Source organism: Rattus norvegicus, chromosome 10 (genome assembly GCF_036323735.1).
Source record: "Rattus norvegicus strain BN/NHsdMcwi chromosome 10, GRCr8, whole genome shotgun sequence".
Lineage (NCBI taxonomy): Eukaryota > Metazoa > Chordata > Mammalia > Rodentia > Muridae > Rattus > Rattus norvegicus.
The window spans coordinates 74,268,206-74,329,153 of NC_086028.1; the positions used below are offsets into that span (position 1 = coordinate 74,268,206).

Genomic DNA, 60,948 nt, shown 5'->3' on the forward strand with positions numbered 1-60,948 from the left:
TGTGTGTGTGTTGTCCTCTAAGACACTGAAGGAGCATGTTGGTTGCCAGAGCAATTGGTGAGCCATTCTGATGCAGGGAAGAAGAATGATGCTGACCATGAGCTTGCTGGGTGCCCTGACAATGGAGACTGGGAAGCTGTATTGGGCCTGTGTTCCTGACCCACCTTTGCTTGCCTATATCCCAGCCTGGCCAAGCAGCCTTGCCTCAAGCTTTTAGACCTTGTGGGACAGAGAACATGGAGACTGTGGAAACTACCTTGGAAAATTAATCAAATAGAGAAGTCACAGAGACCCTTCTCTTTCTTTAATGGGACCATTTACTCTAATTCATTCATGGGTTGGTCTGGAAATCCCTCTAATATTAGAAGAAAGGTAAAGATCATGGGCTGGTGGTGGACATTTTCAGACACAGACTTGAAATTTGAGAGCTGCCTATTATAATATTACATTAGCGGTAGATAAAATTGGGACTGGATCTGAATTTCAAACAAGTGTCAGTGCTCTTTCAAGGACACAGGTTTGATTCCCTGCACCCACAGGGTGATGGCTCATAACCATGTGCCCCAGAAAAAGGTCCTTTCACCTATGTCTGCTTCAGGAAAATGTCCTCTCACCTGTGTGCCTAAGCAAACCATCATTTGACATAACTGACATTCCTAAGACACCAGAAGTTTCCACTTCACAACATTATTCCTGCTGCCTTCCCCACACACTGGAAGGTATGTTTAGATTCATGTTATGGGTGTTAATCTGTGAGTGTGTGAATGTGTGTGTACAGCATGTCTGTCTGGCACAGGTGTTAGGATACATGACGAGACCTCGTGCAAGGATTTGGCAACACCATTTGCTTGTTTTGGAAGGCCAGAGAGTGAACATGGGGCTTCTTACAGACCAGACAAGCACCACACCACTGAGAGGCATCCCGCTGCCGCCTGGCTACTTTATTAAGAAACAGATAAAGGAGGCCCTAGGTTTGGTCCCCAGCTCCGGAAAAAAAAAAAAAAAAAAAAAAAAAAAAAACCAAACAAACAGATAAAGTGAAAGTGGATGTTGAGGAATGAGGTACCAAGGCTGAACAGAGGATGAGTGCCCGCCCACTCGAAGGATAAGGAGGGCAGATCCCGCGTAATTGGGGCTGGTGGGAGAAGTGCCTTGCTCTCACAGGATATCTGTTCCCATTGTGAGCTCTGAGATAGCCAGTTGAAAAACCCTGTCTCTCCCTGTGGCTCAGCTCTAACACACACCTTCAATCCAAGGGCTAAAGAAAGTCAACCCTAGGTCAAGAGGAGGAGCAAGCTATCAGCTTACAGGGCGGGAACTTAAGAGAAAGGAGGGTCTTTGAATTGAAGGGTATTTAAGACAGCATGGGGAAGCAGAAGGAGCTGTTTACTTCTGAGGAGTGGAGTAAGAAGGTCACCTGGGTGCTTCTTCTCCCTCTCTGAGCTAGCAGGCTTTCACCCCAGCATCTGGTTCCTGAATCTTCACTGGCAAAATCTGAACGCTGGGCATTTTGGCTTTAAACATCTGGACTTCCAACTTCTGCCAAGGACCCAGGGACAGTGAGACCACTTCCTTTGAGCAGAACCTGAGAAGCCATTGGGTTTGGTAAGTCACCCTTGATGTCCTCATGGAGGGAGTTAAGGATGGGAAGTAACATGAACGTAGGCTTTAGGACCTGTACTGTGCTACTCCAGATGCCTTGAAAATAGCAGCAGAGGGTAAGAAGCTAAATCCTCGAATCTGGTTGGATCAAAACAGCTGACTATTATGGTGTTGGTATTTCTATACAGTGTTCTTAGTAGTCATAGTGGTCTTATGCCTCCTCGCAAACAATGGGTGATAAGATACAAGTTGTAAAAGAAAAGGACTCAAAAGGAGAATAGGAAAAATATTAGGGGCTGGAGAGATGGTTCAGCGGTTAAGAGCACTGATTGCTCTTCCAGAGGTCCTGAGTTTAAATCCCAGCAACCACATGGTGGCTCACAACCATATGTAATGTGATCTGATGCCCTCTTCTGGTGTGTCTGAAGACAGTGACAGTGTACTCATCATATATAAAATGAATAAATAAAATCTTTTAAATAAAAAGAGAAAAATATTAGGACACAGACAAAGAAATTTAGACAAGCCTTAGAAGGACCTAGGAAAAAGTCAGTGACAGATACAGATTTTAGGCAAGAGCCTGCCATGCTGCCAGACACATCATGGAACTGAAAGGAGCTGGCCCAAGGTCATTAGAAACCAATTTTAGTTTTGTAGTTACTATATAGAATGCATACCAGGAGACAGCTGGAACCCCCAAGGTTATGAAAAATATGAATTTGAATATTGTTTGCATTCAGCCAGGTCAGGCAGATAATAAATTCATAGACAAGTCAGAACAGAAATGTCCGCCAAGACTGGAAAGACTGGAAACCCCAATGTTGGAAGGTGGCTGTCATTTACACTGGTGAACACTGTTGAAAGAGGAAGGTAGGGGCCATAGGACGACAGAATCAGGCTAGAGGCATGGATGTATTGTAGATGGCTTGCTGGGGGAAGCTCAAAATGCTACATGACAAAAGCAGCTTGGATTTGATGCTGATACCTTGGTGCCATGTCATTTAGCAGCTTTAAATGCTTGAGATGAGGGTGAAGACCCAAGAAAGGTCTGAGTCATTTACTAAAACCACACAAGGCCCCAAAGCAGCCTTCCCTGATTTCTATGCAAAGATTGACTTCAACTGTAAACAGAATTATATCAGATTCAGAAGTCTGAAATATTAATTGAAACATTGAACCTAACTGTAAATAGAATCATCAGATTCAGAAGTCAGAAAAAGTTATTGATCCTTGGTTTTTGAAAATGCTAATTCAGAATGCAAAAGGGTGATCAGACCTTTAAAGGCACCATCTGGAAGAATAGAGGAATGGATTAGAGATATTGGATCTCATACTTGATGCTGTTAACCAGATGGAAGTAATTTCTAAAGGTCTTAAGAAAAAGCAAACTGTCAGAAGTCTTAACTGTGGTGGCAAGGTCATTTGAAAAGGGATTTTAGGCGAGGCACTCCTGGAAACAATGTTTTTCTAGATATCCAAAAGAAAGCTCAGCCTTTGCGGTATGCATAAGGTGTGGCAAAGTCCAGGAGTAGGCTAATGAATTCAGATTGACACCCTGAGGGGCCTCCTGCAGGCCCTGGTATCAATTGAATTTAATCAATCCCAGTCAGGGTCAGAGATCCTCCACCCAAAAGCAATTAAGATTCACTGCCTGTTCTCACTGCTCAGGTCTGGTGCATCAAGCCAGAAGCAGCCGCAGGGATGGAAGTGTTTCTCAAGATCGAACACAGGAAGACCAGCTTCTTCACTGAGGTTAAGGAGTCGACCACAGTGTTAGAGCTGAAGCGCATTGTCCAGGGCATCGTGAACAGGCCTCCTAAGGATCAGCTGCTGTTCAAGGACGACCAGCTCCTTGAAGAGAGGAAAACTCTGCGTGACTGTGGCTTCACCAGCGAGGTAGCAAAGGCACAGGACCCAGCCATCGTGACCTTGGCCTTCAGAGAAGATGCCTTTCTACTCCTGCATGCCAGCCCTTTTTCTTGTCCACTAATTGGAGGTGTGCTGAAAAATGGTCTAGACTTCGAGAGAGATTTGGAACATGTTATGCAGTGAGGGCCCCAAACCCACTCCTAGGAATTCATTTCCTGATAAAGATGTGACTGTCTTTCTACATTAAAAAATAAATAAATAAACTTAACACACTGATGTCATACTGCATTCTGCTTCTTTTGGATGTGTCCAGCAGCCACCACCATGCCAGCTCTGAGCAGGCATTACAAAAGGCCAGAACAGGAGGCTGGGGATTTAGCTCAGCGGTAGAGCACTTGCCTAGTAAGCCCAAGGCTCTGGGTTCGGTCCCCAGCCCCCCCAAAAAAAGAATTTAAAAAAAAAAAAGGCCAGAACAGGGAGCCCACAGTGGATGTTTCCCTTCTGGATGTCAGGCCCTGATCCCGACAGAAGTCGAAGGAGTGTTGGAGAGGGGTCTGGATTGAGTGTTGTGGTTCTCAATCTTCCTCTCCGGGAACCCAGGTTAAACCTATCTGGATGCCCTATTAGCATGGAGAACTCCCATGCTGTGCTACAGATGGGTACCCCTCCGGGTCCTCTGGGTTGGGTGTCCTGGTTTGTGGTCCAGAGCAGGGTCAGAGACAATAGAAAGTGGCCCTGCTCTTGCAGTTCTCAAATCAGATTCCCAGGGTCTGAGCTCACTCAGCCTTACCAGTCCTCATGCCTGTCTGGTAGCACAGCCCCACATTCTCTATGCTCAATGTGTTCAAGGTCAGAACAGCTTCAGTACATAAACCGACAATTCCAAATTCAGGAGAGACTAGGTAATGAATGTTTGGGCAAACTGCTATAAAGGATCAGAGATCTTACTGAGCAGAAAGTACAAATCAATGATATAGAAATGGAGGGTTTAAGAGCTACAGGAGCGGGGTTGGGGATTTAGCTCAGTGGTAGAGCGCTTGCCTAGCAAGCGCAAGGCCCTGGGTTCGGTCCCCAGCTCTGAAAAAAAGAAAAGGGGAAAAAAAAAAGTCAGCTGAGTCAGAGGCTCCTGTTCAACTCAGTTTCTTTCCCCCTGAGGAGGACTCTCAGCATTAAAAAAAAAAGAGCTACAGGAGCAGATGTCACAATTTCACCAAAGTCTTCGCATCTAGATTGGCCTCTTAAGGAAGTAGAAATTAGGTTCTAGGGACTGCAACTATGCCAGCTAAAGTAAAGGGCCAAATGGGTCAGGTGTAAGGGGCTAGAAGGGGAAATAGGTAACTTAAAGCCATGTGTGGCTAATAGAGCCATGAATCTATGGTCATGTGATTTGTGGCATCAGTGGGAAAGAGATGAACATTCCTCCAATCTCAGAAACCACTTAAGTAGAAAGTTATAGGTCCTTTGAGAAGTTATGTCAAATGTTTTTCTGGGGACACAGGTAAAAGGATGCCTTGCTGGACCTGATACATGACAGGACCCATGATGGAGCATAAATATGACCTCCCAGTCAGTGGGAGATGAGCACAGAGCATTGGTTTGATTTGCTAGGTATTCTTTGCAAATGACAGGCATGTACTGGTTTGCCTTTCATGGACTTGTTGAGCTCAACTTGTAACTCTGCTGTTGAGAGAATCTGGCTGCAGATCTGCTCCTATGATCCTACAACAGCTGGTCATTTCTCTGGAAACCTGGCCATCTCTTTGTGTGTCCCTTCTGAGAGGCCTGGACTGTGTCTGCCAGTTTGTGTGTGGTTTCTGCGTGCCTAGTGGGCCATCACATTTGGTGTTTAATATGGGACTAAATTGCTGAGAGAGAAGTTTTAGTTTGCTCCCAAAAGACTATTGCTGAACAGGTTCCCTTCCCCCATATCCTAATAACCTCTCCTTGAGGACCTCTGCTGGGGACCGGCAGAGAGGACAGGTTGAAACCTTATTAACTGTAATTTTCAAAACCTACAAACCATAGTACAAATAAGGTTTCTGAAGAAAATATGAAAAACTATTATCAAGAACACTAGCAGACTGTCCAGGTTGTCCCTAAGCGGGACAGGACAGGACAGATGTCAATGGCACCATCAGCTGCTCTACCTTTAACATAGTTAATTATCCTGTTGGACACCACCCTTTGAATTTTCTTACAATGGATGTAGTAAAACACAGGGAAGAGATTTACAATGTTTGAAGTAAATTCAAGGGTTACTATAGTTGAAGCTTGTTTTCAAAATCTCTGAGAGCTGAAGTGATTTGGAGCTAAGAGAAAATATTTGAGCAGGGCTGTGGTAGGCCATGCCTCTAATCCCACCAGAGACAGGCAGATCTCAAGTTAGTTGGTATCTAGACTCTAGAATCACAGTGGACAAGGTGGTGGTGGTTCACACCCTTAATCCCAGCACTTGGGAGGCAGAGGCAGGAACATAGGAATTACAAGGAGTGAAATTTAACCCTTGCCTACAAAAGCAAAAGTCATGCTGAAATTCAAAGCGAATGTCTTTTTTTGTTCTAAAAATACATACACATAACCCTTGAAAAAATATATCCTCTAAGGTATATTTAGTTTCAAAATTTTGAAAGAACTTTAAATTTGAATTAATACATAATATTTTTTCCATCCTTCCCCAACTCCCCTCTAACAACAACAACAAAAAAAAAAAAAAAAAAAAAAAAAAAAAAAAAAAAGATTGCCCTAGGAAAGAAACAACCAGTCTGGGTAGGGTTTTGTTTTGATCTTTCCTTGAGAATGAGGCCTCCAAGTAAGGAGTCCTGAAACTACTGGACAAGTTAAACTCCTGAAGAAGGATGCATCATGAAGAGAGCTTGTCCCTAAATGCTTCCCAAGAATAAATTGGCTAAATTGTTTCCAAGAGGATGACGGGGCGGGAAACCAGGATGAATCCACATGTACTTTAGTAAGGGTACCTACCACTGAGATAAACTGCCCTGTGCCTCTTCTGCTGCTGTAGTGCCATGGAAATGTTAGTGATCCCCTAAAAACAGACAGTAACACATCCTATGCAACTCATAGCAGAGTCTTTATTCTATTCCATCTCCCTCGCCCCCTCCCCCAACGCACCAACACCAGGACAGTTTTGGTGGTGGGTGAGCCTCGGTTGTCTATGGGGCGAGGCTTTATAGTAAGCAGTAAGAAAGGAGTCAGTGTGCAAGCCTCTCATTGGAAAGCTGCTGTGGCCTTTCACATAGTTGGCTGATGCTGGGAGTCACATCATAAACTTAACTTCTGCTCCCCTCTGCAGTGGTGGTCGTTAGGCAGGGGATGGGCTTGTAACGTGGGGTCCAGGTTTGTGTTTGTGGGGGAATAACCTGGAGACAGTGGTCTTGTGGAGGGTGTAACCTGGAAACTTTGGTCTTGTTGGGGTTTAGCCTAGAGACTAGAGCTAGGCTCAGGCTTTGTTGGGGGACAACTTGGAAAGTAATGCTCGGTACCAGCCTGTTAGTTACCTGAGTTCAAACTTTGGTCAGGTTCTCTAAAATGGAGTCTGAAGTTAAAAGATTTGGCATAGGGGTTGGGGATTTAGCTCAGTGGTAGAGGGCTTGCCTAGGAAGCGCAAGGTCCTGGGTTCGGTCCCCAGCTCCGAAAAAAAGAACCGAAAAAGAAAAAAAAAAAAAAGATTTGGCATCTCACAGCCAGGTTCTGCACTAACAGTAGACACCTCTGGGGTGACTGCAATGTTCTACCTAGCCAGCATTTTCTCTGAGCTGACAAAGACCACTCAAAGCTCAGCTCTGGACTACAAGCTACTCAGGGCATTGCTAAGTTCCTATGAGACTGAAAAGACCATTCTACAGAACTTTGAACTCAAAAATACTTAATCCTAAGACTGCCAAATACAGCTAAGCTGGACATTGTGGAACAGTTGTCAGAAATAGCTTCATCATTGTAATTAGTTCTACTGGGAAAGGGAGAGGATAGATAGGAATACTAGGGAAACAGGGAAGTTATTGAATCTACTCCTATAGATCCTTGTATATTGATGCATAATTAAGATTATGTTTGGTTGGGGTTGGGGATTTAGCTCCTAGGCAAGCACAAGCCCCTGTGTTGGGTCCCCAGCCCCGGAAAAAAAAAAAAAGAAAAGAAAAGAAAAGGAAAAAAGATTATGTTTGGTTACATTGGCACAGATTTCTGTATATTGATACAAAATTAAGGTTATTTTGGTTACAACATACTATGTGACTGTTATGGTCTGACCTCCACCCCCAAACACACCAGCATAGCTGTAGCCATTTTGTTCCGTGTGGGACTGGTTTTTCCTATTGTTGCTGTAACATGCCTGCTATTCATTGGCACAGAGAAATGACTTGGCTCAAAGGCATACTGACATATAGCCTGTTTGGTCTGGATGTTCTGAGTAGGCTATATGAGGTTAGCTAATCTTTTTTTCTTTTTTCTTTTTTCTTTTTTTTTTTTTTTTTTTTTGGTTCTTTTTTTCGGAGCTGGGGACCGAACCCAGGGCCTTGTGCTTCCTAGGTAAGCGCTCTACCACTGAGCTAAATCCCCAGCCCCTAATCTTTTTTTCTTAAGAGATTAATTTATTCATTTAATGTATGTGAGTACACTGTGTCTGTCTTCAGATACACCAGAAGAGGTCATCAGATCCCATTACAGATGGTTGGTAACCACCATATGGTTGCTGAGAATTGAACTCAGGACCTGTGGCAGAGCAGTCTGTGCTCTTAACCTATGGGCCATCCTCTCTCCAGCCCGAAGCTTGCTAATTTTACGAAACTCCACAAAGCCTTATGTAGGTCCCATCAAATCAAAGGTCAATATGAACTGCTATGTCTAAAATGGCAGAGCTGACCACCAGGAAGCCCTCTCTGCACCTATGTATGAGTTCACTGTGGTGTTTTATGGTTGACACTGAAGAATGCTACTAATAAGCCAAAATGTTATGATACTCATGCTGTTTGCTTCTGAGAAGTGAGTGGAGTTGGATGATCAGCTGGGTGCTTTCTCTGCCTCTCTGAGCTAGCTACTTTCACCCCAGTGTCTGGCTTCTGAGTCTTCATTGGTAAAAATCTGACAGCTGGGATTTTTGGTTTTAAAACAACATTTGGGGCTAGAGAGATTGCGTGGTGGTTAAGAGCACTGGTTGCTCTTCCAGAGGTCCTGAGTTCAATTTCCAGCAATCACATGTTGGCTGTCTGGGATGAGATATGATGCCCTCTTCTGGTGTGTCTGAAGACAGTAACGGTGTAGTCATATACACTAAATAAAGTCTTAAAAAGTATTTGGACTCTCCAACTTGTACAGAGGCCCCAGGGACACTGAGAGATGACTCCTTCTTAGGACAACTTAAAATCCCATTAGATTTGTAAGTCACCTGGGAAGCCCTCAAGGAGAGTTAAGGATGGGAAGTACCATAAAAGAAGGCTTTAAGGTCTTGCATAGTGCTACCCAAGATAGCTTGACAATACAAGCAGAAGACTGGAGAGATGGCTCAGTGGTTAAGAGCACTGACTGCTCTTCCAGAGGTCCTGAGTACAAATACCAGAAATCACATCAGGTGGCTAATGAGATCTGATGCCCTCTTCCGGTGTGTCTGAAGACAGCTACAGTGTATGTATATATAATAAATAAATACATCTTTTAAAAAAAACACTAGGACACAGACCAAGAAATTTAGACAAGTCTTAGAAAGACCTAGGAAAAAGTCAGACACAGACAGGATTTTAGGCAAGAGCCTGCCATGCTGCCAGTCAGAGAATGGAACCGAAAGGGGCCGGCCCAAGGTCATTAGTAAGCCAACTTCAGTTTTGCAGTTACTATATACAATACACATCAGGAAACAGTAGGCAAACCCAAAGTTATGAAAAATATGAATTTGATTTGAAGAGACTTAAGGAATAGATTGTTTCCTATAGATTGCATTCACCCCATGTGAAGCAGATACTAAATTCATGGGCAAGTTAGAATAGAATTGTCCCCCAAGACTAGAAAGATTGGAAACCCCAATGTTGGAAGTTGGTCCTCAGTTACAGTGGTGAACATGGTAAAAAGAGGAAGCTAGGGGCCATGGAAGAACAAAATCAGGCTAGAGGCATGGATGTATTGTAGATGGCTTGCTAGGGAAAGCTCAAAATGCTAACTGACAAAAGCAGCTTGGATTTGATGCTGATATCTTGGTGCCATGTCATTTAGCAGCTTTAAATGCTTGAGATGAGGGTGAAGACCCAAGAAAGGTTTGAGTCATTTACTAAAACCACACAAGGCCCCAAAGTAGCCTTCCCTGATTTCCTTTGCAAAGACTGACTTCAACTGTAAACAGAATCATATCAGATTCAGAAGTCTGAAAAATAGTAATTGAATCCTAGGCTTTTGAAAATGCTAATTCAGAATGCAAAAGGTTGATCAGACCGTTAAAGGTACCATCAGCACCAGTAGAGGAATGAATTAGAGATATTGGATCTCACACTTATGCTAATCTGATAGAAGTAATTTCTCAGAGTCTTAAGAAAAAGGAAAATGTCAGATGTCATTTGAAAAGGGATTATAGGCGAGGCATTCGTAGGCACAATGTTTTTCGTTGTTGTTGTTTTTCTAGAAGTAATCCAAAAGAAAGCTCAGCCTTCTGCAGTAGGCATAAGGTGTGGCAAAGCCCAGTAGTAGGCTAATGAATTCAGATTAACCCCCTAAGGGGCCTCCTACAGGGCATGTCAAATTGAATTCAACCATTCTGGGTCAGGGTCAGAGAAACTCAGCCCCAGGGCAATTAAAAGTTTTGTTTTGTATTTTTAAACAAGGAAAAAAAATCCAAGTTTTATTGGAAGGACAATAAGTTTTGTCTGCAACAAAATAAAACAAAGTTTCCCACACAGGTTGGAAAAGTTTAATAATCCCTCACAAAATACACAGGACAACCTGAAATGTTAACGGTGAGAATCGAATTATGGTGTGACTGTCTTCACAGCAGATTATTGAGAAAGTTTGTTTCGAAACAACCTGAATCTTAGCCACTTTAGGCTTCAATGTGAAACTGTAGTTGTCTTGTTTTTCTCTGAAATCATCTCCCTCTCCAGGAGATACTAACAGTCCCTGTGTATTTTTTCTTAAAAATAGCCAAGAGTCTGTGAAATTCTTCAACATGCCTGAGGACAGTCTATGACTGAGTGAAGGCAAGTCTGAGGCACACTACGTGCCTTGTAGGTGTAACAGAAACATTAAAGTCAGCATCAAGTGTCCTGGGCTCACCACCAACAAAGCCTCAGTACAGAAGCCCAACTATACGGAAAGTCTTGAACAGTCTCTGTTAGATCTAGAAGAAGGTGATTTTCTTGTGCTTTGAGCTGGGGATTTGCCCCTTGGACTTCAACCTCCGCACGGCCTCCCTCATGTGCTTGGGCTGCAGGGGTGGCATTTCTCCCCATTTCTCACACACATCCAGGGCTTCTTCTACCACCTCCCCGACAAAAACTTTAGAAATGCCAGACATGGCGATCACAACATTCTGAGACACAGAGGTGCCAGTGATGGACTGGATCAGCCTTTTAATGGCTGCCTTCGGGAAAGCTGACCGGCGATACATTTCATAACGGTTCAGCTGCTCTTCAGAAAAAGAAGAGACCAGGATTTGCATCTTCTGAATCTCATCTTCGTCCACCTTCTGCTTCTTCTCCTTCTTGTCTTTGGTTTCTAGTTTCAGCTTTTTGGCTGCAGGAGTAAGAAATGAGTCTTCCCTCTCAACTGCTGTCAAACCTGAGACATCCTGACTCTTGGTCTCCCTTTCCTCTGCCGCGGCTTCTTTCAAGTCCACGTCTCCATCCCTATCGGTTTCCTCAGGGATTCCCTCAGTGTCTGCCGCTAACGGGTTCCCAGGAGTAGCCCTCGACTCCTCTGACTCCCCGCCTTTGTCCGTGGGCGACTCTCCAAGGTTTTCCATCGCGACAGGAGGGGGTTAGAGGCGAAGGCAGCGCGGCCGGGCGAAGGAGTGAGGGTCAGCGAGTTTTGCCGCGGGACTTATATTATAGCTGAGGCTTATGGCTTGGAGCTGGTCCTTATTGCTTGTGGTCGCGCCGCGATGACGTCACGCCCACGGCTCCTGGGAGGGGTCATTTTCAGAGTCTCGATCGCTCAGGGTCTTCTTGTATACTGACTTTGTTTTAACCAGAAAGAAATGTAAAAGTATAGATCCTCCGCTTTAGGGTAGAAGCGTGTTCGAAAGGGCGTACAATTCGTTTACCGAGAGACTTCTTTTTTTCCTTCCTTCCTGGAAATGTAATGCCAATTAATCCGTTAACTTGAGCGCAAAGTCCGGAACGGGGCGAAAACTCCGTCCGGCTGCTTGTTGCTGCCTTGGACTGAGCAATTTCCGGCAGAGACTCAACCTCGTATTTTCCAAAGAACTGAGATCCGCGGCTTGGGTCCACCAGGGAACTGCTTGGGCTTCTCTTCTGTACCGCAAGCATCTCTAGTGCCAATAGAATATATCCAACGATTTCATTCAATGCTTCAACTATTGGCTACCTGCCTCCCGTCAGAACAGAGCTAGTATCCCGTTCCCACATTTCTTTTGTTTCTACAGTGCCTGGACCAATGAGGATCATTTCCAGTCCCATGAGGTTCCCAAATCTTTGGGAAGGCGAGCACTTCGGGAAGCTCCTACAAGTGTGCCCACTTCGTTCTTCCCCAGCTGTCGAATGGGCGGTTTCGCTGGGCGTGGACCGCGTCTGCGCCAGGTCTGCACTGCACACAATTAAAATATTTAATGCCTGTTGTTGACACTGCTCAGGTCTGGTGCATCAAGTCAGAAGCAGTCAGTCACAGGGATGGAAGTGTTTCTCATGATCCGGCACAAGAAGACCACCAACTTCATTGAGGCCAAGGAGTCGAGCACATGGTTCACTAAACAGGTAGCAAAGCCACAGGCCCTCAGTCACAGTGGACCTGGCTTTCAGAGCAGACGATGCCTTTGAAGGCCTGCAATATTTACACCTTTTCTAGTTCTCCACAACACGAGACGCGATGAAGAATTCTTGGGGGGTTGGGGATTTAGCTCAGTGGTAGAGCGCTTGCCTAGGAAGTGCAAGGCCCTGGGTTCGGTCCCCAGCTCCGAAAAAAAAAGAACCCCCCCCCCAAAAAAAAAAAGAATTCTTGGAACAGGGGTTGGGGATTTAGCTCAGTGGTAGAGCGCTTGCCTAGCAAGCGCAAGGCCCTGGATTCGGTCCCCAGCTCTGAAAAAAAGAAAGAAAGAAAAAAAAAAAGGAATTCTTGGAACAGTGCTAAGGAACAAGATGTGCAACGAGGGCCCCAGGCTCACTTCCTAGGGACCCATTTCCCAATAAAGATTTGGCTGACTTTTTTTAAAATTAATGTGTTTATTTTATGTATATGAATACAGTGTAGCTATCTTCAGACACACCAGAAGAGGGCATCAAATCCTATTACAGATGGCTGTGAGCCACCATGTGGTTGCTAGGAAGAACAGTCAGTGCTCTTAACCACTGAGCCATCTCTCCAGCTCTTGGCTGTCTTTTTAAATAAAAAATAAAGAACTCACATTGCTCTGATGTCATACTGCATTCTGCCTCTGCTGGAGGTGTCTAGCAGCCACCATCATGCCAGCCCTGAGCGGCATAACAAAAGCCAGAACAGGGGGTCCACAGTGAATGTTTCCCTTCTGGATGATGTCAGGCACTGCTACCCACAGAACTAGAATGGGAACAGAGGGGTCTGGGTTGAATGGTGTGGTTCCCAGTTTCCTCTCTGGATACCTAGGCACCGCTGGTGAGGAAGTCAGAGATGGGGTGTCTACATTTGGTTGCTGGGAATTGAACTCAGGACCTCTGGAAGAGCAGTCGGGGCTCTTAACCACTGAGCCATCTCTCCAGCCCGTGACCTTGAGTTTTATGGTTATATATATTATGGTTATATTTTGTCTTGATTGTTGTATTGTGTGCCTCCTTGGATTCCTGGTCTCAAGGACTTTCGGCTGGGTCCAGTCAGGACACATCTGCTCAGCATTTGCTTCATTCTTCCTGCCTCCTACCCCCAAGGATAGCTCAACGCCCATGTACAGCTTGAGGAAGTTATGGAGGAGTCGTCGCCCCAATTCCCTGGACTTTTGGGGGGCTGAAAGCAGTTATTCTAAAGTTGTTTTTATGAGGAACTTAGAAATGGTTGTAATTTAACAGGGAGGAATTAGCTAGATTGAGTTGTAGAGTCATTATCTCATTTGGTAACTAAGCTAAAATCATATCTTTGTTTTGGTATAGAATTTATTTGTCAAAAAAGTTTAAAAGTACAAGGTTTAGAGCCAGTCCTTCTAATTATGTCAATACAAACTTCTGAGTTGATTACATATGTGAGTTAAGGGCCAAATAGCACATTCATGGCTCTGACTTTGTGAGAGCACTTTCAAGATAATATTAAGATATGAAGGGGCTGGGGATTTAGCTCAGTGGTAGAGCGCTTACCTAGGAAGCGCAAGGCCCTGGGTTCGGTCCCCAGCTCCGAAAAAAAAGAACCAAAAAAAAAATATTAAGATATGAAAACAACAGTCCAGATTGTCTTATATAGATGGATGGTCTTCAAAAACGTCAGAAATCCACAAAATTTGAGACTTAAAGTTATTTATCTTTTGTTGAGACGTAGCTGCTCCTAACAGTTCCCCTTTGGCAGATTTAATGAAGAATTTGTTCAGGTAAGGCAATACTTTGTGGCTAGGCAGCCACTACACAAAGCTGCCTGTTTCATCTGCAGACTAATATTGTCCAGAAAAGGACAAATTATGCAGAATAGTTGACTGATAAGCTCTGCCAAGACAGGGTGATCGGCCCTTCAAAAATCTGCATTTCTAGAGTCTGTCAGTTGATTTTGGGCCAGAAGACTGAAGACTTGCACTCACATGTTGCTAACAGAGGACTGTGCTAGTAGAGATTTGCCGCTACAACCTCTCAGTTCTGGAAGCCGTGTTAGACTTCCTATGTGTATAGATATTTGGCATTCAAAGATTTCTGATGGGGTTGAACACAGGTTGTCTTGTAGACAACCCAAGCTGTTTAGCATTGAAAAAGATAATAAATTTGAAAGGGTAGTTTTTCAGATAGCATATAATCTCAAACCAAGATATAAGTCAGGTTTGAAATTATAGTCTTTTAGGATAGATGACAAGGTGCTTTAGGATAAAATTGATGGACTGGGTGTTGAGTGTATGGTATGTTTTATAAATTGTAGAATGATATTTGTATTCAATTTATATGTAAGTGAAAAGGCCTTTTTTTTTTTTTATTGTATGAGTACACTGTAGCTGCCTTCAGACACACCAGAAGAGGGCATCAGATCTCATTACAGATGGTTGTGAGCCACCATGTGGTTGCTGGGATTTGAACTCAGGACCTCTGGAAGAGCAGTCGGTGCTCTTAACCACTGAGCCATCTCTCCAGCCCTGAAAAGGCCTTTTTAACTGGACCAAAAAAGGGGGAAATGTTGTGGTTTGCCCTAGGGTTATCTTTATTTTGATGCTAATTCTGCTGCCTCAAGGATGGCTGCCTAGTCACCTAACTCAGGACTCACATGACTTCACCAGAGCCTTCTCCGCATTTAATTTGTAAAATACAGATGAGGGCAGGTACAGGATAAAAGGAGACCTGTCATTGGATGAGAAGGAAGGATGGGCAGGAGAAGAGCTTGAAGGAAGAGGAGGAGATGGGAGAGAGAGAGTAGCTGGTAGACAACATGCAAGGTGATGTTAAGATTCCTCTCTGTGTATTTACAGGTTGTTATTAATGTTCTTAAGGGATGGATGATACTGGGCTTTGTATGTTTAGGTGGGCAGTTATATCTTATCAATTGGGTCAAAGGTTATTGTATTGTGTGTTCTTTCATGCATAGATTTAAGTGTAATGGAGTGTGGGGTGGCTGGTCTGGGCCACCAAAGAACTAGATAGGTAGAGAGATTGCTGGCTCAGAGAGAGGCCTTCAGCAGTGTGATATGGGATGGAGCAAAGCAGGTGAAGGCTTTGCTGACTGAGAAGATATCCAGCAGATAACTTGGGGCACTGCGGTGCCAGACCTAGAGTGGGATAAAAGACAGCGTTTTATTTTGTATATTTTCACAACAACAGGGAGTGAGTGAGAATACCCAGGAAGGGAAAGTCAGTGGCTGACAGGTTAAACCTATCTGGATGCCCTATTAGCATGGAGAAGAACTCCCATGCTGTGCTACAGATGGGTGCCCCTCCGGGTCCTCTGGGTTGAGTGTCCTGGTTTGTGGTCCAGAGCAGGGACAGAGACAATAGGAAATGGCCCTGCTCTGGCAGTTCTCAAATCTCAGATTCCCAGGGTCTGAGCTCCCTCAGCCTTACCAGTCCTCATGCCTGTCTGGTAGCACAGCCCCACATTCTCTATGCTCAATGTGTTCAAGGTCAGAGCAGCTTCAGTACATAAACCGACAATTCCAAATTCAGGAGAGACTAAGGAATATTTTGGAAAACTGCTATAAATAAAGGATCAGAGACCTGACTGAGCAGAAAATACAAATCAATGAAATTGAAATGGAAGGTTTAATAGTTGCAGGAGCAGATTAACAATAATTTCCCCAGGCTGGAGAGATGGCTCAGTGGTTAAGAGCACCGACTGCTCTTCCAGAGGTCCTGAGTTCAATTCCCAGCAACCACAAGGTGGCTCACAACCATCTGTAATGAGATCTGATGCCCTCTTCTGGTGTGTCTGAAGACAGCTACAGTGTACTCATAATAAATAAATCTTAAAAAAAAGAAAAACCAATAATTTCACCAAAATCTTGGCATCTAGATTGGCCTCTTCAGGAAATAATATTTAGCTCCTAAGGACTGAAACTTGATCTCAGCTAAAATAAAGTGCAAAATGGGTCAGGTGTATGGGGCCAGAAGGGGAACTAGGTAACTTAAAGCCATGTGTGGCTAATAGAGCCATGAATTTATGGGGACGTGATTTGTTGTGGCATCAGTGGAAAAGAGATGAACATTCCTCCAATCTCCATAAACAAACCACTGAAGTGGAAACTTCTAGATCCTTTGAAAAGTTAGTTATGTCAGATGGTGTTTTTCTGGGGACACAGGTGAAAGACTGTTTTCCTGAAGCAGGCATAGGCGAAAGGATGTTTTGCTATAGCTGACTTTTAAAGGACCCGTGATGGAGCATCAATATGATCCCACAGACAGTGGGAGATGAGCGCTGAGCATCTGTCTGGCTTGCTATGTAGTCTTTGCTAATGACAGGCGTGTATTGGTTTGTCTTACATAGAGTTTGCTGAGCTCAACTTCTGGTAACGCAGTCATTGAGAGAAACGGGCCCAAGAACTGCTTTTGAGGGCTGGAGAGATAGATGGCTCAGTGGTTGTGAGTCCTAACTGCTCTTTCAGAGGTCTGAGTTCAATTCCCAGCCGTGACATGTTGGCTCACAAACATCTTTAATGGAATCGGATGCCCTCTTCTGGTGTGACTGAGGACAGGGACAGGCTACTTATCAAAAAGAAATAAATCTGGAAAAAGAAAAAGTGTTCATTGGGTTTGGGGATTTAGCTTAGTGGTAGAGTGCTTGCCTAGCAAGCTCAAGGCCCTGGGTGTTCGGTCCTCAACTCTGGAAAAAAGAAAAAAAAAAAAAAGAAAAGAAAGAAAGAAAAAGTGTTCATGTGGTTCCTTGCAGCAGCTTCAACTTAACGCAGCCTTGCCTCTGGTGTCCCCAGAAAAACACCATCTGACATAACTAACTTTTCAAAGGATCTAGAAGTTTCACATCATTAATCTGGGAGACATCTCCCTGGCCCCAAAGCTCCTTGTTTTCAACAGGAGGAAAGACAAATCTGTGCTTTGGGGTTCTAGGATGCTAAAAACACGTCTCTCTCTCTTTTTTTTTTTTTCTTTTTTTTTCCGGAGCTGGGGACCGAACCCAGGGCCTTGCCCTTGCTAGGTAAGCGCTCTACCACTGAGCTAAATCCCCAACCCCTAAAACACGTCTCTTAAATTCAGTTTTATTCTATGTGCATTAATGTTTTGCCTGCAATTATATCCGTGTGAGGCCGTTGGATTCCCCTAGACCTGGAGTTAGACAGTTGCGAGCTGCCATGTGTGTGCTGGGAAGTGAATCTGCGTCTTCTGGAAGCGAAGCCCCTGCCCTTCACTCCTGAGCCATCTCTGTACCCAACTAAGATGCTTTAAAAACAAATCTATTTGTTTAATAGATAAATCTGTGTCCGTTTCTAGGTTTAATTATCGTATCACTAGTGGATGCCATTTTATATGTTATTTTGAGTAGCTGTGCACCACTAATAAGTGTAACGGTAACAAAGGGCTGGAGTGTAGCTGTGGGGTATTGCATTCTGAACCCAGGACTTTGTGCTTGCTAGGCAAGCACTCTACCATTGAGCTAAATCCCCAACCCCTAACATTAAATTTTTTAAAAAATCCTCTTAATTTATATCTTTGTGGTGGGGTTGGAGCCCAGGGTCAAGTGCATGCTAGGAAATCACTGTCAACTGTGTTATATTCCCACCTCAAGCTTCTTGATTTTTATTGCTTTCAAAGAACAAGCCTCGCTTTTAATCTTTTTTTTTTTAAGCTTCGTATTTATTTAGCTTTTTTATTCTCTACTTGTGCCTTCAACACTTTCAGGATATTGTTCTGCCTCAAGATAAGGAAAACACATGATCTGATCACGGACAAAGCACACACTGAACCCCCTGAAGCCCCAAGGAAGGACGTGTGTGTTTGTTTTAAACAGTCTTATGAGAACGTAAGGTCTTGTAGCACGAGCCTCTCATTTTCTGCCTGGACACACGCATGTGAATTTTGGTGCTTTCCTGACCTTTTTTGGTAGAAAAATAAAAATCCTCTATTACAGGGTTTGGGGTCAGGCTTGTTGCTTACTAATTTTAAAGATTTTTGGTTTGTTTCTGTTTAATTACACGAACCGATGTCCCAGAAGCTATCCTAACAGCCGTTTGCATATATTCAGACCTCATCATCAGTTCTGGGAAAGACTGGGGAGCTCGCACTGGGAGCCTGCAGACCTACTTGCGCCCCTAGGCGGCGCACGCTAGCTGCTGCCGGGGGCGGGCCTGCCCGAGCACGCCGCTTCGTAGCCCCGTGGAACCTCTCGGCTTCCGTTGAGCATGAGCAAGATGGCAGCCTCCGAGACGGTTAGGGTACGACTTCAATTTGACTACCCGCCGCCGGCCACTCCACACTGCACGGTCTTCTGGCTTCTAGTTGACCTGAACAGATGCCGAGTTGTCACAGATCTCATCAGTCTCATCCGCCAGCGCTTTGGCTTCAGTTCCGGGGCGCTCCTGGGCCTCTATCTGGAAGGGGGGCTTCTGCCCCCTTCCGAGAGCGCGCGCCTGGTGAGAGACAACGACTGCCTCAGGTGCGCGGGAGCGCGCGGGGCGGGAGGGGGCGCGGCTCGGGGGCGCGCTTGCTGGACCTTTGGATCAAGGAGCCGGGGTGGCGAGCTAGCTGCAGAAGGGCACGTGCGAGAGAGCCTGAGTGGTCCAGCCAGGGATGGAGCATCCTTCCCCAGGACGCTTCTCATTACAGGGGGACTAGACTTGGAGCAGTTCCGATGCTCAGCCAGGCTCTGCATGCTGTGTGCATGGTGCATGTGCCACAGACCCACCTTCTCTGGGCTGCACTTGGTGTCAGAGGTAGGAAACCAAAGCAGGCAGGAAGACAGAAATGTTTTCTTAGTAATGTATGGAATGTCCCACCTTAGCGCCTTGGCAACGTGTCCACTTCTGGTGGATGTCATTCTGTGTCTCATTCAGGTGTCACTGGGCCCCTTCGAGTTGGTATTGGAATGCATTTCAGTTGTGAATAGGGATACAGAGGCTGAGTGTGTATTTCAGTTGCTTGACTGCTTGCCTATTTCAAAGACTTAGGTTTGATTCCCAGCCGTCTAAATAGGAATCCGAGCACTGAGGAAGTGAAGACAGGCAGCAGGCTCAGAAGTTCAAAGTACCCTTGGCTACACAGGTCAACCTGGCATATGTGAGACCTGTTTAAAAAGGAACAAAAGTAAAAGCGGGGCAGTAGTGGTGCACACCTTTACTCTCAGAAGTCGGAGGCAGAGGCAGGAGGATCTCTGTGAGTTTGAGGCCAGTCTGGTCTGCAGAGTGAGTTCCGGAACAGCCAGGGCTACACAGAGAAACAAATTGGGGGGCAGGGTGAGGATATATACAACACGGTAGCATACACCTTCAATCCTAACTCTCAGGAGGCAGATGGCAGGCAGATCTCTGAATTTGAAGCCAGTCTCGTCTACACATAGTGAGGGCCAGGTAGAGAAACCCTGTCTCAAAACAACAAGAAATTTTAAAAGTTGACACTGAAGTGAGTATCCAGGAGTGGCTGTAGTGTGACTCGTTGGCAAGTGGCTTAGTTATGTCAGATGGCGGGATGATGCCATCAGTCATCCCAGTTGACATTCATACTTGGCTGATTTCATCTATGGCCCCTCCACCCCACCCAATCACTTTAAGCTTCAGCTATGGTGAATCAGATTCAGAATTATAAACCAGTCTGTTTCTTGCTCGTCTTTGTTTAATGTTGCTTTCTGTAGAGAGTGTCACGTTTGCAAGATTCCTTCAGAACATCAGGGAAATAAATAGAAACAATGACCACATCTTTGTATCTCTTAAATCAGGAATACTATGATTTGTTAGTCGTTCTGCTTCAGGTAACAACTTGAAATAGTACAAATTTCAAACCTCTCCTCCCCCCTTCTCTCTTCCCCTCCCCTCTTCTCCCCTCCCCTTCTTTCCCTTCCCTTCCCCTCCTCTCTCCCCTTTCATTTTTTGAGGCAAGTTCTCTCAGTGTAGACCAGGCTGGCCTTGAGCTATAGAGGTCTGCCTGCTTCTATCTCTAGACAGACCAAGGCTCATTTCCCTTTCTACTGACAGAAAGAAATCCATTCTCAGTGTACTTTAATGGCTATTTCAACAAGAGTAAGGGCTGTGTCACCACCTGTTAAGTTTACATCCTGAACAGTTCCCTGCCTAATGACTTAATTAGTTGCTGCTGGCTATAGTTAATGCTTAAATTAATGCATCACCCAGGAATTACATTCTTATAATGTTGCTAATGATGTTTAAAAAAAAAAACGTGAAAGCTGTCTGGAAAGAAGTTACCTCTGTGGGCCTGAGAAGGCCCACAGTAAGTGATGAGTGCTTTCCTAGCTACGGTGCCTAAGGCCCTGGATTCGGTCCAGGGTGATGAAGAGGTGGATTGCATCTAGCCCTGGTGGTAAATGGTGGAGACCATAGGAAAAGACTCCATGGGAAGGATGGTAAGATTGCTCAGTGGTTAAGAACACTGACTGCGGGGTTGGGGATTTAGCTCAGTGGTAGAGCACTTGCCTAGCAAGCACAAGGCCCTGGGTTCGGTCCCCAGCTCCGAAAAAAAAAAAAAAAGAAAAGAAAAAAAAAAAAGAACACTGACTGCTCTTTTGGATGACCCTGGTTCAGAGTTCAGGTCCCTCCTGATAGCTTACTATAGTCCCAGGGGGAATCTGATGCTCTCTTCTGGCCATCATGGGTACTGTACACAGACATACATGCAGTCAAAACAACTGTACCAAGGAAAAGAAATTATTTTAAGAAAATAAAACGAGCAACTAAATGTGAAAGTTTTTTTGATTCCTTTGTTTCTTCCTCCTTATAGTTTGTCCCCCCACCCCCACAGATTCATTGTATGTATATATGTCTACAACTTAAATGTGTGTGTGCACATAGCCTCGGGTGTGCAGGCCTGTGTGTAAATTTATGTGTGGAGGCCAGAGGTTGATGGCTTGTGCCTTTCTCACTCACCTTAGTTTTCTGAGATAGGGTCTCTCACTGAACCTGGAGCTAGGTTAGGCTGGCCTGGCTAGCAAGCTCCAAGGGTCTGTATTGCTGTCTGTCTCTACTTTCCCAGTGCTAGGATTACAGATACACATCAGCACACTAGGGCTCCAAAGCTAGGTTCTCGCGCTTGCCCAGCAAGCACTCTATTGATGGAGGCACTGAGAAAAGCAATACTTAGTTCTGTTTATTTTTAATAGTTGTCAGGGAAGGGTGGGGGCTCATAGACCCTTCTCACATCCCAGTGAACTGTTGAGAGGCCTAGTCCTATGTAGGTCCTCTGCAGATAGCCACTCCCGAAGGCGAGTCCATAAGTGCAGTGGCTGTGTCAGCTCTTGTATTATTCCCTTCCCTCTTCTCTCTGATGTTCCCTGAGCCTGGGAGTGGGCGATGGGTCACGTTTATGTGTCATCCCTGTACAGGAACCACGTGAATCTTCTCGGTGTCACCGTGGTTTTAGCAGACATTTCACCGGATGAGCATGTTAGTTTCCTGAGTCAGAGCTAAGCTCACCTTCTCACCATGCAAGGATGGAGGAGTGAGCATGGTGGACCATGGACCATGGCTAGTGACATATTGAGGAGGAGGCTGAGGTTCAGCAGTCCAGAGCTCTGCCTGTTCTGTAGGGGACTTGAGTTTGGATCCTAGCACCCACACACAGTGATTCACAACCACCTTTATGTTCAGCTCTAGGGGATCCTACAGTCTCTTCTGTTCCCACAGGTGTCTCTCTCTCTCTCTCTCTCTCTCTCACACACACACACACACACACACACACACACACACACCCTTCTTCATTGCTGGCAAAGAAGTAGAGTCATCAGGCAGTGGTGGCACACACCTTTGATCCCAGTACTCAGGAGGCAGAAGCAAGTAAATTTCTGATCTCCAGGCCAACCTGGTCTACATAGTGAGTTCCAGGACAGCCAGGACTACACAGAGAAACCCTGTCTAGAAACAAAACAAAACAAAACACAAAAACATACAAATAAGCAGAGTCATGGGAAGCAGAGTCACAGCAGCCTGGGCGAAGAAGGCTCTCAAAATCAAGTTGCCCTAATTCACTCAGTCTCGGGACCTCAGTGGGAAGCTCACCCGGAAACACTTTAGAAAAGCCAGGGGCACAGCATCTGAACTCAGGGCCCCATAGTCTTGCCAGGTTGACATAATGTAAGCATCACAAACCGTCATGGACCCTATGGGTAGGTGCAACAATTGAGAGCCCGAACAGGAATAGGAAGGCATTTTAGTTTATTATTTTAAGTGCTTTATTAGCATACAGTTATACATATTTGTCAGTACAGTCTGTCATTTCAGGATGGAATGTATCAGATCAGAATTGATTGGCATATCTGTCTCCTCATACTGGTTTTTTATTTGGGGACATTGAAAGCCCTGTCTCAGACTCACCTTTAATCTTAGCACTTGGGTAGCAGACACAGGTAGATCTGTGAGTCAAGCCAGCCAAAGCTACTAGTGTCTTCCAAAGAAGGAAGGAGAAAGAAAGGAAGGAGAAGAGGAAGGAAGGAAGAAAGAAAGAGAGAGAAAACCCTCTCTTGAAGCTCTCTGAGGACAGTTAATTATACTGTCCACCACTGGAGCATTAGAGTCTAGTCTTTCTATCAGAGTGTACAGGAGTGTCTTTCCCCCCACAACCATAGCTTCTGATAACTACTATTCTACTTCCTACTTCTTTGTGATCCTTTATTTTTTTTAAAGATTTATTCATTTATTCTATATAAGTACACTGTAGCTGTCTTCAGACACACCAGAAGAGGGCATCAGATCTCTTTACAGATGGTTGTGAGCCACCATGTGGTTGCTGGGAATTGAACTCAGGACCTCTGGAAGACTAGTCGGGTGCTCTTAACCCCTGAGCCACTTCTCCAGCCCCGTGATCCTTTATTTTTAAGTCTTCATGGAAGTGAACATGTGTGGCATTTGTCTCCCTGTAGCATGCTGCCCTCCAGTTGCCTCCATACTAAGGGAAATTATGTCCCATCTTTACAGCCAAGTAGTATTCCATTATGTATACGTGTAGCACATTTTCCTTACCTAATACTCAGATTCATTGTGTGCTTTTACTCATTCTTTTTTTTTTTTAATTTTTTTTTTATTAACTTGAGTATTTCTTATTTACATTTCGAGTGTTATTCCCTTTCCCGGTTTCCGGGCCAACATCCCCCTAACCCCTCCCCCTCCCCTTCTTTATGAGTGTTCCCCTCCCCATCCTCCCCCCATTGCCGCCCTCCCCACAACAATCACGTTCACTGGGGGCTCAGTCTTAGCAGGACCAAGGGCTTCCCCTTCCACTGGTGCCCTTACTAGGCTATTCATTGCTACCTATGAGGTCAGAGTCCAGGGTCAGTCCATGTATAGTCTTTGGGTAGTGGCTTAGTCCCTGGAAGCTCTGGTTGCTTGGCATTGTTGTTCATATGAGGTCTCGAGCCCCTTCAAGCTCTTCCAGTCCTTTCTCTGATTCCTTCAACGGGGGTCCCGTTCTCAGTTCAGTGATTTAATGATGGCATTCGCCTATGTATTTGCTGTATTCTGGCTGTGTCTCTCAGGAGAGATCTACATCAGGCTCCTGTCGGCCTTCACTTCTTTGCTTCATCCATCTTGTCTAATTGGGTGGCTGTATATGTATGGGCCACATGTGGGGCAGGCTCTGAATGGGTGTTCCTTCTGTCTCTGTTTTAATCTTTGCCTCTCTATTCCCTGCCAAGGGTATTCTTGTTCCCCTTTTAAAGAAGGAGTGAAGCATTCACATTTTGATCATCCGTCTTGAGTTTCTTTTTTTTTTTTGGTTCTTTTTTTTTTTCGGAGCTGGGGATCGAACCCAGGGCCTTGCGCTTCCTAGGCAAACGCTCTACCACTGAGCTAAATCCCCAACCCCCCGTCTTGAGTTTCATGTGTTCTATGCATCTAGGGTAATTCAAGCATTTGGGCTAATAGCCACTTATCAATGAGTGCATACCATGTGTGTTTTTCTGTGATTGGGTTACCTCACTCAGGATGATATTTTCCAGTTCCAACCATTTGCCTGTGAATTTCATAAAGGCATTGTTTTTGATAGCTGAGTAATATTCCATTGTGTAGATGTACCACATTTTCTGTATCCATTCCTCTGTTGAAGGGCATCTGGGTTCTTTCCAGCTTCTGGCTATTATAAATAAGGCTGCTATGAACATAGTGGAGCACGTGTCTTTTTTATATGTTGGGGCATCTTTTGGGTATATGCCCAAGAGAGGTATAACTGGATTCTCGGGTAGTTCAATGTCCAATTTTCTGAGGAACCTCCAGACTGATTTCCAGAATGGTTGTACCAGTCTGCAATCCCACCAACAATGGAGGAGTGTTCCTCTTTCTCCACATCCTCGCCAGCATTTGCTGTCACCTGAGTTTTTGATCTTAGCCATTCTCACTGGTGTGAGGTGAAATCTCAGGGTTGTTTTGATTTGCATTTCCCTTATGACTAAAGATGTTGAACGCTTCTTTAGGTGTTTCTCAGCCATTCAGCATTCCTCAGTTGTGAATTCTTTGTTTAGCTCTGAACCCCCTTTTTTTTTTGGTTCTTTTTTTCGGAGCTGGGGACCGAACCCCAGGGCCTTGCGCTTCCTAGGCAAGCGCTCTACCACTGAGCTAAATCCCCAACCCCTGAACCCCATTTTTTAATAAGGTTGCTTTTACTCATTCTAACACAAGATGGGGTGGTGAATATGTTCACCTTTTAGGATGACTAACACGCATATTAAGACAATTGGGAGTTGGGTTGGGGATTTAGCTCAGTGGTAGAGCCCTTGCCTAGGAAGCGCAAGGCCCTGGGGTTCGGTCCCCAGCTCCAAAAAAAAAGAAAGGAAAAAAAAAAAAAAAGAAGATTGGGAGTTAAGAAAATGGGGCACGAAGTTGGGGGCAGCTGAGAGAAAGGTGGAAGCTGGTGTTTGTATGTGTGATTGAAGTAAACTTTGTATGTATGAAATTCTCAATAATTAAAAAAAATTATATTGTAAAGAAAGATGGTGAGTTGTGAAGTTAGGCAAGCCAAGGTCAGACTATCCTTCCTATCACTTGTCAGCTGCGGGTCTTGGCAAGTTACCTGTTTGAGTCGTATTTTGGGACCTCAGAAATGAAAGATAACCTAGTTTGTTGGTAATGTGTAAGTTAGAGAAAAAAAAATGTGTGGGCCCCACTCACTATCCATTAAGTTTATAAAACTAGCCACAGTGAGCCAGGCATGACGACACACACCTTTAATCCCAGCACTCAGGAAGAAGAGAGGGTGGATGTCTGTGAGTCGGAGGCCAGCCTGGTGTCCATAGTGAGTTCCAGGCCACCTAAGGTGACAATCGCGAGACCCTGTCCCAGAACAACAAAGAGAAAACAAACCAGCCAGGCGGAAGAGGGCTGTGCTGTGCGGGTGGTTTTGTGGGGTCTCATCCTCGGCTGTGCTTGTCAGACCTGTGCTTAGCACTTGCTCATCTGAGGCTTCTCTCCTCTTCCAACAGGGTTAAGTTAGAAGACCAAGGACTCCCTGAGGCTTTGATAGTAAGCAATGGCGGCGACTCTAATTTCCCATGTAGGAAATCAAAGAAGCGGGCTTTTAAGTTGGTGGAGGACGAGGAGACGGACCAGGGTTACAAGTACCCTGACAAGTACTGGAAGAGGCAGGAGGACAGCGGCCCTAATGAGAAGGCCTCAGACCTGGAGACAAAACTCTTCCCAGACGAGGTGCGGCGGACAAAGAACAAGAGAAAAAGCAAAGTGGCAGGCATCCCTGCTGAGGAGGACGAGGAAGAGACCAAAAAGAAGTCTTCAAAAAGAAAGGAGAAATGTGAACAGAAGAAGCAGACCAGGGCCTCCAAGTCTCCCAAACAACAGACACATAAAGAGGGAGGCTCACAGAACTGCAGCTTCCCCAGGGCCTCCTACAGAAGCAGCCTTGCTAAAGCCCGGAGGAGAAGCAGCACAGGGGCAAAAGGTAGTCCAAGCTACCTGTCAGAGTCTGAGTCCTGTCCAGACTCAGTCAGTGATGGCCACTGCAGTGTCACGACGATGCAGGGGGTCACCTTATCAGAGAAACTGTCAGCTGAGCTGTTGAAAGACGGAGCTACAAAAACTGCAGCTGCCAACAGACAGTCCTCAAAGCCTAGCTTCACCTTCAGCTCCGGCAAGGGCAAGGCCTCCAGAGCCTCGTCTTCCAGTTCAGACTCCAGTTCAGAGTCAGAAGACCAGTTCCTGGTGTCCAAGAACATGCTGGAGGGCGCATCTGACTTCTTAAAGACAACAGGCCTCTTTGCAGGGCAAGGGTGTTCCAGTCCAGGGCTGTCTTTGGAGACTCCGGGTATTATGGGATGGAAGCCTTCTGACTCAAACAGAGGCAGACAGGCTCCTGGTCCCAACGTGCCTGTCCCCACCAGTTTGGGAAGAGGATGGGGGCGAGGAGAGGACTTCTTGTTTGGGAAGGGACTGAGGGGCCGGGGTATTCGGGGCCGAGGGCGAGGTCGAGGTCAGACTGTCTCCTGTATCTTAAATAGAAGCTCTGAGAGCCAGAAGCAGAAACAGTTAAATGATATTCTAACCAACTCATCCACGGTGATCCAGGTGAGCGAGCGTTTACTGTTTGTGAGTTGGCCTCCCTTTCCCCATGCAAGTTATCTCAGCCCTGTGGTGTGGTGTGGCGTGGGCCCTCCTTTTCTCACCAGTAATGAAGACACATGTCTTTTGCAGAATCCAGTAGAGACCTCCAAGAAGGACTATAGTCTGTTACCACTCTTAGCAGCTGCCCCTCAAGTCGGAGAAAAGATTGCCTTCAAGGTGTGTGTTAAAAATCACTGACCATAACAAAGACAAGATCACCCCTCCCCCAGCTTCCTTAGTGAATCTCACTTAGGAATGTTTACAAAAACTGTCTGCACTTGTCAGAAGTCCTGGTGGGGGCTCAGGTGGGTGGGCGTGGGCACCTCTGCATGGCCCACGGTCTTGGGGCAGGAAAGAGGAGTCCCAGGAGATGGAGGATGTAAAGGGGGGATTTGTGTACTTGAAGGACTTTTCTTCTTTTTTAGCTTTTGGAACTTACATCCGACTATTCTCCTGATGTCTCTGACTACAAGGTAAGGCTGTTTCTATAAAAACCATGAAGTTAGCCAGTGGTGGGGTGCACCTCTGGTCCAAATCACCCAGTCCTCAGAGGCAGGAAATCATTCACAGCTAGCCTGGACAATATAATGAGCCTCTGTCTCTTAAAAAAAAAAAAAAAAAAAGAGGGTTGAGGATTTAGCTCAGTGGTAGAGAAGGCCCTGGGCTCGGTCCCCAGCTCCAAAAAAAAAAAAAAAAAAAGATTAAAATTAGTGTATCAGAAACTTGTCCGATGAAGCAGCACCCACCTGTGATCCCAGCACTCGGGAGTCTGAGGCAGGGGAGTTTTGGATATGAAGCCTGCTGGGCTAACATAGATCCCTTTTCAATAGCTTTTAAATAAAGTACTGGTGAATTTGCTTGCACGGATGATCTAGACACTCTTGGTTAATAATGTCATAAAGTGAAGCTGTGAAACGTCCTGTGGACGTTTACAAGTGTCACCGTGAAGTCTCCCAGTCTTATGTTGCTGATACTTGAGGAGGAAACTGAGTGAGAATGACGAGCCCCTTGTGGGGTACACGGGACTGCTGTGCTTCTGAGGATCAAACTCTGGGCCTGTCCCAAGAGTAAATACACAGCTACACAAAGACAAAACAAGCAAGAAAATAGAGCACCTCTTGTCTGTGCCCAGAGGGTAAGGATAAGTGCTGAGTGCTGAGAGAAATACCTCAGCTTTAAGGAGTGCTTGCTGCTCTTAGAGAGATCGGAGTTTGGTTCCCAGCATCCGTGTCAAGTGGCTCAAAAACTCTCCAGCTCCAAGGAATCCAGCACCCTCTGCTGGTTACAGGCACCAGCATGCACATGCACACACCAACATACATACATACATACATACATATGTAAAAATAAAATCTTTCTCTGTAAGTCTGAGGACAGCTGGGTCTACCAAAGGAGTTCCAGGCCAGCCAGGGCTTGTACACAGAGAAACTTTGTCTTGAAGTACAACCATGAGAAAGATCTCATCAGTTGGCTTCAGTATATGGCCCCTCAGCTGCCCATTTGTCTTACCATTGTCCGCCATATACACAGGGCAATGGGTCCTCTTTTTAACTTCTTATTATGAGGTTTTTAAAACATTGATGTTTTGCCTGCATGTATGTATGCACAAGTGTCAGATCCCCTAGAGCTGGGGTCATAGATAGTTGTGAGTGCTGGGAGTTGAACCCAGGTCCTCTGGAAGAGTAGACAGTGCACATAATCCTTGAGTCATCTCTCCAGTCCCTCCCCTCGACTTTATAATTTTGAGGGGCAGTGTTTTAACTGTGTAGTCCAAACTGGCCTTGAACTCATAGCTCTTCTGCCTTGCCTCTGCCTTTGGAGTGCTTAGGTTGCAGGTATGCACTGTCTTAGTTAGGGTTTTATTGCTGTGAATAGACACCATGACCAATGCAAGTTTTATAAAGGACATTTTTTTTTTTTTGGTTCTTTTTTTTTCGGAGCTGGGGACCGAACCCAGGGCCTTGTGCTTCCTAGGTAAGCACTCTACCACTGAGCTAAATCCCCAGCCCCAAAGGACAACATTTAATTGGGGCTGGTTCGGTCCGTCATCATCAAGGTAGGAACAGGGCAGCATCCAGGCAGGCATAATGCTGGAGGAGCTGAGAGTTCTACATCTTCATCTGAAGGCTGCTAGTGGAAGACTGACTTCCAGTTAGCTAGGACTAGGGTTTAAAAGCCCACACCCACAGTGACACACCTATTCCGACAAGACCACACCTCCAAATACTGCTACTCCCTGGGCCAAGCATATTCCAATCATGACATGCACCGTCACACCCAGATTCAGTGCATCTCTGTGCATCTGAAAACCAGCTCTGAAACCTGGGAGCCTGAGGTTTGGAGTGGGCCCAGCAGTGCTGGCGAGGAAGCACCACTGCTTATGTGTGGCTCTCCCAGTGAGAGCTGTGCTGCTGCTCCTCACTTGAACACATGGCTTCAGCCTGCCTTCCCTCCACGCCCCATGAGTGATTTTGTCAAGGCCTGTAGGTATCTGCCAGTCTGACTAACGTGTGCCTCTTTGACCTCTAACAGTTATTTTGTATATTCAGGTAGCGTGCCTATAAGTCTGTTGTTTTTTTTTGTTTGTTTGTTTTTGGGTTTTTTTTGGTTCTTTTTTTCGGAGCTGGGGAAAGTCTGTTGTTTTTATTCTTCCCATAGCATGTTGATCTGTGGGGATGAATTTATATTCCATAAAAGTAGCCATTTTAAAGTCTACTTACTTAGTGCCCTTTAGTACATTACAATGTTTTACATAGAGATTTTTTGACGTGGTATTTTATTTTTGGAAGGAAGGAAAAATATTAAGCCACGATCCAGAGACCCAGCAAGTGGATATTGAAGTCCTCTCCTCCCTACCGGGTGAGTCTTTCGGGAGTGAATGTGGAGCATAAGACTCCATAATCACAGTAGCTTCTGCACAGCCTTTCTTTCCCCTGGCCTTCACTCACCTGGGACTCAGTGCCATTCTCCGCTCTGCACTGCCAGCACACTGTAGCCTCGGGGCCCCTGCACCTTCTCCTTGGATGGAGATGTTGGGCTTGCTGCCCTTACCCCATCACTATACACTCTGGCAGAAGGTTTTTACATACAGGTGAATGTGAACCACAAAAGCAATTACTTCTAGGAAAACTAAACTGAATGCACACTCAAGGAGGTTACAAAAAAAACTGCTAAGAAGAACCCACACCTAGATAACCCTGAAAACTGTTACGTTTCCGTGTCTTGTGCTAGGGATCAGAGTCGTGGCTTCTGCCCACTGAACAGGTGGGCCTAGAGCCCAGTGCTTACTGCTCTGCTCCGTTCCCTGTCTTCTCGTATGGGCTTGAAGAGAAGCATAGGCTGTGCTCACTCACCTCTCATCCCAGGCACCTGAGGGGTGGAAGAGGCCGGAGGGTGACCAGCTTAAGGCCAGGCTGAGCTGTCAAGTGAGATGACTGTGAAGCTATAAGGTATAGAGAGAAGACTAGAGATGGAGTGCTATATATCTCCCTCCATCATTTCAGTGAACAAGATCCACTCAGAAGGTTGGCAAATGAACATACTTGGGATATTAAATATACACACACTTCAGAGATTTTATTTTATATATATATATATATATATATATATATATATATATATATATAAGTTTATACGTTTTACTTATATTTTTGTGATGTCGTATCTAAAAGCCCCTTCACTGCTTCCGCCCACACCCCCTTTTAAGCTAGAGTCTCATAGATCCCCGTATGGAACTTGCTGTGTAGCCAGTGATGGCCTTGACTTGATTCTTCTCTCCTGAGTGCTAGAATTACAGATGACCACAACCATGCCTAGTTTTCTGGGGTGCAGAGGACTGAACCCAGGGCTTGCTGCATGCTAAGGAAACAGTCTACCAACTGAGCTGCATCCCTGGCAAGGTTTTCAACGTTTTGATGAATATTTTTAGAATGTTTTTCAAACGGTCATGATTTTGCCCATCGGTTACCAGTTGTTCGAATGGTTTCAGCTTGTGTCAACGTTTTTCTGATCCCAAATTATTGTACAGGCTGAAGCCTGCTCATGTTTCTAAGTTCAGGCATACATGATTTTTGATGACAACGACATTCTGTATCTTCCCTCTGGAATACCTTTTCGGAATACCTCCAGGAGTACCCGTGGTTGCACGTATACTCAGTGTATTTATCAAGCCTGTTTCCTTCTGATGATGCAGTCTCATCTCAGAGAAGTGCTAAGGCACTGTGTCTTTTACAGCAGTATGCTACCCTTTCCTGTATGTCCCCAGCTTACACAGCAGTTTCCCAGTGGTTTGAAATCCCCATGAAGAACATTTTAACCATAGAGAAGTGGCTCACTGTCTTTACCCTCTCGTTTCAGCTTTGAAAGAACCTGGGAAGTTTGATTTGGTCTATCACAATGAAAACGGAACCGAGGTGGTGGAATACGCTGTGACGCAGGAGAAGCGGGTGGGCAGACTACTCTTAACGCTTTCGACCGATAGCAGGGCTGGGGGCGGGGGTTGGAGCTTGGGCACAAAAGCTGACATTGCAGCTTCCTGAACTGCTGGTGTTAAAATCCTAGAGGATCGGGGCTCTGGGAACATTTAGTCTTCCTTTGGAATAGCCAACAAGTGCCAAGTTTCAAAGCAAGGTGCCATCATGGACCTCCCAGAGCCCCACATGACATGCACAGACACTATGTCCTCATTTAAAAGCACAGCCCTGCTTTAAAATCCTAGCCATGCAGGTTTCCTTACGGGATTGGCTTTTGTCAGACTTTTAAATACTTGGAGAGCCATTGCTATAGCTTGAGCTTAGCCACAGACCAGACTTAGATCAAGAGGAAGTGTGAGCTCAGAAGCCTCCACCATGTACCTTCCAAGTTGTTACTGCCCTTCAGGTTCCTCAGCTCTGACCTGGAGTGGCAGAGATGGCAGAAAGAGTGACAATATGGGGTTGGGGATTTAGCTCAGTGGTAGAGTGCTTGCCTAGCAAGCGCAAGGCCCTGGGTTCGGTCCCCAGCTCCGAAAAAAAAAAAAAAAAAAGAAAAGAAAAAAAAAAAAAGAAAAGAAAAAAAAAAAAAGAGTGATAATATGGTGATTCTGCCCTCTGATGTTCCATTTTATTTTAATTTTTAAATTAGATTTTTTTTTTTCGGAGCTGGGGACCGAACCCAGGGCCTTGCGCTTCCTAGGCAAGCGCTCTACCACTGAGCTAAATCCCCAACCCCCTTTAAATTAGATTTATTTGTGTGTGACCGTATATGGCTACATGCATCAGAGACAACTTCCGATTGTCTGTTCTCCCACGGGTCCTGGGAATCGGACTTGGGTTGTCTAGCTTGGCAACCCAAGTCATCAGGCCTCTTTCCTGATGAGCCATCTTGTCAGCCCAAAGCACGGGTTTCCCTGTGTTGGGAGCCAGCAATCGCTAGTGGTAACTTCTCAGCAGCTTGACTATGGTTGTGCTCGCATTTGAAACATTGTGTTTATTTGCTGTTATATTTCAGTGCTGAAAATTCACATTTTGTTTGAACTCTCAACCAGACTTTGTGCTTGCCTGTTTTGTTTGTTTTGTTAGAGACAGGGTTACAGAGCCCTGGTTGTCCCAGATTTATTTTGTAGATTAAACTGGCCTTGAACTCATAGGGATCCTCCTGCCTCTGCCTCCCAAGTGCTGGGATTTAAGACTTGCACTATCATGCTCTGCACTTGCCTGTGTTTTTTAAGATCCCTTCAGGGTTTTTTTTCCTAGAAACACATTCTTAGGGTTTGTGGCAGCATCTGATGGTTTGGCCTCATTTCCTGTGGTTCTCTGTTTGTAATGTTTAAACATACTTTTCAAAAAAACGTCGAAAACTGCAAACAGAAAACCTGTAGTTTCCCCTCATTGACACTAGATGGCGCACATCGTTCACGTTCACCGGATGCTAGGGGCGTCTCTTTTGGTGCACTGTGTGGTAGTGGCTCCCAGAGCCACCCATCTATAAGGTGAATTTTTCAGAATGAACACTTCAGAATGAAATCTCTTTTTCACCACTGCAGTCCCTGTTCAATGAAAGGTTAAAATATGTTTAACATAACAGTTAGCTGCATTTCAAGTGTTCAACTCAGTTTTACTGGCTTTGAAAGTATTTTCATTATCTGACTATCCTTTATAGAAATTTACTTAACTAACCTACAATTTTTAGCTTATGTGATGTCAAAAATGAATTAAATTTGGTGTTTTGTATTTTTCCTTAGATCACTGTGTTCTGGAAAGAGTTGATCGATCCGAGACTGATTATTGACTCTTCAAGTAGCATCTCAAGTAAATAATGTGTCTGCAAATACCCTCTGACCTTGCCGCCTTGAATTCTATAATTGTTTGTGACCGTGGTTATAGCCTGAAGTTTTTAAAAAGAAGGCTAAATGTTGTTTAGACTTTTTGTTATCTTCACTTTACCATATTAGGAAAAAAAAATCTACCTCATCATTTAGAGTAACGAAGTTGCTAGTATGTAGATCCTTATTTCCTTCGGGCTAAGTTCAGTAACCCATTTGAAAAACCGGGTGCAGACCAGTAAGACAGTGCGCTTGACTCCTCCCCACCTGTCCGGCTCCCAGTAGCAATCATCAGTAGGAGTTTACAGTGCCACACCCAAGAATGTGCTGTGCGTCTTGTCTTGTTTTTAAGTCACTTTAAACTACTAAGGCATGTTTCTTGACTTAATTTTTAACACGTGAGCTGTTCTGTTACGCACAGAGCATCTCCCACATTCCACACATTTTATGCTTGCTATCCTCGAGAGTTAGTGGAGTTGGATTTGTCGGGGCGACAGGTTACAGAGTCCTTTCACATCTTCCAGCTGGAAAATACAGGGCCCTTAGGACCCTGTGCCGACTGCAGTGGGGAGACATGGTTGTTGTATCATCTGGAGAAGACATGGTCTCCCAGAAGGCTGGCCATGAACCTCAGACCAGGCTGGGGCAAGTGACCTTGTCACACAGTGCCAGGAACTTGGCTTCTCATACTGAAGTGAGGATCTTAAACAGAAATGTCCTTTTCTGTTATTATCCACCACGAAGCTAAAGGCTGAATATAAACTGCAAATTGCTTTCTTTTAATGAAAACTCAGATCCCTCCTTCAGCCTTGCAGATTTTTAAATAAAACCATATCAAACTCAATGTCCATTCTGAGTTATGTTTTAGTTCTGTAAATTATTATCTTAGTTTATAATCATTTTCATAACAAGGAGGCTCGCTTTGCAGCTGGGAGGCTAACACAAGAGGTTTATGAGTTCAGGGAAAGCCTGGGCTACATAGTGAGACAGTGTCTCAAAAGAATTTTTTTTTTTTGGTTTAAGCCCAAGTGTCACAAAGTATGGTTTGGCTAAGTTCCATGGATCACTGAAGATGCAGGCTAGTCTTAATCTGTATAAGAGGAAAGTGTGTCAAAATGTGTGTTTGTTGATTTGTAATAGTGTTACTCTAGAAGGGCAGTTCAGCTCTCAGTAGGGCTTCAGCAGTGGGGTTCTGTGTAGCATGCTGCCATCCTAGGGCTTGGAGAACAGACTGCAGTAAGGAGTCAGTATTGACTCAGCCCAGAAGTGTTTACCTTAGGTGTGCTTTCAGATAACATCAGCTTATGAACGGCCCTTCTCTATGTGCTGATAGAGTGCACAGAAAGATAACACAAACCTATTTAGGATTCATAAGCAGTTCTCTGAGAAAATTCAAGAGTTTAGAAAAATACGTGTATCATGTCCATTGAATTAAAATTTTGTTTTATGGAACTTTTGCTTTATACACAGCCATGTGTCCGCTGGGTCCCCTGTTTCTTCACACATGCTGGAATGATGGCTCAGTGGTTAAGAACGCATTCTGCGGGGCTGGGGATTTAGCTCAGTGGTAGAGCGCTTACCTAGGAAGCGCAAGGCCCTGGGTTCGGTCCCCAGCTCTGAAAAAAAGAACCAAAAAAAAAAAAAAAAAAAAAGAACGCATTCTGCTTTTACAGAGGCCATGAGTTCAAGTCTCAGCATCTCTCCAATGCCTCGATCACCTGCCTCATGATCACATCCCCCACACAGCCATACACTTCACTAATGAATAAATCTTAAAAATATATTTCTGACGCAGTATCTAATTAAGAAGCCCTGACTGGCCTGGAACTCTTGCTGTGTTGACCAAACTGACCTTGAACTCATGGAGATCTGCTTGCCTCTGCCTCCTGAGTGCTAGGATTAAAGACCTGAGCCATCACACCTGGTGAAAATACAAATTTTAAAGTTATAAAGAGGAAAGGGAGAGTGGAGACTTCTGGCCTTTTTATGCACACACACACCCACCCAGTCACTTTTTATGATAAGTGAATTATTTCTCAAACAAAAACAGGAAGAGGGCTGGAGAGATGGCTCAGTGGTTAAGAGCACTGGTTGTTCTTCCAGAGGTCCTGAGTTCAATTCCCAGCAACCACATGGTGGCTCACAGCCATCTGTAATGAGAACTGATGCCCTCTTCTGGTGTGTCTGAAGACAGCTACAGTGTACTCATATATAAAATAAATAAATAAATAAGTATTTTTAAAAAAAGGGGGGGTTGGGGATTTAGCTCAGTGGTAGAGCGCTTGCCTAGCAAGCGCAAGGCCCTGGGTTTGGTCCCCAGCTCTGAATAAAAGAAAAAAACAAAACAAAAAAAAAAAAAAAAAAGGAAGAATACCAGCATGTCGAGATTGGAGCCATGGTAAAATGTGTATTAGTATAAAGAAATGGACAGATGCATTGAAAAACATAACAAAAGGGACCTAAGAACAAATTAAAAGTCTGACCTTCTTTTAATGTGCATGGATGGTTTTGTCTGCATGTATGTCTGTGTGTCATGTGCATGTGCGATGCCCACAGAGGCCAGAAGAGGACACCGTATCTGTTGGAGACCGGAGTAACAGTATGAGCTCCACGTCGGTACTGAGAATCGAACTCCACGTCCTCTGAAAGAACGAGTGCTCTAACCACTGAACCAACTTGCCAGCTCCAAATTCTGAATATTGCTACAGACTGAGAGATGGCTCTAAGGTTCAGCTGTCAAGAGCATCTGAGTCCCAGGGGCTCCCATGTCCTCTTCTGACCCCCACAAGCACCAGTCATACATGGGTACAGACACATACAGACACAACAGTCAATAGGCATAAATACATCTAAAAAAATTTATAAAGAAATCGAATTGACAATTCAAAGCTTTATCTTGGAGAACATTTCAGACGAAACCTTCATCAGGCTGTGAAGAAGCACAAGATCTGTGAGAGTGAAGGACATTCTCAGTTCCCTTTACAAAGGTGACCTGACCCAGATAGCACCGCCCTGACATAGATATCTTAATTAGTTTATAGACTACTGTCTCCCAGGATCACAGTAAGCTTGTGTCCAGCACCATGTGTTAAAGGTTTGTGTCCACACGGTGGTGCTGTTGAGAGGCGGAACCCTTTGAAGGCTGAGTGTTACCGAGGGAGGACGCCCTAGACTGACAGGCTTCCGGAGGAGTGAGGAGTGGAGAAGTCTTGCTCTGCCAGGCATGCCTGCTACTATGTGCTTCCACACCAATGATTCGAAGCAAGGGAACCAACTGATCGTAAAGTAGCACCCCCAAAACAGTCAAAGTTCACCCTTTCCTGTTCTGTCATCTCTGGTATTCATCATCATCATGTGATGCCAATTAATATAATATCTGTAAGAAACAAGAGCAATTCCTGACTCTGGTTATAGCTCAATCTCTCATGCTTGCCTAAAACACACAAAACCCTAGGTTCAATCCCTGACACTACATACATTGAGGGTGGTGTCATGCTACCTACATGTAGCTACCTATTGTGTAGGCACATGCTACCTATAATTAGTACTTTGGAGGTAGAGGCAGGAGGATCAGTTGTTCAAGGTCTTGCTCAGCTATATATCAAAGTCATTGTGGGCTACAGGAGACCCCGTTTAAAAAGAAAGAGGGGGGTTGGGGATTTAGCTCAGTGGTAGAGCGCTAGCCTAGCAAGTGCAAGGCCCTAGGTTCGGTCCCCAGCTCCGAAAAAAAAAAAAAAAAGAAAAGAAAAGAAAAAAGAAAGAGGAAGAGGAGAAAGGAGAAAGAAAAGAAATGAAGGAGGAAAAGAAAGAGTTAAAGAAAGAAGGGCAGGTCTCCAGGATGGCTCATCAGGTAAAGGTGATTGTGGCCAAGGGGAGTTCTATCCCCAGAATCCACATGGTAAAGAGAACCATCTCCCTCAAGTTGTCCTCTGACCTTTACACGGAGACAGGCACACACGATTTAATTTTAAAAATTTAAAGAAAAAAATTAGCAAATCAAATCCAGCAATATATAAAACGATAGTCCCTCATGCCCTTTGGTTGTCCCAGGAGTGTGCGAGTACTTTCCATTCGAACAGTGGGGATGCTAAACAAGGCAGAAAAGCTCCCCACCCCCATTAGTGCTGATTAAGCCAACAAGAGTCCCTCTATCAAAACAGGATCGCAGTTTGGGTATAAAAAAAGACGCTTGTTAGACTTCTTTACATTTATTTTACGGTTAGGAATAGCTTTGGTGGAAGCCAGGGGATTTTTTATTTATTTATTTATTTTATTTATATAAGTACACTGTAGCTGTTTTCAGACACACCAGAAGGAGGGTATCAGACCCCATTACAGATGGTTGTGAGCCACCATGTGGTTGCTGGGATTGAACTCAGGACCTCTGGAAGAGCAGTCAGTGCTCTTAACTGCTGAGCCATCTCTCCAGCCCGAAGTCAGGGGAATTTGAGGCCAGCCTGGGCTATATAATGAGTCTCTTTCAAAATCTGGAGACAGTAGGAGATTGTTTTTAAATGTTTTGGGGTGTAGACATGACAGTACATTTTTTAAAAAAATTTTTTAAAAAGCTAAACCATGAGATGTAAATTCTGGTACCTTCTCCCATCCATCTGGAGCTCAGTCTGAGTCTGTCACACGCTGATTGCACGGCAGGTCTTTGGTCACTTGTACCTTTTGCAGCACAGTAGGCCTCTCTGCCCACCCCTCCCCCACCCCCACCTCTTAACCTTTGATCTGGTTAACTACGCATTCTAGGGGTTGGGGATTTAGCTCAGTGGTAGAGCGCTTGCCTAGGACTCGCAAGGCCCTGGGTTCGGTCCCCAGCTCCAAAAAAAAGAACCAAAAAAAGAAAAAACTACGCATTCTAGCACTAAGCTCCATCCATCCCCAGCCTCTCTGGCTCTCTTTCAGATGAGACTCAATATCCTCTACAAGGGCGTGAGGATTCCAAGGCGTGTGTTCGAACTACAGCTCAAGTCTAACGAGGACTTACCTGGTGAGAATAATAGTTGTTATATTTGCAGGAAAATGTGGCTTCTTCCGCCACCTACTTTTCCCAACCTCTAGATACAGAGCAGGAATCCTATTCTGATTGCTAGCCATCACCTGGATCAAGGCACGTACTTAGTCCCCTCTTGACCAACCAGGTCCCATTTGGCTTTGCAACATTGCAGGATCAGAAGATATCAGGTATGGTGAAAAACAGACACACCCTGCTGGCCAAGAGCCACCCCTAGCCTCCCATCAGCCCACTTGTAAAGGTTAGGATGCCTACTGTTCATTACTGCCTACATCCGATGTGTTAGCATAAGCTAAAAGGCGGGGAGATATCTGGGGCTCCAGGCTTGACAGACAAGAAATCCATGCCTCCGGGGACACTCCCCTTCAAGGATCTCTGTATTAGAAGGCAGAACTGTGCCTCAGACTCCTTCAGCTCTTGCTCTGTGGCATACCAGTTGTGTAGGAGGTCTTTGTGACTACCTCCCCCTTGGAATTTGATAAACCGTGGAGCGTGACTCTCCAAACGATCTTCAATGTCCAACCAGCCTTTCTCAACTATTCAGCCTAGAAAGAGAATTCCACATTTTGCCATGAGTCACAAGACTCCTCCACCCACGATAATTAGGTTTGAGGTGGATTTTATACTATTCATTTCCTGGAAACTGCTTCCCCTGCCCCCTCCCTTGGGAGGCAGGCAGCTTTTTGTAGTAGGAAATAGTTGCCTTCTGGAACTAGATGGGCCTTGTGCCAGCACCCATTGTTTTGGCTGGATTGTTCGGTTTCTCTGAGCCTTTTTGTTTGGTTGGTTTTTTTCTCTGTCACATGGATGGTTTTAGCTACTTCACAGGTTGTTGGAAGGACTCTCAGCATTCTACCCCAGCATACTTTTTTCTTCTTTTTCCATGCAGACAACAACCACCAAAATACGAACGAGAACAGATGGGTCGATACATCTTGGGGGAAAGTCCATGTGATGAAAATTAGGGGAACCAGCACTTAGAATGTTATGTTCAGCAGTCTCAAGTTCAAATCTCAGCTGTTTGTAACAGTATCTTGACCTTCACCAATAAAAATGGATGTAGGACACCCCTCTTAGGCCTTTTCGAAGGTTTTTCTGTTGTTGTTTTTTTGTTTTTTGGATAATATACTCCATTTGTCTGGCACACAGTAGGTGTCATAAACAGTGGCTTATTAGATACCATGAGATAATTTACCTTGTCCTCCTGGCTGCTTAACCTAGTCATCCAAGGTAACTTCCATAATTCCTCTAGAAGCTTCTTTCTGCTACAGTTGAATTTCCCATTGAGCACTTGTATTCTCCTGTCCATTTGTGTGTTCTGCACTCAGCCCAGATTGGAGGACTGATTTACAGAACTAAAAACAATTTAAGCCTAGATGAAAGATTTTGAGAAAAAAACTTGGAGCTCCAATACTGTGTGTGCACATACAAGAGGCAAAACATGGACTGGAGAGATGGCTCAGTGATTAAGAGCACTGACTGCTCTTCCAGAGGTCATGAGTTCAATTCCCAGCAACCACATGGTGGCTCACAACCATCTGTAATGGGATTTGATGCCCTCTTCTGGTGTGTCTGAAGACAGCTACAGTGTACTTATTTATAATAAATAAATCTGTTAAATTTGGGAGTCCCCAAATCCCAAGTGAGTAAAAATTTCTATTTTTATTTTTCAGTATTGAAAATTGCTAGGCAAGGGACTTTACAACTAAGCTATACCCCCAGACCCTTATTACTTAAGGAGGAGGAGAGTCTTGCTATGTAGCCCAGGCTGGCCTTAAACTTGATCCTCCTGCTTCAGTCTCCCCAGAGAGAGTTCTAAGATTGTAGGTGTGCCTCACCTCACCCACTTTAGAAATACTATAACCAATTTGGCTTAGGTGAAGAAATTCTTAAGGGACTCTTGTGTCTCAATCTATCAGAATACCGAAAGAGTGGACCCCAAAGAAATGGTAATTTCCTTGGAATCTCATGCTGGGAGAGAACCGAGGAAGAATCTGTCTCCTGGGAAGAGATTTCACAGTTCTAACAGCTTGTGAGACAGAGCAGTTTACAGAATGAAACTGAATCCCAGACAATGATGGGCCAGTGGTGGGCTGGACCAGGTCTTGACTGGCACTTAGACATTCGTATTTTTGCCTTCTATTTTAACTTTGAATCTCATGTCAGAACCTGAAGGTGGACTTGAGGGGTTTCCTGGGTCTCTTTTGCTGTTTTCCTCTTTTAAGTTGGCTCTTTTTTTTTTTTTTAAATTGGTCCCTCTCTTGGGGACTGGTGGCTGGAGCTGACTTGGGGAACAGGTTGTGACACCCCAACTTTTGTAATCTTAGTTTTTTGTTTTTTTTTTTTTTTTAAGATCATGTACCATCAAAGGAACACTAACTCTAAATGCGTGACCATGGGATCCTGCCTTTAGGACGGTGGAGTTATGTTAGAGTCCGGGAAGGAGTGGGAGCTGGAAGGAGTGGGAGCTGGACAGAAAGGCAGCACAGTTGGAGGGAAGGAGGAAGGGAAGAGGAAGGGAAGGAAAGGACATCCACAGTTCATATCGTATGGTTGTGTTTTGTTTTCCTTTAATTATTATGGGTATGATATTGGGTGGGGGAGTGTCAGCGGACAATTTTGTGCAATCTTAACCAAGATTTCAGTAATTGTATTTAGGCTTCATATTCTCCTGCCCAGCCATCTCCCCATCCCTGTTTCAGATGTTGAGACAGCCACTAACTCTCTAGCCCAGGCTGGCATTGAACTGACGGCAATCCTCCTGCCTCAGCCTCTCAAGTGACAGAATTACAGGAATGACCCATCGTGCTCTGCGTCTGCAGTATTTTTTTTTTCCCTGTTTGGCTTTAAGGTTTTTTTTTTTTTTTTTTTTTTTTTTTGGTTCTTTTTTTCGGAGCTGGGGACCGAACCCAGGGCCTTGCGCTTCCTAGGTAAGCGCTCTACCACTGAGCTAAATCCCCAGCCCCGGCTTTAAGGTTTTTGTTTTTTTGTTTTTTTTTTTGTTTTTTTTTTTTTTGGTTCTTTTTTTCGGAGCTGGGGACTGAACCCAGGGCCTTGCGCTTCCTAGGCAAGCGCTCTACCACTGAGCTAAATCCCCAACCCCTGTTTGGCTTTAAGTTTTAATTATAAGACCCGTCCTGTTCTGGAGGGGAGGTTTGGGGACACCTGGGGGGAACGGATGAATGTTCTTCATAGCCAGGCTGCACTCTGGTAGGACATAGGTCCCGACCAGGAGGGTAGGATACTCCAACCCCTGGGACAATTCATCTGCAGAGAGCCTCTGAAACTGCACCTGGTGGCCTTGGGCTTGTGCGTCGCTCGGATCCACAGGGTATGAGGAGCATCAGAGCTCTCCAGGTCCGCTCACCTTTGGCTTCCAGCAACAGACCAGAAGCTTCCCGCCCACCGTCCGGCCCCCCTGGGCCCCACGTGACTTCCTGAAAGTTCAGGGCGCCGCCCCTCCTGCCCAGTTTCGATTCCTTCCTCGCCGCTCCCCTAGCACCGCGCGGTGGTGTGTGCAGCTGTCCGTGCGCGTCCCGTCGGGTGCCCCCAGGAGAGCGATGGCCGAGCTGTTTCCTCTGGCCGAGGAGCTGTCGTGCTCCATCTGCCTGGAGCCCTTCAAGGAGCCCGTCACCACCCCGTGCGGCCACAATTTCTGCAGGTCATGCCTAAATGAGACGTGGGTCGTCCAGGGCCCGCCGTACCGGTGCCCGCAGTGTCGCACCGTGTACCAGGTGCGCCCGCAGCTGCACAAGAACACGGTGCTGTGCGCAGTGGTCGAGCAGTTTCTTCAGGCCGAGCAGGCGCGGACCCCCGTGGACGACTGGATCCCGCCTACCCGCTCCGCCGCATCCAGCTCAGACACCCAGGTGTCCTGCGACCACTGCCTGAAGGAGGTCGCGGTGAAGACGTGCCTCGTGTGCATGGCCTCTTTCTGCCAGGAGCACTTGCGGCCTCACATCGACAGTCCGGCCTTCCAGGACCACCCCCTGCAGCCACCCGTCCGTGACCTGCTGCGCCGCAAATGTTCCAGGCACAACCGCCTTCGCGAAATGTTTTGTCCTGAGCACGGAGAGTGCATCTGCCATATCTGCCTGGTAGAGCACAAGACCTGCTCCCCTACGATCCTAAGCCAGGCCAGCGCCGACCTGGAGGTAGGGAATGGCTGGTTGAGGGTCTAGAGGACAGCCTGGGCCAGCTGAATTGTGGAGAGAGCCCATCCTGGGTATCTCTGTAGTACAGTGGGTTGCCGGGAAGAGATAGGCTTTGCTGGGCCAGAGATCCTATATCCCACCCCTTCCTTCACAAGAACTCATGGCCTTAGGCTCTGTGAGCCGCTATCTGTGAGTTGGGCCGTAAGGGGCCATCTCCACAGACCAAACAGAAAGCAAGTAGATTATATATAGCCTCCCCACCCATCCGTTATTGTCTGCCTTCCCCAGCCCTCTCATGTCTATTTTACATAGCAGACAACTGTAGGCACAAGAAAGAGTGCCTGTCTCAAGCCTGTGTTTGTCCAGTGGAGTTCAATAGTTTTGAATATTAACTAAGACGAACCCTGGGGGTTACCTCTCCACCCACTCCAGGTCCTGGCAGCATGTAATAACTGTGTGTGCTCAGTTCATCCCACAGTTCAGGAAAACAGGCCCAGAGAAGTTAGCTTAGCAGGAACCAGACTGCTTTGACTCACAGTTTCTAGTTTCCTTTTCCCCTGTAGACCAGATCTGTTGAGTCCACGTTTGTTGAGCCCAGAGCATGGAGCTCCAGGAGGCTCGAGGTTATGCGCAACAGAAGCCTCTGTTGACTGGAGAATTTTCATGGACAGGAAGTGTGAACAGAGAGTCTCAAGAATTCCTGCTTGTGACCTACAGGGAGAGAGCCTTTGACACCGTGGTGTAGCCCATCTTGATTTTTTGTTTGTTTGTTTGGTTGGTTTTTTTGACAGTCCTTTGTAGTCCTGGCTGTTCTGGAACTCACTCTGTAGACCAGGCTGGCTTTGAACTCATCGAGACCTGCCTGCCTCTGCCTCCCAAGTGCTGGGACTAAAGGCGTGGGCCACCACCACCACTCAGTTGGTGTAGTCCATCTTGCTGTGTGAAATTGAGCAGGAATTTGGCCTCTGGACCTGGGTTCAACTTGATAAAGACTGGAGGTGGAGCGTGTGTGTTAGGGAGTCAGGGTTCCTAATGGCTTTGTGAGGGGTTGCCATGATTTTAGTGGATCTAGAGGTCCCCGTCTTCCCCTTATGGTGCCTCTCCTTGGTCCATCTGTCAAAGCATGATCTGATCTCACCTCTCTTAAACATCTGGGGGAGTTGAGACCTGTCCCAATGTCGTGGAAGGAATCAGAAGCTGGGTGAGGTTGGTAAGCTTGGCGATGGTGCCAGGACCAGAATTCCAGCTCTGCTCCCTCTTGCCACAGCCCTTCCCTGGCTTTGCCTGCCTCTCTGGGTCTTAGTCAGGTTCCTCAGGACTTTTTCCCCCCCTGAGTCTTGGATCTTTTGAGTTCACCTCTTCAGTATGCTTTATATAGGTATGAGTACCTCCAAGCCTAGCTGTCCTGGGAGAGAGTCTGCCCTGCATTTAGAGCCTTTGCTACCACAGAGCTAGCTGTTTGGCTCGAGACGAGTCCCTGCAGATCTCTGGGTAGGTTGAGAGCCACTTGGGAAGGGCTGCAGGGGCAGGATCCAGTGTCAGGAGGCCTGTCACTTAGGAGACTCCTCTCAGATTCAGTGCCAAGGTCTGGGGTTAAATCCTGACCCCACCTTGTAGCATCCAACTACAAATGGTAAAATGGGGGACGAGGACGGTCTCGGGCTATAGCGAACCTTGGGCGAAGCTGGTGTCGTGCCTATAATTCCAGCACTTGGAAGGCTTAGGCAGATAGATCATCGTGAGTTTGAGGCCAGCTTGGAACTACATAGTTTCAGGTCAGCTACAGGGTGAGACTCTTGTCTCACAAAGACAACAACAAAAATAGCCAGTGGTCAGCGAGATGGCTCGACTGGTAAAGGGACTTGTTACCAAGGCTCTGGCCTGAGTTTGATCTCTGGGACCTGTGTGGTAGAAAGAGAACCAACTCCAGCAAGCTGATCTTTGACTTGACACCTATATGCACACAGATAAATGAATGTAATAAAATCAAAGGAAGAAAAAGGGGACAAGGCAGTTTTCTGCAAAATCTCCATATATTTACCAAGGCAGACATTGGGGGCATGAGGAGCCTCCCCAGCCTGTCCTGAGCCTCTGCTCCCTTTCAGCCTTTTTGTCCAGAGCTGGAGTGAGCGGCCATTCCTGCTGCTGCTTTTTAATCCTGATAGCAGAATTCCTCCTGCCAGCCTTGTGCCCGTGTCTTTTTCAACCCAGCTGTGGCTCTTGTCTCAGTGCCAGACCCTAGCAAGCACTGCTCAGTCTTGAGCATTGTGGCTGCTGGTTTGGGGGGGTGCAGACTCAGGATTCCACTCTCTCCCATGTGGAAGACCCAGATCCTTGGTCTGCAACAAGCTCTCCCAAACCCCAAAGTCCTCTGTCCTTGGTCAGTGGTCTGTCGTTGCCGCCTAAGTCCTTGAGCTGCCTCTTTTTGATTAGGAGTAGGTCAGAGTAGGTTCCCTCCCACCCCCCATCCACTAGGAGGGGACTTTTATCTGTGTTTACTTAATGGTGGATTACTCTTTCAGCGTGGAGGGCTCCTCCTGCAGTTCTGGAATGGAGTCAGTTGCTAGTACCTGTGTGTTCTCAAGTCTCTTCTAGCCCAGGGAGGCAGGGTTTGCCCTTTGACCCAAATCTGTCTCAGCCTCTGTTGGAGAGAGGCCTGGGGCAGGGGAAGGGTTGTGTCACAGAGGTTGAGCCAAAACAAACATCACTGACCTGGGCTTTCTGGCTACAGTTAGTTTGTGCAGCCTTGATCTTTGTGTCCTGCCCTTACGTGTGCTAGTGGGTGGTTCAAATCCAGCCCCAAGGTTAGGTCCAGCTCTAATGGAGTAGAGGAATCAGGAAAGTAGAAAAGAGGGCTACTGTGTGTTGAGCTACTTGATTAGGGAAAGGAAATATTATCATTATTATTATTGTTGTTGTTAATTAATTTGTAGAAATTCCTAGCATACACAGTTTGGTCATTTGTTTATAAGTTTAGTAGAACCTAACCTTTGCCAGTTACTAACAATGTGGTCTTGAGTGAATCATGATTCTGTGATGTTTTCTGTAAAGTCTGAGTGATGTCTGCTTCTCCGAGTTGCTCTAAAAGTTAATAGGTGTGAGGTGCTAGAAAAGCGTGTGAGCACTTCATAGCAGCCTTCCTGACTGGTGGTGGAGTGTTCTCTCTCATCTCGGCACGCCGTTCTATCTTAGCAGGGACATAGAAGACTGTCGCCTCTGGAAAGTGGCTAAGAGCCAGACAGTTTGAATCAGCGTAGCTCTTTCAAGCCCCAGTGGCCAGCCTACCCTGATTCTCGGCCCTCCGTGGCTCTGGCCTGGAGTGGCCAAGTACAGCTGAGCATTTGTCCCTGCCTTGCTGGAGGTGACAAAGCCTCACCTAGCTTCCGTCCACCTTTGGAAGTCACCTCTGGGGAGGACAGCGTTGGGTGCTGAGCTCTTTCGCTGGGTTCCCTTCTCCTGGAAAATCCACTGTTTGGTTAGCTCTCCAGCGCCTTTGATATTTTGTCTATTTTCAAGGCTGTTTGCTGTGGTAGGGTGGGGTCACCGTTACCAAAGATCGCTGTGTCTCTGTGATCTTGGCCACTTGCTATCCCTCTTGCTTGGATTTCATGAGCTGTAAAATGAGTAGTGGGAGAAGAAATGTGTTATAATAGAAGCTGAACAGATCCAGGCAGGGCTCTGAGCACGGTCCTTGGTTAGTCTTCCTTTTTGGTTCTTTTTTTTTTTTTTTTTTTTTTTTCCGGAGCTGGGGACCGAACCCAGGGCCTTGCGCTTCCTAGGTAAGCGCTCTAACCACTGAGCTAAATCCCCAGCCCCGGTTAGTCTTCCTGATTGCCCCTGTAGCCACCTACCCAGTGGTATCTGTTCATGGCCAAGGAAGTAGGCAGAAGACACATGGCTGGGTCACAGGATTTCAGACACCGTCATTTTGGTTCCAAGTCTTAACGTTTCTGTATTGTCTTCCTAAAGGGATAGCGGGAAGCTTCAATTACAAGGAGCATACAGCGTAGGCAGAAGGGGCAGCGGGATGGAGGGAGGGAATGGTCCTCAGTGTAGGGGAACTAAGACACTAGGGTAAAGAGGGGCTCTCTTGCCCTGTGTGTTTTCCTTTACAGAACAAACTGAGGCAAAAACTCACCATCATGTACAGCCACATCAATGGAGCGAGCAAAGCACTGGAGGATGTGAAATCCAAGCAGCAGAATGTGCAGGTGAGTGACCCTCCCCCACCCTCACTCAGTCTGTAAACTTCAAACCCCTTCATCCTTCAGGGCGGGCATGGCCTCCTTGTGCCTGGGAAGTTGGCTGTCAGCAGAGGGCTTCTGTAGCTCACGTGAAGCCTTGGGTTCTCTCCTGAGACCACAGAAACTGGTAGGGCGGGATCAGAAGTTCAAGGTTCTCTTTGATTCCATAGTCAGTTCCAGACCAGCCTTGATGGGTTTCGTTTTGTATTCAAGACAGGGTCTCACTATGCAGCCCTGGCTGTCCAGGAACTCACTATGTGAATTAATCTGGACTTGAATCCACAGAGATATCTATTTGCTTCTGTCTCCCGAGTGCTGGGATTAGAGGCGTGCATCCCTTGTCTTTAAAAAAAAAAAAAAAACCTTGCAAAACATTCAGAAAGCTGTATGTCCAAGAAACAGCCTTTATAAATACACATTGAAGAACTCCCCGTAAGCCCAGCCTTGGGAGAATCATGAAAAATGTAGGGGTAAGAGGCTTAGAAAGATGGCTCAGTTCATAAAGGTGATTGTGGCGTAGCCTGACCGAGTTCAATCCCTGGAATCCGAGGTGGAAGGTGAGAACAGAAACACAGAGTTTGACTTCTGATCTCCAAGTTTATGCTGTGGTACTCGCCGCCTTCACTCTGACAGTAAATAAAAAATGAAGAATAAATAAACACGCCAGGCATGGTGGTGCGCACCTTTACTTCTAGCCCTTAGGAACTAGAGACAGGTGGATCTCTGTGAGATCTAGGTTAGCCAGGACTACATAGTGAGCCTTGATCTATGGGAGGAGGAGAAGAAATAACTATAGTAAGACCACAGTCATTGGACTCAGGGCCCACCTGGCTAACTCAAGATGATCTCTCTCTCTCTCTCTTTTTGGTTCTTTTTTTTTTTTTTTTTTTTTTTTTTTTCGGAGCTGGGGACCGAACCCAGGGCCTTGCGCTTCCTAGGCAAGTGCTCTACCACTGAGCTAAATCCCCAGCCCCAGTCTCTCTCTCTTTTTAAATCCGTATTTCATGTGCATTGATGCTTTGACTGCAGTCAGATCAGAAAGTTGTAAGCTGCCGTGTGGGTGCTAGGTATTGAACCCTGGATATCTGGAAGAACAGCCAGCGCCCTTAACCACTGAGCCACCTCTCCAGGGCCCAAGTCCCTTTATAGAGAAAGAAAGGAGCTTGACTTTTTAAAAATTACTGTCGTTGAGCTGCACTTCACCATGGCAACTGTTGCTTCATTGAAGTCTGGGTTCTGATACCCACTATCACGACTGTTCATGGGGCTACGGTTGTGTTGGCGCATCTGTGAGCCTTTGATCTCCCACTGTGCCAGTGGAGCCACAACTCCTCTGAGGAGGTTGTGAGACTTTCAGGATGAAGGTAGAGTTACGAACGTTGTTTGGAGGGCAAATTAAACTCCTAGGAAGAAGAAAGACACCTCCGAATGCAGGGACTTTGAGAAGTGGCTCATTTTGTTCAGTTTAGCATCCTAAGTGTAACTCTTGACCCAGAGCATGGCTTTGGCTTTGTAGAGCGTGGCTTTGCAACGTGTGAATGCTCCCGCTGTTCTGCTACTCCACAGTGTGATGCTCTCATCTCTGATTGAAGCTGGGATTTTTTTTTTTTTTTTTGAAAAATCGAGGCCTATTATGGGATAGCTGGCTGTCAAGGCAGAAGGTAATGTGGAGCAAAGAAAGGGGCTGGCAGGTCCAGGGTTGCACAGGCTGTACTATAGCATGGATATGCTGGCAGAAGATAATGCTGGGTAGTTGACAAGACAAGAGTGTCTCTGCGTCCAAGGGAGGAGAAAGAGGTTTATATGCTGTTAGGCAGGGCTGGTGGCCAACTGAAGTGTACCTAATTTTCCAAAGTGATGGGGGGGAGGAGGAGAAGGAGGAGGAAAGAGAAGGAGGAGAAGGAGGAGGAGGAAAGAGAAGGAGGAGGAGGAGGAGGAGGAAGAGGAAGAAAAAAGAAGAAGAAGAGGAAGAGGAAGAAGAAGAAGAAGAAGAAGAAGAAGAAGAAGAAGAAGAGGAAGAAGAAGAAGAAGACGACGACGACGACGACGACTTCAACAACAACAACTATTAACGTGTCGTGTAGGGCTTGGGATGTGTGTTTAGACTCACTTGGCAGTTATAACCAAGATGGCTGAATTCATGTCAATTTGGATAGGTCACTTGAATGAACTTCCTGGGTAACCTCAGTCGTTCAGACGCTAGGTCACCCTCACCTGCTTTCTCTCGCTTATGAAAAGAGGAACAAGACGGAAGATGCTGGCAACAAGCAGTTTCCTTTAAGCAATCGGTGTGGTGTTTGTTGCACACACTACTTCCAGCCTTGCCTCAGTGGAAGAAATTTAGCCGCCCTGGCCAAGCCTAGTTGCAGGGGAGGCTGGGAAATGTAGTCTGCGAAGCTGTATATCCTGATGATGCTCCCGCATGCTCTCTTATTAAATAGAAAAGGAAATTAACACTGGAAGACGTTGGTGTTCGCAAGAGGAGGTACTCTGAAGGGATACCTAAGTGGATAAAGAGTTGAGGGTCGGTGAACTATCTCAGTGGGTAAAAGGTGCTTGCTGAACAAACTTGAAAGCTTGAGTTCAATCCCAGGACCCACAACGGAAGAAGAGAGCCAACTCCTGAAAGTTGTCCTCTGACCCTCACATGTGTACCTGGGGATGTGTGCACACAATGATAACAGCAACAACAACAGCAAGAAGGACAACAATAATAAATTTAACGTTTTTTTTTTTTTTCATTTATTTTTACTTTCGGTGCATTGGTGTCTTTGCCTGCATGTATGTCTGTCTGTCTGAGGATGTCAGATCCCGGACTTTCAGACAGTTGTGAGCTGCATGTGGGTACTGAGAATTGACCCCAGGTTCTCTATAGAAGAGCAGTCAGTGCTCTTAACCTGAGCCACCTCTGCAGCCCCAAAGTGAACAGTTTTTAAAAAGCCGAATTCCATTCTTTCGGTGTACACTGTGTATTTTTTTTTTGTTTGTTTGTTTGTCGTGTTTGATTCTGAACTAGTGAGGTTACCCAAAAAAGTTTGTTCAAAAATATGACTGTTGAAGCAACACTGTCTACCAGGAGCATCCTGGACACCTCTTATTAATTTAAAGCGAATTTGAGTTACGAGTGTGGTGGTAGGCTTTGAACCTTGGACCCATGACCTCACACATGCTAGGTAAACATTCTGCCCCTGAACTGTACTCCCAACACCTGAAACTAATTTTAGCGGTGTAACTTATTTAACTCAGTGTGTCCAAAATGTTATTTTAATGTATTATCAATACATTTTCCTTTTTGGTAGTACTGGGGTTTGAACCTAGGTCCTCGTGCACGCCAGGCAAGTGCTCTACTAGTGAACTAATTCTAGTTCAATAAAAAGTATTAATGAGTTGGGGGGAGGGTTATAAAGTCTCTGACTGACATCCTTCATTGTCTACTCGCAAGTTACGCCACTTTTTTTTTTTTCTTTTGGAGATGGGCTTTCTTTGTGTAACCCTGGCTGTCCTGGAACTCTGTGTAAGCCAGGCTGGCTTCAAACTCAGAGATCCTCCTGCCTCTGCCTCCCGAGCCACTGGGATTAAGGTTTGTGCCAACACTGCCCAGCTGATGTGTTTCAAATGCTCAGAAGCAACAGGTAACACTGAAAAGGAGAGTTCTAGAGAGTTCTAGAGGATTTTTTGAAATTGTTTCATGCCTTCAGGCTAGTCACAAACTCTTGGGCTTAAGTGACCCTCCTGCCTCAGTCTCTGGAGGAACCGAAGTAATAAATTATGTGGCCAACTCACTTTTTACCTTTTCAAAAAAATTTGCTTGTGAAGAGTTGTCTCCCCTCTTCCACCACCCCAATTTAGAGATAAGGGTCACATGTAGCCCAGGTTGGCCTCAAGTATTGTAGCCAAAGATGACCTTGAACTTCTGATCCTCCTGTCTCAGCCTCCCAAGTGCTGGGATTATAGTCGTGAGTCACCACACTGGGCTTTGCTTGTTAATGTTCTGTTCGTTCGGTTTTTTTTTGTTTTTTGTTTTTTTTTTTTTTTTTGGTTGCTTGGTTGGGTGGTTGGTTTCTGGGTTTCGAGACAGGGTTTCTCTGTGGAGCCCTAGCTGTCCTGGAACTCGCTCTGTAGACCAGGCTGGCCTTGAGCTCAGACATTCACCTGCCTCTGCCTCCAAGTGTTAGGAGTAAAGGTATGCACTACCACCTCCCTGGCTCTTGTGAGTTTCTTACATGTGTTTCTCGGGGCAGGTAGTTAAAGTACTTTCCTAGGTATTGGAGTTGCTGGGTCTTGGGGTGTGGTCACACCCAGATGGACAGGACTTTGCCAAGTGGCTGCCCAGTGTGGCAGCATGAATTATCACTGAGTTCCTGATGCTTGCCTCCCCTTCTCCCTCCCCACCTCTTACACACACACACATTCTCTCTCTCTCTCTCTCTCTCTCTCTCTCACACACACACACACACACACACACACACACACACACACACACACACACACACACTGGAATGCAGCCTTAGTGTTATCAGCAGTCTGACAGGAGCCCCTCCATCATGGCCTCACAGGAGTCTATGAAGAGGAAGATGCTACAGCTGAGACAGGAATATTTGGAAATGAAGGCTGTCATCGATGCCGCAGAGACCAGCTCCACGCACAAGTTGAAGGAGGAGGAGAAGAGAGTCTATGGAAAGCTCGATACCATCTACCAGGTTCTTCTCAAGAAGAAGAACGAGATGCAGAATCTGAAGGCAGAGGTTGAGCTCATCCTGGCCAAAGGGGACGAGTTTGAGTTTCTGGAGGTGAGTTGTGGCGAGGGAGGGCGCTGCTTGGGTGTGTGTTCTGTCCAGCATCGCAGAGCTGATGGGAGTCTGGACCTCAGAGAGTCAGGGCTTTAAGAGGTCATTTGGAAAGATCACAGAGACATACTGTATGTCTATGCTCTGTGACAGCTTACTGAATTGAGGGCCTTCAGAGAACCTCTGATGATTATCTCCTGGTTCCCCGGGCCCAGCGTCTGGGCGTGGCTTCCCAGCTGTTGTCATAGCACCAGAGGTCTAGCTGCAGGCTGGGCTGTATTGACTTTGGAGCCTCAGGGCTGTTTTCCAAGCCGCACCTGGCTACTTAGTTCCTTGGGGCTATAGATTGGGTGTGCACCTCCTTGCTGGCTGTCTGCTGAGGCCTTATTTCAGCTTGACAGCATGTGTTTGCTCAAGCCAGCAGAAACATTCCTCCCTCCAGGAAGGCCGGTGTTCCCCTTGAAGGTCTCTTACCCAATTAAGCCTGGTGGTCTACCCAGGATAGTCACCTTTTCGATTAATTCTTTCGTCTGGTTGGATATGTCCCTGTGGTGTTCCCCCTCTCGTTCCTTGTAGTTCATCGTGCAGTAATGTTGTTTCTGATCTGCCCTGTACTCAGGGGAGGGTTATGGGGGACTCTTGGGAGCATCTTAGATGTGTCACCCACTGTATAGGTGTCCGCCTTCTCTTACTGTCCTCCCTCACATACTCTCCGAAGATGCCTTTCTGAAGCACTGCCTCCCTGCTCTGTCTGGTGCTGTGCCCCTTAGCATGGTCCAGGAATGAGGGCCTTGCTGTTCGCACTTGGTCTCTGCTGTCAGGCCCTTGTGCTCTGACCACAACAGGTGCTATGCTCTTCATTCCTCAGACATAACCCCGAGTGGGAGCACCATGTTGATCTCCTCTGCCCAGTGGATTATGTCCCTTATGTCCCTGTTCCAGGACCACCGGGGTCACGCTGCTACACATTATTAGTGTTGCAGAGTATGGCCCACCCCCGGTAGTGCTGAAGACATCATTTCAGATGTGCTTGGCCTGTGTATCCTTTGGCTATAAGCCACATCATCTTGTCACTTGCCTCTTCTTCCTCACCTGTCTAGTTCAGGGCCCGGATCTCTGTGAACTACCTGGTTTGGTCCCCCAAGGACCCAGATTGCCTGGCTCAGTACAGGAGTGATGGAACCCCCTCTGCCCGTGATGCTTACTGGTACCTAGGTGGAGGTTTTCTGCTACCCCGGGAGCTCATTCCTGTGCCTAGGAACTACTGAGTTCTCTGAGAAAGGATTCAAGTCCTTGTCTGTACCCTTTTTCTTAAAGTTCTTAAAGGAGCACTCCAGCTAGTTCCAGGATCTTTCCCTTGTGATTGAGGCAGGAAGTTGTACTCACTGTTGCGTTAGGAAACATCAGTGGGGTTGATGAGGATGGAGGCCCAACCCTGGTTTTCCCCCAATCACCTCTGCTTAAACACCTTGGCTTGTTCCAGAAAGCTGCAAAATTGCAAGAAGTGTCAACGAAACCAGTCTACATCCCTAAGATAGACCTGGACCATGATTTGATAAAGGGGGTCTACCAGGGTGCATTGGACCTCAAGAGTGAGCTGAAGCTCTCCCTCAAGCAGCTACAGGAAAAGAAGGCTGAGGAGCCCTGCAACTCAGGTAACCACAGTGGTCCGACGCTGATGAGCCCTTCGGTGCCTTAGGGTGGGAGAGCTGTCAAGCAGAACATTGGCATTTGAATTTCAAGGGTCCTGAAACGGCCTCTGCTTTGTCCCGATGTCACAGCTACTTTTCCAAAAGGAATACCGAGGCTTGGTGTTCTGATGGGCTCTGGAGGCTAGCATGGATGGCTTTGAGTAGAGACTGGGTTGCCAGTTTGTTTGGTGGACAGAGGGCGAATTTCAGGATCAGAGAAATCTGAAATTCCTCCTTGTCGCTCCTTTGCGTTCTTTTCTCCACATCCCAACCACCATCTCTGCTTTCCACAGACACACAGACACACTCCACTACTAACACCCAATTTTGGGGACAGGTCCCAGTGTATGCTAGGCAGGTACCCTACCACAGACCTCTATATCTAACCTTTGGCTTTTTGAAACAAGATCTCTCTAGGTAGCCCAGGCTGTCTGTCACCTCCCAAGTACTGTCCCACCTAGCTGTCCCACTGAGCCCAGCGAAACACCATCTGGCTGCTGTCTGATACCATCACCTGCTCCAGGACCATGCTAACTTCCACAAGGTCCCCACATCTGCTATTACAGCCAGGGAGGGTTTTACAGGATGTCACTGTCACCTTGTTTTCCTCCTAACCCCTTCGGGAGCTTTCTGGTTATCCTAAGATGTCACACCAGACCCTTGATGTCAGATCAGACCCTTGACCTTGCTACCTTTTCTTTCTTTTTTCTTTATTTTATTTTATTTTTTTCGGAGCTGGGGACCGAACCCAGGGAGGGCCTTGCGCTTGCTAGGCAAGCGCTCTACCACTGAGCTAAATCCCCAACCTTCTTTTTTTTAAAAAAAGATTTATTTATTTATATGTGTACACTGTAGCTGTCTTCAGACACAGGTGAAGAGGATATCTGATTCCATTACAGATGGCTGTAAGCTACCATGTGGTTGCTGGGAATTGAACTCAGGACCTCTGGAAGAGCAGTCAGTGCTTTTACCCACTGAGCCATCTCTCCAGCCAGGTGCTGTCTTTTCATCCCAACACCTACCACCATCTCTCTCCAGTCTCTCAGTGCCATGCTTCCTGCCTCAGGACCTTTGTATATATCCTCCCCAACACACATTGCTTGGGGATTCTTCACCGGCTAATCCCTTTCTACTGTTTCTTTTTATTTGTGGTTTTGCTGCACCGCCAACTGAACCTAGGGCCTTCATATACCAGGCAAGGCGCCCTACCACATGGCCCCTTTGAACATTTTTATTTTGAGGCAGAATCATTTATTTTGTTTATTTATTTATTTTGTGACAGGGACTCTCTACTATGTAGCTCTAGGTGTTCTTTAACTTGCTACGTGGACCAAGCTGGCCTCAGACTCCTAAGAGATTCCCCAGCCTCGGTCTCCCAAGTGTTAGGATTAAAGGCATGTACCACCACACCTGGCATTGAGGAAGGATCTTGTTGAGTTGCCTAGGCTGGCCTTGAGTTTGCAATCCTCCTGCCTCAGGCTCCTAAATAACTGGGATTATATATTCCATATGCCATTAGACATTCTAGTCTTGTTAGGCATCTACATTTTGGTTTCCTGTGGCTGTGGTAAGAATATCCAGACAAAAGCAACTTAAGGGAGAAAGGGCTTGTTTTAGCTCCCGGGTCAGGTCACCATCCATCACACAGGCAGGGCAGCAGGGCTTGAAGCAGCGGGTCACATGACTTCGCAGTCAGAAGAGCAGTGAACGTTTGCACGCTAGTGCTCCATTTCTTCATCTTATGCAGTCCAGCATCCCAGCCAAGGACTAGAGCACCCAGAGTGGGCGGCTCCTCCCGCCTCAACCAATGTAATCTTGACAACCCCCTCATATATGCTTTAACATTGGCTACCACATTGGGTTTTCCTCTCTCTCACTGTGTGGAAATCATTGAACCGTTACATTTTCCCTTAGACCCTTCTCACTCCTTTAAGCAGAAAATGTTTATTTATTCAGCACGTATACACATATGTCTGGGTGTATTGCATGTATGTGGACAGGTGCACTGTGATATGGGGGTTGAGGTCAGAGGACAACTTATGGAAGTCAGCTCTCTCCTGCTCTGTGGGTCCTGGGGATCGGACTCAGGTTTGGCAAGCTCCTTCCTACAGAGCCATCTTGACAGACTCATTTCCACCCACTGGAGTAGGATCCTTTTCTTTGGGGATGTGGGTGATGGTCTTGGACTCCACTCAGGCCATCCCAGTGTCGTTGAAGAGTGGCTTCTAAAACAGGTAAAGATGAGGAACCTTGTGGAAGGTTCTAGAAGTTCTTCACATGGGGTAAATCTGAGTAACTAGACTGCCAAGAGAGGGAAGAAAGAACTAGGGGACAAGAACCTGACATTAGCCTAGCCTCTACTCCACCCCAGACACCTTGACCTCATTCAGGGATTCCTGTCAGCCATTATCAAGTTCATGTTCTCCTTGATGGATGTCCAGAGAAACCAGAGAAGTCCCGGAGCTGGGTGCTGATGGAGGAGGCTTTCTCCCAGCTTTGCTTTAAGCAGAGGAGAGAAGGAACACATGGAATTGGCCCTCCTCACACTAACTCTGTCTCTTGCAAGTGACTGGATGGGACAGTCAATGGGAGGGCTGCCTGTGTGGATGTTCTGTCCACAGCCTCGACAAACCTGGCTCTTAGAGTGGGTGGGGAGGATCCACATACAGCTGGGTCCTTTTCTCTGCCACAGGTAACGTGGGAGACCATGCGCAGTCCACATCCAAACCCACACGCCCTGCGAAGAAGACCGCACGTAAGTAGCCTCTTGTTTTTTAGTGTGGCTGTGACTGGCAAGTGCTTGGTTGAGACTGTTAGAGAGGCTACTGAAGCTTCCAGATGGTCACAGCCCATCCCAGGTTTTCACAGTTGTGTGTGCGTGCATGCTTATGTATGTATGTAAGCATTCATGTATGTAGTGTATACATGTATGTATGCATACATATGTGTACACATGCACCATGGTGCACATGTAGAAATCAGAAGTCAGCCTTGGGCATCGGTCCTTAACCTTCCACCTTGTTTGAGGCAGAGCCTCTTTTGTGCCCTGGAACAAGGCAGGCTTGCTGGCCTGAACGCTTCTGTGATGAACAGCCATCATCTTGCTGTAAGACTTCTGGGATTTCAGATGCAAGCTAGTCCATCTAACATTATCTGGGGTCTGAAGATCTGAACTCAGGCCCTCAGGTTTGCGTGGCAACTGTTTCACCCACTCAGCCATCTTCTGAGCCCTATGTTTTTCTCTCTTTTCCCCATTGCCTTCTCCCAGTGAGCCATAGAAAACATTTCCCTAATTGTCCCTACCAGTGAAAATGTGATCCTATACATACACAGTATATTATTAGTTTATTTATAAAATGTGTAATCAGTAAGCAGTCCGGGGTGGCTCATACCTCTAATCCCAGCACTTGGGAGGCAGAGGCCGGTGGATCTCTGTGAGTTTGAGGCCAGCTTGGTTTACGCAGTGAGTTCTAGGACAGCCAGGGCTATGTAGAGAGACCCTGCCTCAAAAAAGAAAAAGAAAAAAGAAAGAAAGGAAGGAAGGAAGGAAGGAAAGAAAGAAAGAAAGAAAGAAAGAAAGAAAGAAAGAAAGAAAGAAAACACTTTTTATACCCCACACCTCAGATTTTTTGCCTCCGCTCCCCTCCGCCAACAACAGTGGTGTCCCTGTCATTGAGAATGTGGGCGTGGAGTTGGGAGTATGAGTCTCCTCTTCTCTCACATTTGGAAAACAGTGACATTGGAGCCCACGGGATGATAGTAAGTGAGGTTCCCACGGGACACACTGGTTGTGAGGACACTTCATAACCATTTAACGGGGAAGCTGGGACTGTTTCCCCAAGGTCAGTATGAGATGACATCAATGCCCTGAAGATGCCCTGATGTTAGTGGGTGTCAGGGGAGTGAGAGGGTTCAGTGTGCTTTACTTGTTGTTTGTCCATAATGTGTGAGTCGTCTTCAGCAAACCACTGCTGGGTACCGGTCTCTCTGAGGGCTAGAACATTTGGTGACAGTGTGCTTATGGATGTAGGAGAGCTCTTGGGGATGCAGGATGTTGTTAAAGCATTATTGTGATACTTAACCAGGATTGTTTATTTTCTGATTTCCTCCTTTTTTTTTTTTTTTTTTGCTTGCTTGCATTTTTTTTCTTTTGTAGAGCTCTAATCTCTACAAAATACACAGATCCTAAATGTCCAGTCAGATATATTCTGACAAATGAGTTCTATGTTACCATTTCCCAAATCAACATAAACACTTCCTAGAAAATTTCTCTCTGTTTCCTAATAGACACTGCATACCCACCATGACCCTGGTGGGGATTCCTATACTTGTAGATGTGTGATATCAGCCACTGCCTTATAGTTCAAGTTAGGCCATCCTTCTTTAGCTGGTATGGGTCAGCTGGTATGGTGAATGTTACCATGGTCTTTTGTGTGTGGCATCATGCTTTTAAATATCCTAATCCTATAATCTTTCCTTTTTTTTAGCGGACAAGAAGACCAAGAAAACCCGTAAGTTGTGCATCTGTGTATCTTTTTGTTCTCTTGACTTACGTGAGCCTAGGGCGAAGGTGGACGGCAACAATTGAGCTGCTTTAACGAGGGTTCTGCAATTGGACCTGTTCTTACAAACGTTTGCTGTGGGGACAGACGGCTCTGAGCGGGGAAAGGAGGATGGGCGTGGAGATGTGTGGATGGGTAGTTGGTTGGGGGGATATAAATGAGTAAGACAGATAAAGAGCCTCATCTGGACTCAATTTGTGTGGCCCGGGCTGGTCAGATGTGTCTGTGGAAGTTGAGGGTCGTTTTGGAAAGAGAAGTCATCTAGTTGTGGGTGTCGTATTGCTATTCTGTTTGTCCTCCCTCGCCTCCCAGCTGGTGCTGCGGGTGCTGCCGGTGCTGCCGGTGCTGCTGGTGCTGCCGGTCCTACCTCCTACTCTTCCTCATCTAACAAGTTGCCCACCTTTGGAGCTCCTGGACAAGCAACTATCCCTGATGGTGAGTCTGTGTGGACAAGTGCCAGGGAATTAGCTACCATTTGTCCCAAGTCCGCCGTTTTGAATACCATTCTCTATTTTGTCTTCTAGCCACACTCAAACCCAATGCTCCACAACCAAACTCGGCAGCCGTCAAGGCTAAGGTGTTAGAAAACTTCTTAACCATGTCCAGAACAGAGCTTCTGGAATGTGAGTAGTTTGGCTAGGTGGATGGAAGAACGGCTGGATGGCTTCATGCATACGTGGGTGGGTGGGTGGGTGGATGGATGGATGGATGATGGATGGATGGGTGGGTGGATGGGTGGGTGGATGATGGATGGGTGGATGGATGGGTGAGTGGATGGATGATGGATGGATGGATGATGGATGGATGATGGATGGATGGGTGGGTGGATGGGTGGGTGGATGATGGATGGGTGGATGGATGGGTGGATGATGGATGGGTGGATGATGGATGGGTGGATGATGGATGGGTGGATGATGGATGGGTGAGTGGATGGATGATGGATGGATGGATGATGGATGGATGGATGATGGATTGATGTGTGGGTGAGTGGATGGATGGATGATGGATGGGTGGATGGATGATGGATGGATGGATGATGGATGGATGGATGATGGATGGATGGGTGAGTGGATGGGTGGATGATGGATGGGTGGATGGATGATGGATGATGGATGGATGGATGGATGGATGATGGATGATGGATTGATGTGTGGGTGAGTGGATGAATGATGGATGGATGGATGTTGGGTGGGTGGGTGTGTGGGTGGGTGTGTGGGTGGGCAGCTAGGTGGGTGGATGAATGGACAAATGAATGGGTGGTCAACGCACTGGGGATTAGTAGCTAGATAATGTGTGTATCTGAGTAAATGTTCTGATAGATGAATGGTTAGTTGGATGGGAGGGTGGGCCGATGGATAGTTAGACAGATGAGTGGGTGAGTGAATGGATGGATGAATGGACGACGTGTGAGTAGATGGGTGGGTATGTGGATGTGTGGACAGAGAAAACAAGTGTCATAGTACGGGAGAGCTTTAAAAGTACAGGTAGCTTGGGCCCCTTGTCACAGTTCTCTGGGGGATGTCTTCTCAGATTTCGTTAAAGTCGTCTTCGACTACAATACCGCCCACAACAAAGTGGCTCTGGCAGACAACTACACCACCGCTTCCGTGGCCGACGGGCTGCAGCACTACCGGTCCCATCCCCAGAGGTTCACCTACTGCTCTCAGGTCCTGGGGCTGCACTGCTATAAGAAAGGCATCCACTACTGGGAGGTGGAGCTGCAGAAGAACAACTTCTGTGGTGTAGGCGTCTGCTATGGCAGCATGGATCGGCAGGGCCCCGAGAGCCGGCTGGGCCGTAACCCCAGCTCATGGTGTGTGGAGTGGTTCAATAACAAGATCTCCGCCTGGCACAACAACGTGGAGAAAACGCTGCCCTCCACCAAGGCCACGCGAGTTGGCGTGCTACTCAACTGTGACCATGGCTTTGTCATTTTCTTTGCTGTCACCGAAAAGGTGTATCTGATGTACAAGTTCAAGGTGGACTTTACTGAAGCTCTGTACCCAGCCTTTTGGGTGTTCTCTGCGGGTACCACCCTCTCTATCTGCTCCAAGTAGTCAGGCCGCAAGGCCAGCCACAGACACTTGGGCTTGCTGGGGGAACATCCAAGACTGGTAAAAGGTGGGGACCCTCCTTTGGAGAACTTCTGAGTCCTTGACAGATAGGAGATTGGGAGGAGAGCTGGCGAAGGGGCGGCAAGAATAAAAGGGGAGATTGGGCTCAGAAATGGGTGGGGTGATTGTCTTGTGGGTGGGGAAGCATATCTACCTCAGGCCCAGAGGGCAGGGTGACCTCCTCCCAGTGTTCTGGGAAATCTCCAGGCTGCTAGTTACTTGGGCAGTGCTTCAGAGAAGAAAATTATTTAGTGTTCCTGTTGTCTCACAGAAAATCTATAGCTGCTAGCCATGCTCTTTCCTCGGGTTACAGATGCCCACCCTATTCTGCTCTCTGGGGTAGCAGCCCGCAGATCTTTGTGTTTTGATCATGATCTGGATTTAAAAAAAAAAAAAAGCCCGGTGCTGTGATACACGCCTTTTAATCCCAGCTTTTGGGAAGCAGAAGCAGGCACATCTTCATAAGGAGTTTGCGGAGAGCCTGGTATACATAGTGGGTTTTAGGATAGTTAAAGCTACATAGTGCCACCTTGTCTCTAAAAACCAGACCAAAAAAACCCAGTTCTTGAGTTTGGTGTATAGATTATCTCTTTGGTGCTGGGGACTATATCTGCAGCCTTGAATGCATGCTTTACCACTGAGCCTCACCCCTACTCTGAACTCCCATATAACCCTTTCCCCCAAGGAACCTTTTGTAGATAAGGCTGAAACCATGTCTGAATGAGCCTGTGTTGATTTGTGTCAAGGTAACCCAGACGTGGTTGAGACGAAAGTCTCTCCCTCTCCAGAGATGTGTTGACTGTGGGCACGGAGTTAGAGGCCTTTCTTTCTTCCCATAGCCTAGGCCGGGGGAGCAGAACCCTGGCTGGGTTATGGGAGCCCGATGGGTTTGCTCTTACTTGTTATCTTGCCTTGACAGCTGTTCCCAGCAGTAATGTCCCCCTCCTCTGGATTGTAGATATTGGGCTGATGGCTGTCAATGCCACCATTTGCCCTTTGTGGTTACTACCACAGTTAAGTGGACGGCCATGCCGCATTCCCAAAGCCTACAGTCATGCCGATGGGCTGTGTGTGGTT

At 46.3% G+C, this 60,948-nt stretch overlaps 4 protein-coding genes across 5 annotated transcripts; 3 read left to right on the top strand and 1 right to left on the bottom strand.

The window, feature by feature from the left end:
- The first annotated feature begins 1,348 nt into the window (after positions 1-1,348).
- On the top strand, positions 1,349-3,748 carry Elobl3 (elongin B like 3). The gene is made up of 2 exons (XM_039087857.2): positions 1,349-1,605; positions 3,271-3,748. Exon 2 carries the CDS (start codon positions 3,304-3,306, stop codon positions 3,652-3,654), a length of 351 nt encoding a protein of 116 aa, XP_038943785.1. The 5' UTR covers positions 1,349-1,605; positions 3,271-3,303; the 3' UTR covers positions 3,655-3,748.
- Positions 3,749-10,355: 6,607 nt separating this feature from the next.
- Positions 10,356-12,853, bottom strand: Taf11l1 (TATA-box binding protein associated factor 11 like 1). The gene has a single exon (XM_039087377.2). The coding sequence runs from the start codon at positions 11,426-11,428 to the stop codon at positions 10,805-10,807; it is 624 nt and encodes a 207-aa protein (XP_038943305.1). The 5' UTR covers positions 11,429-12,853; the 3' UTR covers positions 10,356-10,804.
- A 5,220-nt stretch (positions 12,854-18,073) lies between these two features.
- On the top strand, positions 18,074-39,392 carry Coil (coilin). Of its 2 annotated transcripts, XM_039086664.2 has the most exons (9): positions 18,074-18,891; positions 25,867-26,962; positions 27,089-27,175; positions 27,424-27,471; positions 29,788-29,857; positions 31,355-31,443; positions 33,219-33,285; positions 38,211-38,295; positions 39,209-39,392. In XM_039086664.2, the coding sequence occupies exons 1-8, from the start codon at positions 18,638-18,640 to the stop codon at positions 38,279-38,281; spliced, it is 1,782 nt and encodes a 593-aa protein (XP_038942592.1). In that variant the 5' UTR covers positions 18,074-18,637; the 3' UTR covers positions 38,282-38,295; positions 39,209-39,392. The 2 variants fall into 2 exon arrangements, with proteins under 2 accessions (XP_038942592.1, NP_059056.2); NM_017360.2 differs by lacking the exons at positions 38,211-38,295; positions 39,209-39,392 and having other exon boundaries at positions 18,647-18,891; positions 33,219-34,143.
- Positions 39,393-41,818: 2,426 nt separating this feature from the next.
- On the top strand, positions 41,819-60,268 carry Trim25 (tripartite motif-containing 25). The gene is given in 9 exon segments (NM_001009536.1): positions 41,819-42,473; positions 46,589-46,684; positions 51,274-51,507; positions 52,988-53,159; positions 55,888-55,950; positions 57,683-57,706; positions 58,070-58,192; positions 58,282-58,380; positions 59,288-60,268. Coding segments are annotated over 9 exon segments (1,932 nt in total). The 5' UTR covers positions 41,819-41,879; the 3' UTR covers positions 59,815-60,268.
- The last annotated feature ends 680 nt before the right edge of the window (positions 60,269-60,948 follow it).

Excerpts from the sequence above, each read along its gene's own strand:
- Coil (XM_039086664.2), top strand. The coding sequence starts at position 18,638 with ATGAGCAAGATGGCAGCCTCCGAGACGGTTAGGGTACGACTTCAATTT. Across the intron at positions 27,176-27,423 it reads GAGAAAAGATTGCCTTCAAG|CTTTTGGAACTTACATCCGA; the intron begins GTGTGTGTTAAA and ends CTTCTTTTTTAG. Across the intron at positions 33,286-38,210 it reads CTCTTCAAGTAGCATCTCAA|ATGAGACTCAATATCCTCTA; the intron begins GTAAATAATGTG and ends GCTCTCTTTCAG.
- Elobl3 (XM_039087857.2), top strand. The coding sequence starts at position 3,304 with ATGGAAGTGTTTCTCAAGATCGAACACAGGAAGACCAGCTTCTTCACT.
- Taf11l1 (XM_039087377.2), bottom strand. The coding sequence starts at position 11,428 with ATGGAAAACCTTGGAGAGTCGCCCACGGACAAAGGCGGGGAGTCAGAG.